The following is a 72,089-nucleotide window of genomic DNA, read 5'->3' as shown; positions in this document are numbered from 1 at the left end:
AGCTGTGGATGGGCTGCCCATGAGCTGGGGACCTGCCTGCATCAGCCTGCAGCCCAAAACTGCAGAGCTGCTCTGTCCTGTGCTGAGGAGAGATGAGAAACCTTTCCAGCAGGGCTTGTCACCTCGCTTTGTGGACTCACCAGCACACGTCAGGGTGAAATTGGGCCTCCCTGTGCTTTGTCTTATTTTGGCGCATTGACATGCCCTCAGTTTACAAGTGTCACGACTCTTTTACAAAACACAGAAGATTTACTTCTCTTCTGCTCTTTCTGTGTCAGAACTCGAGGTAGACCTCCCCGGGCTCTAATATATAAAACACTGAGAGATGGGGATTTCAGGAGTGCAATTCAGAGCACTTAAATTAGCTCCTGCTCTGAACTGCCCTCTGAAGGTGCCTGTCTCTTTCTATTGATTACAGAAAGTGCTTACAGAGAGCAGTCTTCTGTGCCCAAAATTAGCCTTTGTGAAGACCCCTCTGTGAACTGTTATTGCAACCTATACTGGAATGGTAGCAGACAATAATTTCTTTGATTATTGCACTCTTTACTCTGCTTTGCTTGATGATATTGATACCCTACACAAACATGAATGATTTGAGTCTTTCGGTGCCCATTTGGTGTAAATAAGGGTTATTAAGCCTATATTAGGACATGGCTCTTTGTTGTTGGCTTTAATAAACCCAGTGAATCAGAGCAGTGTTAGGAACCCAACCAGTGCAATAAAATAGACTTCTGACAAGTCAAAGTAAATGAAAAGAAGTCACCTCGTAGGAAGGTAGCAACCAACTAATCAATTAAGAAAATCTTCAAGTGAATCATCCTCTATGTTCTCTCATTTCTCGCTGCTGAAGTTCTTTTTTCTGGTAAACTGTTTCTTCAAGCCTGGAGAGGACTCAACAGCTTTTGCCAGGCTTTGAGCAGGGCAGCCTGGGAACACTTCTCTAAATGTGGCTGTTTATTGTGATTCTGCAAAACAACAACAGCAAAAGCAACTTAGGGCACAGATGAAAAATTAGAGTTAACTATTAGGTGACAGGTATGCAGAGCTATCTGCCATCTGCCAGAAAAGATTTGGGGAGGGGGGGGTGTGTTTCCTATTAAACGTTTTTATTTTTTAATAACAAATGTTAGAAAAAAATCCTTATTCTGACTTCCCATTTCCCGGCCATTTGCAGTTTTGTTTTGATACACCCTGGGGTCAGAAGCTTCTCTTCTACATGGATGATGGGGACTAAGAATGGGCAGTGGGAAGTGAAAGGGGAAGATATAGATGATACAGTTTGTTACTGTTTTCTGTTGTTTATGAACAGTTATGAAAGGGCTGTAAATTATTACATCCAGAGAAAAGAAGTCTGTAAATGATAATTTGCTTTTTAAAGGCAGAGACAATATAATTTGGAGCACAAGTGGGAGAAATTACTTATGAGCTCTAAAAGCAAACCAGAATAAAATTTACATTTTCGCCTTTATTTTCCCTTCCCTTTGTTTCCTCTGCTCTCTGAATTATTCCCCACTTACTTTTCCCCTCCAGACATCACAGTTTTAATTTTCCTCTCTCTCTTTTCTTTAAGTGGCCTAATGGTAAAAAGCCTCCAGAATATTTCCACCAAGCCCCTTTGATTTCATTAATGGAAAAGTTATACCTTAAATTAGATGTTTCAGGAGCTGGAAAATTAAAAAAAATTACTTGCAGGACTTGCCAGTTGAGCATTGCCAAACAGGAGTGATGGGGGGTATTTCATAGGTCAAAACGTGCCTTGGACTTGGACAAATGTAGAGTTTCAGGTAAAAGCAAGATGAATGCATTTGTTCAGAGGTGGTTGACCACTGAATCCAGTAATGCAGACAATCAGTTTTCTATGGGAATTTGCAAAATATGTGCCTGCCTTTTGATTTTTTTTCCATGTTTATTCTGAATTTCTGTCCATTATTTAATTTTTTAGTAAAAGAAAAAAGGTGATAGGGTAGTGATTAACTTTCAGAGCCATGTGACAAATTGAAGTTCTTTCTGTTCTGATGTGTGTTTTCCTGAAGAATCTGACTGTTTCACAAGAAGGTGAGCATGCAACAATGATAAGGCTGAAAGGAAACACAGATTATTGATTAATTTTTTGAAAATGGTGGTTTTCAGTGGCCATAAACCAGTGAAAAACAATTGCCCTATGATAAGCAGCATTTTTGGAAAGGAAAGAAAGACAGTGTGGCCAATACCATACTTGGAATGGTCAAACACATCAGGGATGGGACTGGACAGGTCTGTCCTTCATTATGAACAAACATGAGAGGAAAGTACAAGTAATTAAGGATTTCTAATCCTTTCAATAGTTATTTAATTATACTGACTATACCCTGCATTCAGATAGAGGTGGAGTCCTTTAAATAATCATTCCAGTACTAATTCAGTGAAATAGCAGTTATTGCAGCTGCCTTTAGTGTTCAGTGCTGTGCTGGGTTGTAGGTGCTGTGGAAGAGAAGAGCAAATGTTAAGTGTGTGAGAAATTACAGACGTGTCACCAAGGATGACAGGTTCACTCAAAACAGCCTTTCATGATTTTTTTTTTTTTCAATCTGTAATTTTTGTTTAATTCACAGCGCTGCGGGGTTTTATGGATGTTTTTAAGTTGCCTAAATCATTGATGTGACTTTTATAATGATGCCGACATTGATTGTTTCTCCTAATTCGTCACGCTTCGCTTCTGCTGAATCCCTTTAACTCGTCTCACTGATGCTCCCTTTGTATTACAGCTGTGCAGAGCCAGAACACAGCACACTGTCAACCACTCCACTTAATTTTAGAAAAGGAAGCAAATAATCACTCTGAGGAATAGCCTGGCTCTGACTTGATTACTACTGTAATCAATGTGAGGTATTAGTTTGACTTTAGTGTCTGTCGGAGCAACTGCTATTTATTTCTTTTTATTTTCTTGAACAGAGAAAAGAGAACAGCTTTTAACATATGTCTCTCTCTTGTGTGAGCTGCCACACAGTTCCAACTCCAATACATACACAGAAAAGACATATGGTTAAAAAAAAAAACTTCTTTTTCTTCGAAGAAATCCAGAAAGAAAACTCTCTTTTTAAAAAGAGAAATTATACTTTTACACGTGTTCTGGTACATATGTTGAGAGTAAGGAACAAAGGCACCTTATACCAGATGTGTTGAACTCACTGCTCTTGAAAATAACAAAAGGCCAAACCAAAACATACTTCTAGGTCTAATTTTAACCTACGTATCTGCTGGATATGTGTTTGTCACTGTTGTTGTTGTGATGGTTTATGAAGCTCTGAGTGCTAACAGTGCACTGCAGCAGGGGGATGGATGTTCAGACAGGTTTATTAGAAGGTTTTGTTGATGTATGCAAGGAAACAGAAGTGTGTTCTGTTGACCTTCTGTGGGTTTTTTGCTCGTTTTGAGAAGACTGTTACAGAAACAGAACCATGTAACCTTTTGCCAACATTACATAAAAGGCATTGGCATAACTGAAATTCAGGGAGAGTGTTGCAGTTTCCTTTTGAGCACAAAAGGCTCGGGTAGGTGGCAGGTATTCAGGAAACAACGATACTGATGGCTCCTGTGTTACTCACAGGGCATGGAACTTGACCTTGAGAAATTAATTACTGTCGAGCCAGCATAACCCTCTATTTCCTGTATTTCTTGTATAATACTGATCATTTTTATATTTCATTTAAAAAGCTAAAAAAATATCATGATGTGGGTTTAGAGTATCCCAGTCTAGCTAAATGCAAGGAAAATGTAGTAGGAAACTATTATCAGCAAAGAAATCCATTCAGAAATGTTCTGTCAGATTTTGATTAATTTCTGCTGATGGTCAAGTCATGTTTTCTGTGTTTGCAGTTGCTTCTCTTTGGTTTAGTTTTCCATTGTTGAATATGTTTTGTTTCTCTCTGGAATGGAGGAAACACAGGGGAGTTTGTCTCTGGATGCCTGAGCAGTGACAAATGCAACCATTTCATCCACAGTGGGGTCCCTGGCAAGGCTTTGATCCCAGTGTATCAAGAGTCAAGAGACAGCGGACAAAATCCATCTCTAATACAAACTTCACTGGATTCCTACCGAGTTTCACTAAGGCTGAATTTGCTGCAGGGTTCTTGACAAGTCCGAGTTACCTGTGTTTATGGTTTGAAGGGATGATACACAGTAATTTTGTGTGCAAATCACAGGTGGTAGCTTTAAGAGCTTGACAGTCTCTGCAAAAGGGGTTGCTGTGCTGCAGTCACTCAGCTGAACTGAATACGTTGAAAAAATGTTAGTGCAAGACATAACGAAACGGTGAATTCAATCTGACAAAGAGGGTAGGTGGTTTTATTAGGGCTCAAGACTGTGTGTGAGGAGCCTTCATTTCCCTTCCTGGCACTGCCATACACCCCAAGGTGCTCTGAAAGGCTGCTCTGTGCATGGAAGGGGAGGTGGGTCACATGCCAGTAGATGGTGCTCAAAAATCAGCAGCTCTGCACGTAGAGTCTGCACTACCCGGGCACTGCTGTGCCCTGCCAATGGCTCCTCTTGTTCCCCTCCTTCCACAGACTCCATCTGGGAGCTGGAGGATGGGTGATGTTCAGTAGACACCCGTCTTGCATTTCAGCAGCTCGTGTTCAGGTTCTCTACAGCCCTCCAGCATGGCCCTGGGCATGTTGCTTATGCCTACACTCATCTCCTGTAGCTGAGATGCCTGAACTGCCAGTGCATTGAGAAGGAGGGAAAGGAAAGGGAAAGGAATTTCTGCTGCAGGGCAAGCACTCGGTTGCAGGACTCTCAACCATCCCCAGGAAGAACCTCCACAGACCGTAAGGAGTGTCGGGGCTCCAACCTGGCACTCAGCTTCGAGCTGCAGTTCAGTAACCTCAGCCCTTCTGGCAGCACATCAGTTCTGTCTCCGTAAAATGAGACTGCACATCCTCACTGCACAAGGCTGTGGTGAAGAGGAGCTGGTGGAAGGCAGGAGATGCACCAGCAGTGCGTTCTCTGGGCTGGCTTGGGCAGGAGTTCCATGATTCTGGGTGTGAGTTGCCCTGCAGGCAGAATAGCAATGCTAACACATCACCTGCAGGGAGATTCATTCCTAGCCTTAAGCTGCACTGAGCTCCTGGGCTGGGAGCTGCGACAGAAGGAAAATATGTATTTCATTAGCACTAAAATGTCTCCCTGCTACTGAGATTTTTAAATGATAAAGTAGTACCTTTGTCACAGAAAGCCTTTCTTAATAGAAGCTCTTTTCCATAGTGGGATCATCATTAAATTGGAACCTGGAGCCATTTAGAGCCAAGAATGTGATTTGTGTTTCACAACTCCAAGGTTTACTATTAAGCATGCAGCTTATGCAACTAATGGGCACAGTCATATAACTTCCATTACATCAGTAACTTTTAGGCAGTAGAGCTGCAAAAGCTTAGGAACTCATGACATCCTTCAGACCATTATCACACAGGGTGTTCATTGCAGCTGAAAACACACCCCCATCACACCTTCTCTGGCATTTCTTTCCCAGGGCTCTCCAGCCTCAGCCATGCACACTCTGGTACTGTCAGCTCTGAGGCACAGACTAACACCAGGTCTTTGACTGATTCTCAGCCACAGACACAGAAAATGTCAGTGAAGAAGGTCTTTGAAACCTGGTTTGAAAAGCTTTCCTTCCCACCTGTGACTGGGTACTAATGAGGAGCAGAGCAAGATCTGTATCTAACAAAACAGTTGCTTACATGATTAATGTAATGCTTAGGGGTTGGTTCCTGTATTTTTCTAGTCATGTCATATAATGAAATATTTGTATGTTGGAGATAGAGAAAAACTATCAGAGCGAGAATGAGTTCCTCAGCTTAGAGAGCAGGTGCTTGATCAAAAATACTCTCTCAGCCACTGGCAGCTGTATATTTCCAGAATCAGACTTGCTCTTATTTTTTTTTAAGTTTAAGATAAATCTGACAAGGAGAATTCTGTGTCAAAAGTACAGAAAAAGAGCAGTTCATGTTACAGAAAAGCTTCTAGCAGATACAATAATCCAATTTTAGTTTAAATTAAAAAGAAATCTGTCATCATCAGCACAGTGAGGTGCTTATTTCTAATAATAAAATAATCAGAAAATATATCCTAGAATACACATATGTGTTTAGTGTCCCATGTAAACTCTCATACATCTTCAGTGATGGCTTGCAATGAGCACCAATCCATATAGTCTGAAAGTAGGTATTTGCTAAGATTAAAGGTATTGTTTAAAAACAAAAGGCATATTCAGAAGCATGGAGAGCTTAGCTAACTCATAACCAGGGGATATCAAATTAAATCAAGAAAGACTGAAGTAGAAGGTGTTCCAAGTAAATGACATTTAATAATCGTTCTTATCAATTCAGAAACAGGGACTGAATATGCTGCATAAATTATTTGCTCCACTTGTTCTAGTTAAAACATTGGTTTGAGTGAATATTCTACAGGCTGCAAATGCACAGAGCTGCAGCTGAACTCCATCGTGGAGCAATCACACCAAAACATCCATTGTTTGTGCTGCTGTGCTGCCCCTTGTATCCATTTCTTATCTGATTAATGGCCCTTCAAAGCTGGAGAGCCACTGCTTCAAGAAGAAACCACGAGTCCAGCAGCCAGAGCTGTGTCTGGGAGCTGGGAGCAGGTGAGGGAGTCCCTGGTCTCAACCTGAGGCAGAGGAGAAGGAGGGGGTGAAGGAGGAGGATGTCTCTCTCCTGGAGTCACCTGGATTGCCACAGGTCCTGAAAGACGGCCCAGTAGTGGCAGTTTGGGAACTGTGTGTGATTTCCATTGCTCTTTCAGACCCACCAGATCTCCAACATGCTGTCTGGTTCCACTAGGCTTTGAGGGGTTTGTTTTTTAACTCGCCCCCTTGTCATCTGATGTCAACATTTCCTTAGTTAGTATCTTAATTAACTTTGCTGCTCTCAGGAGCTCTGCTCACTAGTTCCAGAGGTTTTCAGCAACTTTACTGCACCTCAACTTTGTGATAAAGTTTCAGGTGGAGGAAAAGTAATGATGGTGATGATAGAGTGTAATGTATGGTAGGAAAAACTGATTACTGTGATCATATCTAGGAACTGAGACACTTGACTGCAGATCGTGCTTTGTAAAGAGTCAGCAGGCTGCAGAACTTATGGGATTGTGCTGTAAGGAACTGCTAGCAGCAATTGTGATGTCTCTGCTTATTTTTTAATTTCTTTGGTGTAGCGTTAAGGATTTTTCTTACAGCCCACTTTCTGAGATGTTCTTGTTTGCCCTCACGTCTCTGCAACACACCAGCACGCCTTGTCATGTGTGTGCACAGGAGAGGATGTAGATGCTGAGGAAATGGATTTAGAGATGGAGATCAGCATCTGCACTGAGCTCCCCAGTTCACTGAGCTTTGCCAAGGCCGTACTTGGAGGTATATTTTCAGTGGCAGCACCGATTTCCATAATTGCTGATCCCTGCGGCTCATTTCGAAACGCTCTGCAGCAAATCTCCGTTTCTCTGGCAGGCTCTTTGTCAGCTGCTGCTGCTCCCAATCCAGGTCACTTTGCAGAAGCCCTGGTGTTATTCCAGTGGGTAGTGCTGTGCCAGGGTGGGATGGTCTGGCTGAGGGGAACCATCCAGATGAAGGGGACCAGGGCCCCTCGTGCCACCTCCTCTGGTCACGCCAGCCGGGGGCAGAGCTGCCTGTGGGTTCCATGTTGCTGTTCCACCACAACCCTCCTGCTCCCGCCACAGCCAGGTTTTTCAGTTGCTGCAGTAGCAAAAGGCTGCCCACACCTGAACAGAAGTGTTAGAGCCCTTTCTTGTCCCTTTTCCAGAGGCACCACAGAAACAGTGATGTCTCTGTTGGATTCTGGTTGTACCCGAGCCAGATGTGCTCCATGTGATCCTATTGTTCCACCTTTCTGATTGCCAGAACAGGAGGAAGGGAGCTCTGAGAGCCAGTTAATAAACTTTGTTCTGATCTTGGTTGATTGACAGAGCACCCTAGAACTTTTCTTTCTTCTTTATAATGACACTTAGATTATTACATGGACTCTGATGATTTAGAACTGGAAGGGAAGCTATGGAAGATGCTTCTTTTTTAAAATTTAAAGAATAAAACAATGCTTAAAATTTGTATTTATCAAAAACAATTATTTCTATTTTGTAGAAACTTTGTAGAAATTGGAGGCAGAAAAGTGGCACAATTATTAAAAATGAGAAATATGGTTGTTAATGAGAAGTGTCAGTCAATTAACCTTTCCTTCCAATTATTGTATATTTGTAACCTCCTGCTTGCTGAGGTAGGCACAGGATCTCACTTCTGACTCCTGGTAGGGTTGGCATTAGTTTGATTGCAGCTCCAGAGCTCAATCAGGAGCTGCAATTAGTATCCCTCAGTGTGATTACAGCATCTCTTTGCTTGGCCATCTGACAGATTTCTAACATTTTCCAAGTTTCTTGTGGATGGGGAAAAAGAAGAGGCCTGATAATTTTCACTTCTCAGAATAACTGCACAACATACAGTGGCTTTGGTTGCAAAACTAGTTTGGGTTTCTACAGAGTTTTATCTTTCGAAATCTGTCTTCAGATAAACTCAGAAAAACCTACTACTCATCAAAACTAAAGAAAATTACAAATAGCTTGTAGCACTTCAGGTAAATCTGGATTGTCTTGAAAGGTTCATGAACTTGAGGAGTTCAGCCCAGAATACAATATGTAGTTTTCCTTAACTGCTGAATCACTGTCTGGGGGAAGTTATTAGCAGGGCAAACAGGAAATACAAGATTTTTGATGTCCCTTCCAACCCAAACCATTCTATGATTCTGTGTTTGGGTTTTTTTTTCTGGCTTCATACTTTTAAGTTTCATCTGGGAGCATAAGATCACAGTAAAGCACCTCATGAAATTTGGTGTTTGCCTGCCCGTGCTGAGGTAGGTGTTGCTTTCACCTGTTTATAAAATTCCTGAGATGCTGCTTTTTTCCTTCTTGTATCTTGAGTAAAACTCCATCTAATTTACCCCAGACTGGGATTTGCCTGTTTTGGTGTCAGTGACATGTCGGTTCATTCACAGTTCATGGTATCGCAGCTCCTCTGCTACAATATTCTTGCCTCCCCATTAATTCCCTATTTTCTACTTTGGCAGTTGATTCCTTCTTACTAAATGTAGTGTTTTGCACCTGTCTGTTGACTTTCATCCCATTGATCTTGGTCCATTTCTCTGGCTGTCCAGATCACTTTGGATTCTGATCTCCCATGAGGCGGAACAGACCCCCCCCGCCCCCAATCTCTGTCTCTGATTTGTCATAAAAAAATTAACCAAGTTGTTCTTGAGGGGTTAAACTGATCAAGCCTGCTTTCCTCAGGACTTTGTTCCACATCCAGCACAATATCCCCAGGTAACTACAGGCAAAAAAATACTTAATCACTGGGACAAAACAGCGTCATACACATCGAACGCCTTCTCCCCAGCTGTGTCCTTGGAAGCGAGTTAAGACTCTGAAAGAGAAAATATCTGCAGTTTATATTCTTATATGCTCTTCATTGTTTAAATTTCTCGAGTTTGTGGTTCTTAAGGCTCTACTGCGAAACTTTGAAGGTCGTTTTAATTGCACTCTTATTTATAAATGGCTTTCTTGGCCACACGGTGCCACTCACAGCAGATTAAACCTGAGACTCTATCTCTGCCTTTGTTTTATGGGAGAGATTGATAAGTGATTTACTCTCAGTAGAATGGTTTAGAAATGAGCTCTTAGATAAGTGATCAGAAAAAGAGGTTTTTTCATATGGAATTATTTTCCACAGAGAAAAAATGGGTTGTTTTTCTAAATACTGAAATAAGGATGCAGGGACCGGATTCTCAGCTGGAGTAAGTTAACAGAGTCAATATTGATTTACACCAGCTGCAAATATTTTCCCCATAATATTGTTCCTTGTACTGTAATTTTCTCTAATGCAAACCCTAATTTCTTCTCCCTGAACTCAAATTCTGAACTCCCGTAATTCCTGCATCTGTTTATTTACTTTCTGGTTTGTATTCTTTTAGCTGGGTTTATTAACATACTGTATTTTTCTCCCCTGTTCAACAGTATGTGCATTGCATGTTTAAGCTCTCATTTATAGTCCATATTTGCTTTCTGTGATACCGTTATGTTGAAAATCAATAAAAAGGCAATTTAGGGAAAAAAAATATGATTTTCTCTGAAGTCTAGTTAAGGAAGCTGCCAATAATTAACAAGGGAGACCAACCCTGCTGCCTGGAAGCCCTCAGATTTCTTACTGACTTCAGTAGGATTTAGTGGGGTCCATGGACTCCAGACCGTTAATCCTTTGTCATAGCTGGGAGCTGGGCCTGTGCAAGAAAATTAGGCTTAGCTCTGTGCAAATCAGTTCAACTCCAGTAAAAAGGAAAATGCTCCTGGCCTTCTCCTCCAGATACGAAATATAAGAATATGATTTTGTAATTCCAGTTCCTGACAGAAAGGAGCTCTAAAATATCCATTTAAAAGGCATCAAGATTTTTTTTGGTGCTTAACTTGGCAAATCCCCACTTCTAGTACGTCCTGCAGGCTGGACAGCTGGGAGGGAGTGACCCAGAGCCACAGCAAACTTTGGCATTGGGGTGTGCAAATGTCAGGGTCTACACAGCACATCAACAGCACAGGTGATTTGAAAGCTTCAAGTTTGGCAGACATGGAAATTCCACGTGAGGGAACTTGCTTCAAATTTGACTTGAAATGTGCACAGCTCTACACAGCTTTTGGGGGCTTTTTTTCCTCCCCCAAAAAGCTGAAAATAATGCATTAAATAAATGTTTCAATAGACAACTGGCACTGTGTGGTGAACAGAACTGTACCTGCAGTTCTGTCTACCCCACGCACTAAGTGCACAGATAAATGCGTTTTAATAATTTATTATCATTTATCTTCAGTGCAGCTCTATTATGCTTTTCACTCTTGCTGTAAATATGTAAAATGCTGTTAATCAACCTTTGTTAGTGAATATTTGATTAATAGGTAGCAGATGTACTTGCCCCTGTGTATACTGCATTAAATGCAATGTACCAACACATAATTCATTATTTTAATAACACACTGGGCTAATAAATCAAAGGAACGCTTGAGAATGCAACAGCCAGAATTACCAAAGGAATAGCTGTTCATTGTTTTAAAAGAAATAAATCTGTGCATTGTTTTAAGTCTGGTGGGGACTTAGAAATCAGCTACCTGTGAGCCCTAGTATCACATTCCTATGGGGATGACTAAGGACTAGCAAAGAACCGCTCATTTCTCCCAACCCCCCTTCTGTTAGAGAGCAAAAATCAATCCCAGACCCGAAGACCTTACAAATCCAAAGAGACAGGATGAATAAAGGGTGAGGAAAAGGAAGAGCAGGTCCTGATGAGCACACAACACGATGTCTGCAAACACCCTTTTCACTCTGTGATGCGTGCAGTTGTCTAATTTCAGTCTTGCCAGTGGGTTCCAGTTAGGGAGGTGAGAGCTGCCCAGAGAGACCAGAGGAGAGGGAGGATGCTGCAATAAAAAGCCAGACAGAAAGAGGAGAGAAGAGTAAGTCAGAAGAGGTGTAGGGAGCAGCCAGATGACCCCATCAGTGTCCATCAGTGCCTGCCCAAACTGCTGCACGTTGTATTGAAATGTACAAGTGATGCTCACTTTGAGCAACCTGCTGTTTTCTTGAATGGGCAATCACCCAAGTTCTGTGTTCAAAATCTTTACTCAGTGTTAAGTGTTGACATCCTCATGTGACAGCTGCATTACTGAACAAGTCCCTTTTGGTGACACGTGTCATTCAGTTCCTGAAATCCTGTGCAAGTTGAATAGCTCCATGGGGGAGGCCAATATTGATTCAGGGTTAGTTGCAATTACAGTGCCAAGGCAGACAAAGATGAGGTAGTTTTCACAAATTCAAAGACTAAGCCAAGAACGGAGCTTAAATTCCATAAGTCCCACGGGAGCGTTTTCTCCTTCCTCAGCACTGCCCATTTCTAACAGAAAATATTTCTTATTTCTGATAGTATCAAAGTTGTGGGTATGTTTAATGGCAAGTGCTATACTCTATATATAGTACATATCCACCAGCACAGTTGTGCATGTGATTTACTATTCACTGATACAGTTCACACACTGCTTATTTTTGGTGACCTTGGCAATGTGTTTGATTCAATAAGGGATTATCAGTTTTGATAGGCCTTATATTTGATTCTGTAGCTTGGTTGAAAGCTACACTGCTTTGCATTGATTTCCATGTGCAATTAATACGTTTTGTCAGCGACAAATGCGTGCAGAGATAATATACTCCACTCATTCTGAGCTCTCCTGTGTTCATTTCAAATCAAAATAGCACCTGGTGGCCGAGCCCTCCTGAGAAGTGGTGGATTTAATATGGAGAAGTAGCATTAAGAATTGCTTGCATAATATTATAATAATTTTCAGTAGTGAAATAACAAAAAATTCCCTAGAAATCCGAGTAACTCAAAAGCTTAGACACCTTCAAATCAACACTGTGGTTAAATGGCTCTGTTGTACTGGGTCATGCTCATACAACACAACTGAATGTCAAATTAGATGAATAACACAGGAAATGAGCCCCTGAAATGTGTAGTGTCTTCACTCTGATATTCCTTCGAGACGTGACCCTTGCACAGCTAACAGATAACATCAGGGTATGTGGTCATATTGATATCCTGAATGGAAGCTGGCTCTGAAATGGGATTTGAGCTCCTTGAGGACGTGTCATCTCTTACTCTGAGTTTGTTCAAAACAGGAAAAAAAACCCCTGAAATTTCTTTGAAGTCTCAGAGATCTTATAATTAACTTTGTGAAATATTTAATCTCGGTGTTTCTGACTTAATGCAGTTGTATCTTTTTGACAGGTGTCATTCAACATGTAATCTAAAAATCATAGCTACCTGAAACATTTAGTTCGTACTTCAAGACAAACAGATGTTTCAGCCTTATTCAACTGATTTTTATCTGCAGTATTCAAGAGATCAATATGTGTTCGTGAAGAGCTTCAATTCTGTCAAATCTATGTTTTCAGACATAAGACTTTTCCATTTAGAAGCACAGTGGTCTCTTGGATGCTGGAAACTTTTTCATCTGCCCAGCATAGAAATGGACCATGACTGACAAGAGTGTTTCAGTACTACTCCTGTCAGACTTCACAGAGTGGAGACTATTAGAATATAGATCAAAATTTCAAAAACATCCAAATAAAAAAAGGTGCTTTGTAGGATTGCCTTTGATATTTTATAGCACTCCCTTTAGAGCTGCAGTTCACATGAACCTTTAATTCCTGATAGATAGGAAAAAATAAAACTGGTGTTGAAAGCTAGACCACAAATAAATAATAATAATAGTGATGATTTAAAAAACCCTCTCTGCCTCTTTTTAATCTGTTTATATTCTTACAGAGCTGTTGTTAGTACAATTGCATCTGACTGCCTCTGAAACAGTAATGGATGATGTCTTCACTGTGCAGCAGTGCAACTGGAAATGTTATTCCCAGTTTGCTGACAAATATTCAGAAAAAAAGGTAGAAAAATGGGGAGGTTTATCTCACATAACTTTAGACATATGAAAAATAGATTTCTGGTCTAAATAAACTAGACTCCCTCTACATTCAGTAAAGAGAAAGGGACTTTTAGCGGGTGATTTATTCCACTTATTTCAAGAGGTATCATTTGTCTTGTGGAGGCAGCCGAGACAACTCACACAAACAGCCAGCATTCAGAGACTGATCTGGGAATCAAAGGAATCTGCACAATTAAAACAAGGTCTCCAGGGCTGTAGTCCAGTGATGAAGCTATAAATGCCATCATGAAGTGGTTAAATGTTGCTACTTGGTTAAATTTTCCTTTCCCCTGCTGTGGTACCTGATCAGCCCTGGAGAGCAGGTCTGTTGAAGTGTTAACTCTTGTACTCCGTGATCTTGAAGGTCCTTTCCAGCCTAAACGATTCCATGATTCTCTCATTATCCTCTTGCATTCCAGTGCACACCTATAGCAACTAATCACAGTCACCACTTCTCTGAGAGTCTCATATCCTGTAACCCTCGGAGCAGAGTAACTAAATTAGGTGGGGTATTTACCAAATCAGGGTATAAATGTTCCATCTGCTCTTCCAAGCCCTCTGCTTCCACACTGAAAGAAAAACTACACCTCTGCCAAGCTTTCTCATTCATTTTGCATTCAGAGATGTTTTATTGGCTGCATTTACCCATGCTCTTTGAATCTTTCTTCATTAGCAGCCTCTGGCATCTGACAGGTAATTTGCCTGCCTACAGCTTCCTCTATTAACACTGCCTTTAGACTGAGCACATGGAAGGAAATGGCTGTTGTGCCATTTAATGCAGTATCTGCCCCTCATCTGTTTTCAGTCTGTCCTGTCCTTCCCACCTTTTTCCCGTGCCAGGACTGGGAGGAGGGGGAGCTTCTTACGCTGGTGTGGATGTTTCTATTGCACAGATGTTTGTCCTAAACCACTTTGTGCTGCTTGTTATTCAGAAACATTATTTCTGCAGATGTTCCTATCGCTCTGCCCTCCCACCTTTGCCTCTGTCCCTCTCTCGTGCATGAACAGATTGCAGTGAATTTTTTCCTTTTTTCCCCTCCAGAAAACTAAATCCCAAACCAGCCCTCTAGGTTTCCTTTACTTATTCCTGAGCAGCAGTTCATCCAGGCATATGGCTCTCTCTCTCCTTCCTCACTGCTTGGACAGATGTTTTCTCTTGACTAAGTACATTCTTAATCCTTGAGAGAAATGAGAAAACTTGCATGATTTGTTGAGAAAAAGCCCATTTTGTTCCTGATCCAAACTGCTTCACAGTCCCGTGTTCCTTTGTTGCCGTGATTTTCATATCAAAACCAGTCAATATAACAAGACCAGGAGGTTTGTTCTGAGCCCCAGCGTGGAAGGTGCTCTGCAAGAACTCAACAAGAAAGATTTCCCTCTGTTTGAAATAGCTTCTACACACGAAAGGACAGCAGGCACTGTAACAACCAGATGAGAGGATCCAAGGTGGAGATGAGACTCCTGTGCTCCACAAATTAAGCAGTGGTCAGAGCAACCCCACTGCCTAATTATAATGATTGGTTTATAGGTGAATGTTTGAGAGATAAGAAGTTATTAGTAATAAATGTCTGATTAGCAGGCAGAAAATGCTGAAGGTATATTTAAACAATCAGGCTCAAACCTTTGAAATTATTTCTGGGCCATGTTAAGGTCAGCATTAGCAGTAGTTTTTCGAGAATTCATTTTCTGGTATATTCATCTGTTATTGAGGAAAAAGGAATGTTAATATATTTCCTGCTTGTGTGGAAACATACTTTCTTACAATGACATGATTTCTATTTGCTCTTAATTTCTTCATGTAACGGGCTGTTTCTCACACTGGCATTATGATGAGAAGGTACTTGTGCGTGCAAGAAAATATGGAAAAGTTTCCCCCAACTAGCAGCAGCTGAGGGCTGAGTGTCCATGCACATGTGCAGGTCTTTTTATTCTTGTTGTCTGTCTCTGTTACAGACTTATAAATGAATGAAAGGGTCTGTCTCTGAACCCTTCATTCTTCGCTGCTTGCTATATCTGTTCTTAAATTAATGATTACAACCAAGATTTTAATATGATACCCTTGTCTTTCTCACCACAAGCATCCCACACACATTCACACCTCCCACTGTGACAGCTGAAGGAGCAAGAATGAGCACAGCCCCAGTGTAAGCAGAATCAAAGAGATTTATTCAAGGGTTATACAGTTTTTGACGCAAGAAACTCTTCTTGTGACAATGGGCTGTTGGCTAACATTCAAGGTGATCTTCCCTGAGCCTCATTAAGCTGTCTTCTGTAGTTAGGTTTAAAATGGGAGGCTGGTGGCTTCCTTAGCTATCTGAGAGAAGAAAGGATGAGATTCATCTCTGCTTGCAGTTCTTTTATGGCTGAGTAAAGTGCCCTGACTGATATTCAGAGTGACTGAATGCAGAGTGAAGAATGCTGGCTCCAGTGAAGCCGACACAAGAGATATAAACTCTGCTGAATTAGCTCTTCAAATATTTTGAAACCCTGCTGTATTAATAGGCTTATTTTTCAGTGTGACCCTGAAGAGCCCCAAAAGAGTATGGATGTGTTTGAGGCACGCAGTAAAAGGGATGGAGAGCTTCACTTTTTCCGGGTACTAGAATCAGCAGGGCTGCTGCTGTGACCTTCAGATCTGGCTGGGAATAAGAGCTTTAGACTAGAATGAGATCTTATTTAATGTGTGGGCAGGAGGAAAAGCTTTTATAGGGAGAACCTTGGTGGTCTGTGGGGTTCAACAGCACTTGAGCTGTCTGAAGGATGAGCCCTCAGATTTGTGATTTTTTTTTTTTTTCCTGTCTTTGGTTCCTAAAAGCATCTAGAAGAGACAGAATCATGAAGGGTGACATTAGCCAACATTACCAAATCCCAGTCATTGCCAGATTCTCTTCACCTCTTTAAACAACTGAGACAGTGGAGCTGAAGGAAATGCGTGTCCCAAGATTTTAAAAGCCTCCTTCTTTTCAAGCACTGCATGCAGTGTCTGTTTCAGATAGAGAATTCCAAGAATAAGGGATAAGAATGAATACACAGGGAGAGTAGAGAGGCAGCGTGCTGGCCCTGGGCCTGAAGCAGAGAAAGAGCACTCAGAATAAACCCCACAGACAGACAGAAACTGGTATTCTTTGTATTGAGTGTTGCCTTTCTGCTTGAGGGAGATATGGGTTTGTGGTTTTTTTTTTTGCTGTTCCTAATATCATTCTCAAACATGACAGTTCATCTCCCCTGTGCCCTTCCTGGAGCCACCGTCAGGGTGTCGTGCTGGAGCTTTAGGCCAAGAGGGGTTCTTTGGGCTTTCATTTTGAACGTCTGAAGTCAGATGTTCTGTTTCAGCTGCCTGTGTTTTCTGGAATTCACATTCTCTCTTTTCACCGTTCGTGGCATGTATTTAAAGCAGCAGGAACTGCAAATATGAATTATGGTGCAGGTACCTGACTCAGGTAACCCCTCTGAAGTCAGCTGAATGTGCTGCACTTGCAGAGTGGGGCACATGACGGATTCAAAGACACAGAAACTCTCCTCGGAAGAATTATTCTTATCCTCCAAATATTATTTATTTGGGTCGGAATTGGTCTCTTCAGCTACAGTGACATTCTTCAAACCCCAGCATTGTGATACAGTGTTGCACTTTTATTAAACCATAATACTGGTAGATTGTTTTAAGCCTCACGCTGTGAATCTCTTGCAGATGAAACGCTGCAGCAGGGATATCTGGCGTGATAAGGAGATTTGAGGATGCTTTCCTTCAGAGCTTTATCACTGCAACGGTCTGGAGGGTCTGGGTGATTGAAAAGCAGCAAGTAAATAAAGCCCCATCTATTACATCCCCAAGTGCTGGGTATTGGGTGGTGGGGAGGAATGTTTAAATGATCATGTGAGGCTAAACGGTGCTTCACGGACTGACTGACTGAAACAGCATCCTAATCAAACCTGACAGCTCTATTGCCTTATAATTATAAGCTGCCAGAGGCGCTTTTTAGACTATCAGTACTTTTGGGATAGTTTGCATCTAAATTAAAATTGAACTTCAAAGCGGTTTGATGGAGATGTGTTTCCAAGGAGTTTCAAAAATGTGAAAGACACTAACTGATTAGCATGATGCACTGTACCAGCTGGTTGCTACTGTAAAAAAAATAAACTAAAAAGTAGCAGCCATGCTAATAATCAGAAAGTGTATCTTGAATCCTATTAATTTTCTTTTCTTTTGAATTATTTATGGGGGGTTTTGTTCCGGTCGTGCACTTCCTTTCAAATGTTTGTTTAGTTTCTCTGTAAAGAAAAAAAAAAAAAATGGGGAGGAAGAGAGAGGAATCTGGAAAATCTCCAAGGGTTAGCTCACCAGCAATCTGTTTAGATGTCCTCTTCTCAACTGAGCCCTGCTCTGCTAAATATTTATGGCAATGTTTAACAAATAAATCTCGCCCACCTCCCCATTTACAGTAAAGGAGAAGATAGAACTGCTTTAAGGGGGGATTGACTGATGTTTTTTACCACGAGGGGGGAAAGAAATTCCATGAATATATGTTAATATCTGGGAAAAGAAGCCAAAACACAGAACTGCAAGCGCAAACATCTGCCTGTCCGCATTACAGGTGTTCTGCCCGAAGCTTTATTTCTGATCCCATCTCTAGATAACAACAGCAGAAAGAGTTCACAGCTCCCCAGTGCTTCCTTTTTCTTGTCCTGTTGTATGAACAGTAATTGGAAGCAGCAGAGAGATTCTCAGGACCAGATCCTGGCTGCTGCTCCCTGCACACGTCGCTTGGCACCTTGTCCAGCCAGACTCGGAATGTGCTGCAGGGCAAGCTCTGTGCTGGAGGGAGGGAATGGGGCCCTGGCCTTCTGGAGCATTTAGAGACCTAAATCCAGTTCAGGTGGTTTCCACTGATTCCAAATGGAGGTTAAATTTTCTAAATGTCCACGTGTTTCTGTGCCAGCTTCTCATCAGCCCTCGTGCTTTGATGTGAAGAATTCTGTAACAAAGACCTCTTTTGGCTTAATTGTTTTTGTTATGCCTCACCACCTTTTGCTGGATTCACCCAGCTCCAAATCCTTTAAGGGATGCCTGGTGAGGCAGAACACAGTATGTCTCTGTCCAGCAGTGTCTGTGTCTGAATTCTTCATAAGAAAATCAAATCACCAAGATACATAGATTATATTTTTTCCAATACATTTATTCCTGGCTGAAAACAGTGACTAGATGGAGCACTTATAGGGGGGATTTACAGGACTTTAAAATTTTATTGAGTTTCATGGCTGTAGGAGAAAGAAATGCCAGTTGCATAATTCAGGAATGTACAGCTTGGCTTCTGTGTTTCCAATACTGTCGATCGGTATCTGTGGGCCCTGTCAAGATTTTTCTCAGGATACTGAATCTCTGTGAATGCCTCCACACTTATCTGCCTGCCTGTATTCTGCCAATCTGTACAAATGTGGTGCATGCAGAATCCATGTAAACAGCTTGTGCTGGGGAATTTTGAAGTTCACTCACCATTAGAGCAATTTTTAATAGACAACTTTTTTAGCAAAAATGTCTAACCTTTTCTGTCCTGATGGATTGATTCCCACCCTGACACCCAGTGTGTTAGGAATACCTTTTCAAAAAAGACAATGTTTCTTTTGGAGTTTCATTACCATTACTTTCTTCTGTGGCTGACTTTGGATGTTTGTGTTTATTCATGATAATTTATTCATTACTTCATTTGCAGATAGTGCATGTAGTTAATAGCATATAGGAACTCCTTCCAAAAAATTCGAACCTGTTAAATGAAAGTACCCTTCAGGACTGCACCATCCCTATTTTCTAAGCCAGAGCCTTTATTCTCACAGAATTGATCTGCAAAGTTTCCCAGGGAAAGAGAGATGGCCAGAACCCAATGCATCTTTCATGAAACGTTTTCTGAGAAGTTATTTACTGTTTTACCAGAGAAATGTTGAAGATTCATCAGGTATCTTTCAGAAACGATGCTCTTCATTTTTATCAGAGCCAAATGGATTTGCAGAAGTACAAAAGCAACACAGGCCTAACTTGTCCACCCATCACTGTAGGTGCACATGTGGCCAGGTATTCCATGTACTGTGACCAAAATCTGGGCTCCTTCAGCTGCAGGCCTTTTAATATTCACCTTTATTGAGGGCAAATAGTGAGGGGCTTAACAACACAAGCTCAGATTTCAGTGGCAGCTTTGTCAGCTCTAATTGCAAGTTAGGATGCTGAGCACTTGAGCCTGGAAAGATTAAAGATACATGCTTAGCCTCCCTAGTGCTGACTGGATCCCTAAATAAGGAGTCCTAGACAGGGCTGGCTTACAGTACACACAGACACACGTGTGTCCTGCTGGATTGCAGATGTTGGGAGTACCTGCTAGTGTTGGTGCCCAGAGATCATTCATAAACCAGTGCATTCCTCCTTAGATCTCACTTCAGAGCCCATTTGAGAGCTGCTTCATGGCAGACAGCTCTCAGACAGACAGAAGTTGTTTCTTGCCCAGTTATCTTGTTTTTTTTTCTCTCGGCTGACACAGATTCTGTGACCCACTAGCACAGCAGGATTTTATTCTTCCTAATTCCAACAGTGTATTTACTGTGTAGAATTAGCACCACAAATCACTGCTGTGGAAGCTCTTTTCACCAGGAAATGACAAGTTATTAAAGAAAAACACTTGAAGACATTTAAACAGAAAGCTGGTATTCCCATTTACCCCTTAACAACATTTCAGCTGCTCCCAGAGACAGGATGAGGTAATGTTTCTGGAGCCTCTCTGCTCATTCTCCCTCCTCCACCTGCTTTCCTCTCTCTCACTTACCACATGGAAATTCAGAACATTTCCCCAAAAATAGAGTTCAGATCTGAAGGCTGGGTATGTATGTGCTGGTAGCTTGCAGTTCTTGACATACTTTTGGTGGCTTCAAAGAGCACCTGCCAACTGCTGGCCTGGAAGCAGCCAGACCAGCTCAGAGCTGCAGGATCTGAGAAGCACCATCCTGTAGAGCCTCCTGCCTGCTGAAAGCCATTCAAGTCCAAGGCACTGCAGAGCTCTGAAATGGTGATTTTTACATAAGTCTGTCCAGCTGGGATCATATCTTGCTCCCTCTTCCCACTCTGGTAGTTCACTTTTGCAGTGATTTACCTGCGCTTCTCCCTACTCAAGACTCAGCTTTGGGAATAAGCCCCGGTTGAGAGAAAGACAGAAGGGAGTTTGTGTGGAAATTCCCATGTGCCAGGGTTGTTTTTACTGTGGCACATCCCCTTTTCCTATCTGCTTTCCTTTCTGGTTAGGCAGTTCAAGGGAAAACCAACATAAAAAGCTGTGGTTGGAAAGGTGTGTCCCTGTCCTTTTGCCCAACATACTCCTGAGTGCAGTGGAGATACGTGGAACGTGCACAGATCCTGTTCCTTTTGGAACCTCTGTTTCACTGAGGAAAACAATCCTCAGGTAAATGTTTTAGCTAATAGCAGTTTTAAAGAAAATAACTGGTTGTTGTTCAACTGATTAACACCCTTTATACTCAGATCCTACGCTTTTGATTTCTATAGCAATTTATTCATTTATAAAACACTTTTTTTCAAGCAGAGGTCTGTATGTACTCATAAAATGATATCATAAACATGATTACTCTTGCAAGGAAGGACCGGAAAACCTTTGCTACCTCTTTGAATACAAATAGAACTGGAGGATGAGTCAAACTCGTGGTTAATTAACTGCTTGTAACAGGATTATTTGCCTTTTAGGGGGAATGTTTGCTCTAATTGAACCTGGATAAGTGACTTTTAGACAGCTAACATGTATAAAATATATCACAGTGGTGTAACTCTCTATTCCTGTTGGCATCATCCAAGATTGAGTCCTCGGGAACATATGGAGTGCACTGAGTGAGAATAGATTCAGTGCTGCTCTTCGTGTCTGCTGGCTGGGAAGTAATTGCAGCAGAAAAAGAAGAAACCACCAACTTGTACTGGCATGTTCTTCTGCCTGCTTAGATTTATAAATGTAAGTACCCATGGCCAGCAAAGACTTGGCAATAAGTGAATGCTGACTTCAGGCAGCTATTCCTGAATGAGATGTGGTGGTGACAACATATTCTTGTGTAATTTGGCTGCAAAGAGTTGCTATGAATCTATTCCAAAACAGTGAAATAGCTGTTGTCCCCAGAAGTTTTCTGGCCTGCTATGGCACATAATTAAGCAATTTAAGATGTTTTGGTGATTACTGTAGCAAACTTGGTCTGAAGTGCTCTCAGCTGGTTTGCTGGTCAGACTTTCAGTCTGACCGAGAATAAACTGTTCAATCTCACTGTGCCAGACAGGAGTGTTTGTGAGGATGCATTGGTAGGTCTGCAGGAGGCACATGGATACCATGGCCATGGATAATGCATAAAATAGCACGACAGTTACAGCTTGGAACTGGCAGATATTTCACCAGGTGGAGTTTCCCAATCGGAGGAGAACATTTACCCACACCGTGGGAAGAACTGCAGCTTGTGTGTGAAAGCTGTGGCAAGGTGTGCTTACAAAGCCATCACAGAAAATGAAGGAAACAGTTTTCTTGTGTGATGGCAGGTTTGTGCCACGATCATAAACCAAAAAAATGTGCGTCTGCATTTTGGGTGGGTTGATGTTGGCAGCTGCTAGATGCCCACCCAGCCATTCTCACTCCACTTCCTCAACAGGACAAAGGAGAAAGAGGGAAAATCATGTGGCTCGATATACAGACAGGGAAATGACTTGAAAATCATGTGGAATGGTGGACTGTGGTCAATACTCCATCATTTTGCTCTCTAAACAGCCATTCCATGTTCCTGTAGGAGCACTGTATGGATTTTTTTTTTCTCTCTATAGAAATTATAGGAAATAAGGGAGCTCTGCTGATTGGGACTCAGAGCCCCTGAATGATTGATTTGAGAGTGCTTTGTCCTCAGGGGTTCTCTGATCTTAACACTGAATGCTGATGGGTAGTAATGTGCTATCCTAAGGAGTGAGGTACTGTCAACTTCACATCTCAGAAGAAATTCCAGATGCTTTGGAAAAACAGTGGTGCAGCCTCAGCCCAGGGAAAACTGAGCTTGTTAAAGGTCTAAGATTTAGATGCTAGACAAAGTCACGATTCAGACTTTCAGTTCCACCAAGATGAATTTATAAGGAAAATACAGATGATTGATGGAAGCATTTGTTTACAGGAGCAGGTTGTTGATGATAAAATCAGAGCTGGGCCCCAAGTCTGCTGTGGTTCTCTAAAGCTCGTCCAAATCCAGTGACATGCTCTGAGTAGGGAGTCTTTGATGTTTTCGATAATCTGGCTTTATAGAGCAACTCATCTCAAAGGCAGGTAAGAAACCAAAGCCTGCAAGTCAATTTTCTTGAAACAGTCAAACATTCCCATTTGGGAATGCGACTGTCACAGCATCCTTAGCAGTGTGCTGGAGAGCATCATGTTCTGGGGAGCAAGTTCAGAGTGCTGATAAAGACAAGGAGATCAGAGGAGCCCATGAACGTATTCCAGGTAATGGATGGATACCCAGGGGACCATCAGGCATTTTGGGTTCAGTTCACCTCACAATTTACCATTAGAAGCTTCTCCAGCCGAACACCCGCTGGATCTGAAATGCAGAAGAAAGAAATGAGCAATAGGAAGAGGGAGCAGAGCCTTTCCTTTGAGTATGGAAATTATTCTTCAAATGTCTTTGTTGACAGCTGGCGTGGCACAAAATAAACACAGGTCTATTTGCAAGTAAGCAGGAATTAGCATAAACAGCAGCTGCTGTATTACCAGAAAACACGTAACAATAAAGAATTTTTTTTTCTGCCTTCAGAAACAAAGGCAGGTAAAAAGCCTGCATGAAATAATGCGTTAGTTAACCACCTGTTAAAGTTCCGAACACCAACAAAATGGAAGAGCTATTTGTTGATGACATAAGTATTTTCCCGAATCAAGCACTCTAATTGAAACTGAACCTATCCTTATGATACAGAAAATCCGTTGCAGTATCAAAAATATCTTCTTTCTCAGCCCTCCTCTCTCCCAAATCAGGGGATTTCCTACACTTGCCTTTTCAGTTGCCTTCTTGCTGCATCTAGATACTAGTTGGAAATTTTTCTGTGGTGGTTTGGATGTAATTCCTTACTCCTTCTCCAGCTGCATAGGAAGGCAAGTCAGGCCATGTAATTGTATTTATGACCAGATCACATTCAGCAGGATAAGTTTATGGTCTTTTGTCTCTATTGCTTTCCCTGGTAAAAGCTAGTTAGTGGCCTACTCAACAGCATTGCCACATATTAATAAAAACTAACGATCCAACACAGTGCAATGCAGAAACAAGAGAAGAAGCCATTTTAAGTGCATAATTTTAGGTTGATGATGCTTGAATTTATAGCCCAATCTCTCTCCCATGGAAGGTGGCTTACCTGTCCGATTAACTTGCCAGTGTAAGTCGTGCACTCAGCCATCTGCAGGTTCTGTAGATCCACTTATCTAGATTTGCTTTGTACTTCAGCACCGTGATCCACATCTGGTTTGCATTTGTTTGGAACTGCAGTTATTTGTCTCTGGATTTTTTCTGCAAATAGGATGTTTTTTTAAAAAAATAAAGACACGCTAAATAAAATAGCCCTGTTTAGAGTTTATATGGAGAGTTATATCTACAAAAAGTCAGTTTAACATCAGGCCCAATACACAGTGACTTGAAATCAGTGTGTATTTCATCAGTAAGTTTTGGTTCAGAATGGTTCTGTCAGATCTTGATACTGTTTCTTAGCAGATGATTCACTTTGTTTCATAAGTCAATAAAATTAGCTGAGTAAAATATTACTTACACTCCATCAGAATCTGACTAAACAGACATCCAGTGCTTGGGAGGAGCTTGAAGGGTTGTGTTTATGGCCATGTAAAAAGTCGGTGTCAGTACCAGGGTGAGAGTTTAGGAATTTCTTCTCTGAGGTCCCACGTTCTTTTCATCCTTTCCTTTCTGACTATTTGTAAGATTAAAAATGTGTTTTGAGTGGGGTTTTTAATATCAATAGACACTTTTTTTTACTGATAAAAGATTTTTGACAGTATTTTGTGTGGGAAGAGTTGTGTGGCCTACGTGGAATGTTTGAGAAGCAACACATTCTTCATTTGGTCACAGTTTTGTAGTATCTCTTCTGTTTCCACTGGCAGCTTCTGTTTTCAAGGTAACCATATTTCAAAAGTGTGGTATCATTTTCGTGAGTGAAATACTTTGGAAGCTTTTGAAATGAAAAACATACAAAAATTTGCCTCAGTAAGTTTCTTTAATGAGCAGAGAACATCAGGTCTCTTAATTTTCTTACATGTTGGGCCAAATTTTCTTCAATACCAGTTATTAAAAATAAATTTGTTTGTTGTTTGGTTTGGGGTGTTTTTTGTGTTTTGGTTTTGTTTGTTTGTTTGTTTGTTTTTTGTTTTTGTTTTTTGAAGAAGTTAAAAATCCTCAGTTATTTACATTATAGATGGAGACATCAGCATCTCAGACACAGAAATCACAGTAATTTTATTGTGATACCATTCACAAAGGTGTGGGGGTTTCCTACAGTTTTATTTTTTAATTCTTTTTCTCTCTGAAAACATTTCATCCACTGTATCTGTCTGCTACTTATCTTTATATCTGAAAAGGTGTCTGGGCATATAAGTCTGTATAATCCTTATTCTATGTCTGCCTAATAAACTGAAATGTGTGAAGTCCCAAAGCAGACCTCACTGCGGTCAAAGGCTATTTTATTTTAGGTGAGAACATTTTTTATCTCTCTCTCCTTACACTGATTTGGACTCTGACTCTTCCAGCCCCTCAGCTTCATGGAGCTGCTCTTGGATAAAGTAGTTTGCAAAGGAGCAAGAGTATCATCCTTTGGTCTCCTTGACTTACCAGTGGCAACAGCAGTTGAATAAGATAAATCTCAAGTCAAAATGGGGGACATTTGCCTTTCCTGTTCCTATTTTATATCAGGCAGACATCAATTTGATACCAGATTTAAGTTCAGACTGAAAATAGAAGAGTTAAGATCTTGCCAGATTAAGGTTTTCTCACTATACAGGAGAGATAAAATATTCTAGGTAGGAAAATATGTCAAGGTGTGGGAAGGGTAGCAAGAGAACTAGATAAAACCTGAATTCACCGAGGATACTGAAGTTTTCCTTTTGATTTTAGTAAGTCCAGCATGTTACACTTGGATTTAATTCTTCAGTGGACTCCCTGAAAGATCTGATGTGATTCAGCATGGACAGGGTTGACATCTGTTTCCTGCCTCTGTTACTTGCCTGATTCTTTCCTCCCACGTAAGATTGGTGGGAGAATAATCACTTTGGTGATTTGTTGGGGTCAGAGATGACACTGCTACATAAGCAGATACAACACAGTAGGAATACCAATGTGATCTGTGTCTGGACACTGGTTTTCTCTTCAAAGGGAATCTTGTTCTGAGGTCTTTTCTTTGGTCTCTCTTTTCTTTTTTTTTGTCCCACCTTCTCCCCCACAATTGCAGGGCTCTATATCAAACAATAAAAACCTTGTGCTTTTGGATCTCAGGCAGCTGAGCTCCTCTGCCCACCCATTTACCTGTCCTTCACTCCTGCACTAGAAGAGGAATATCAAATTAATTTTTTTCCCCACATCAATTTTTTTGCAGTTTCAGCTCTTCTACAGATTCCACCAGATTCCACTGACTGTCATTTTGTAAATTTGGATCTGTTCATGACTTTGTATATGACTCTGTGTATGACTTTGGATAAGTTTGTTGACAGCTTTGTGCCTCAATTTACTTTTCAATAACAAACAATGTTATTTATTGCTGTTCTTGGACATTTGCTGAACTGCCATTAGGAAATGCCCCCATGGAGCCTGTTGCTGGTTTTAAAAGTCCTTCCAGCTGAGTTGGAGATTTATTCCTTCCTGCCAGCAGAAATCAGGGAAGTCTCCCCTCTTGCTGCATCTCAAGGACGTTCAGTTTCTTATTAGCACAGGAAAAACCCACAGCAAAACACCAAACTGAACCCCAGTGGCTGGAATCTTAGTGCATTAACCAGACTGTAGCCTCTCCCTTCTCCACTTCTGTTTATTTTTGCCTTTAAATGTATTTGATTTTCAACGAGTTCCTCATCTGAGTACATCTTCATGCTGTGATCCTCCCCATGCCAGCACTTCCTCACCCCTTAAGAGCTCAGCAAGGACAGGGACTGGCAAAGGCACAGCAGTGCAGGCACAAGTCGCTCACTTTGCTCACGTTCTGGCTTCCCTTGATCTTTTGTGCTTTCCCTTCCACTCTGCCAATCATTCAGCAAGGGTTTTTGTTCTGCTGTCTAGTCTTCCTTCAGTGAATGACTTCGCTATCTGATGGGGTCCTAGTAATTCACTCCTTTTTTATTTTAATGAAAAAAACCCAATTCTCTTGATATCAGGCCTCTCAGAGCTGGGAGCGTGCAAACCCCTTCTCATCTGCTTGTTCCCCGAAACCCAAATTCAGCAGGGATCCTGCAGTCTATTATTGTTCCCCCCTCTGCCTCTGGTGCTGCAGCCAGTCTTGAAAGGAAGCCACTTGAAAAGGGAGAGAAGCAGCAACATGGCTTGTGAATTCCCAGCACACTGCTCTGCCCTGAAGGATATATTAAACAATGAGCACTTTTTAAACAAAGAGCTCCGGTAACCTCACCACAGGCACTGACCCTGCTGATATATCACTAATTTTAGGCACTAGCTTCAAATTATCTGACTGAAACACCACTTATCTGGTCTTAATACTTGGTCATCAGAAAGATATTACCTCTTGCAGATATGGTCCTTTCCTTTCTTATCTGACTGTTGAAGGAGTATAAACTTGGGTTTCCCTTAGTGACAGTAGCCCAACATTCAGCACAGGGAACACTTCATAAGAAGAAGAAATATTATCTAAAATTAAATATTATTAAATATCAAGAGTCACATTTCTGATAAACAAATATATATCTTTCCTATCAGGATGGGAATGCCTGTGCAGGCAGGATTGAGGGAGAGCTCTGCAGACTATGGAACCAAACTTTCCAAGAGCTCAGTTGTGTTCCAGTCTATCTTAAGCCTTAGATGTTGCTGCTTCCTTGCAGTCACTGAACTCCTGTCTTTGCCTGCTGAATGGGCTCTTAAGTTTCACACTTACAGTGTGGTAATTACCTTAATCATATTATAGTGTAGCAGAAACTTCAGTGGGGAAAATAAAACCATACTGCTCTTGTTGGGCAAACTTTATTTCCTTTAATATTCTGTGTTTGTGTCTTATTGCCTGGACCTCTCCCACTAATAAGCTTTTAATGACTGTTCCCACTGATATCAGAGCAGCTGATTTGTTTGCATGCTGTCTTTGTTTCCTGCAATAAAATCAATTAAGCTCCTTGTCTCTCCGACCCCATCTTATATAAAGGCTTAGCACAGCAATTAGGAGCACATTATGGTCTTCATTCTTTTATATTTTCAGTTCTACAGACATTGCACCAAGTCAGGTGTCAGTGCAAAGATTAACTGGAATGCAATACGATGTAGTCTGTGCATTAAAAGTCTGCAGTGATTTAATTATTATACTTACAAGCTTCACTTTTGCAAAAAAAGCGATTTAATGAGCCTATGACACCTTTCAACAGCCTTCTTGAGGCTTTTTTTTTTTTTTGGTGAGTATTCCAATGGACAAAGTGATAAATTTGTGGCAGGCAATTTTGAAGATTTTCACAGACTTAAAATATCGAGCTGTTGGAAAGATGCTTCTAGAACACAATGCAGTATTTAGACAAGCAACAAAACTTCTGTTGCTTGTTGAAATATTTTGTTTCCAAATTCACTTAGAGAAAGCTGAAGATTTCAAATTAAAGTTTTTCAAGTAGGAACTTTTGCTGAAAGATAGGAGGTTTTTTTCCTGTCAAAACTTCTTCAACTTATTTTTGACCAGCTGTAGAGAAAATGTTCCTCAGTTACCATAGCTGATGGCATGATCACTTCATTGCTGTAGAGAAAAGCAGCATTTCTCTTCACATTCTTTCTTAAAATTGCATTTAACTTTAAGCAGGTTATGGGACCTAGATGATCAGCTCCTCCAGTCTCTTGCTGCTAATTGGCTAAATGCCAGGTGATAAAGGGAATATTATCAGTTCCCACCATTTCACAGGAGACACTCTGTAGTGGATATTTCCTTTTCTCTTCAAATGCAGCATATGTGGTTCTTCTGTAATAAGTCCTGAGAGCAACTAGGAGGAGGAAAAGGGTGAAGGAGCATCTGAATTTAGTTTGTTCCCTTGCGTTACAGAAAAGTGGTCCTATCCTACAACTATCAAGATTTAATTAAAAAATGAAAAGAACGGAACCAAATGGAACTGCAGACTTGGTCATGTTATCACCAATTCTGCCTTGGCAGTTTTTAGAATATTGAATAAATTGCTGTACTTGCTGTGATAGCCTCTGTTGAAAACCTTGGTGACATTTCACTTTGAAAAAGGAATTCATTGTTCCCCCCAAACGTGGTGTTGGCGAAGTCAGATTTCCCTTTCAAGTCCGTAAGCAAAATTTTCAAAGAATTTTTTTTTTTTTAATAGTTGGACAGAGCTGTTCACAGAACTTAATTCTCTTCAGAGAACTCTGGCTTTGTGCATGGCTGGAATGTGGCTTGGAAAAAATGAACAACAGAGCCTCTGGTTTGCAGACACGTCCTGCCTCTCTTACTGTGAGAAAACTGAAGGGTGGATTTGAGGTGCTGGAGTTGCCTGTGGTGAAGAGGCAGCACATCCCTCAACCCACACGGGACAGAATCATGAACCAGAGTCAGCTGTACCTCCTGAACAAGGGAGGCAGGTCATTGCCATGGCAAAGGGGTGGCAATGGGACACCAATGAACATTGCTCCATCACTTCCCAACCCCTGCCTTCCAACAGCAGGAGAGCAGTGATCCGAAATCTGGCCCCAGCATAGGGAGAAATGGCAGAGGAATGGGGACATATCTGATAAATGGGGATAGAGGACTGTAAAATACCATATAAATACAGGGCTGTGTTCCTCTCCCAGATGAAACGTGAAGATTTTTGTCTTTCAAAGGCAAGAAGTCAACTGTGCAAATGCCATCTGAGACTGACAGCTGTGCTTCTGCACACCAGGCAGTGGTTCTTTTCCAACTTGGATTAGGGAGTATTTACCACTCAGCCTGGTCTTAAAATATTTGTGAAACAGAGAGTGACAACAAACCTCTAAAGTGTCTGGATCTCTAGTACTTGTAGAAATGGTGCTTGATTCTAATCAAGAGCAAGCAGAGATGGACATGAAGTCTCTTATCTGAATCCTGGACTGCTCATGGGAGACTGTGAAAATAAGGCATCTATGGAAATAATTTGATTAAATCTTTCCTAAGTCAGTACTTTGCTTGATTAGTGTCTTCTGCCCAGAACCTCTATGAAAGGAGCCGAAGAAGGTGACAGGAACACAATTTACTGCAATATCACCATCACTGTAATTTGTCTAAATGTTACATTGACTGGTCTAGTTACTGGTTATCTGGGATGCAGTTTACAGCACTGCAGAGCTTTTCTGTTTGGGCAGGAAACGTTTAAAGTAGAGAAATAAATGTGTTTTCTGACCAACTTCTGCTTTCAAGTGCTTTTGTACTGATTTTACCAGAGAAGATGCAGCCTGGTCCCAGGCTGGGGACTTGAGTTGACAGCCTGCCTCTCAAACAGCATGCACAGAGTCAAGTTCTCATTATTTCTAGACAGGTATCTGAAAAGCCTTCTTCCTTAGGCTCTGACATAAGCTCTAATTATGAGGTGGAGCAAAGAAACAACCCAGTGTTTTAAAGAGGAATTGAGTTGTGATTATTCTATTGATGCTAAGACTTGCTTTGATACAATAGCATCCCACATTACAGCTACTAAAATTCTTGCAGGGCCTTACAGTCTCCTAAGCAACTGCACTCTCTGCCATCAGGAAGAGATTATCTGCTCTGGAGAGGTGCAGAAAGAGCCTTTGTCTCTGCTGGAGGCTACAGTAGCTGAAAAGAGAGCAGAGAAAATTAGTAGATATTGTTAATAGTATTCAATATGGAGAATCTAGTGATGATAAATGCCTGAAAATTGAAGACACGGAAAAAGAGAGTAATTTTGTGGCTGCAACAAAAGTGTTATTTTAACATTGGTAGGCTTGACCATACAGCTGGGAAAGAATAGTTTATGACTTGCAACATCAAGGATATCTCAGTAGTTCATGGTGTCAAGAATCAGTGGTGCAATGTTCAGAAGATCCTGCTATGACAGTAAAGAAGAGCTGATGGAATGACCTTTAATTCTTTTTGCATCATCTCATGATGTTCAAATCCTTCTTATTCTTCCATAGGTGGTGACACTATTGACATAAATGGGACTTTCTTGACAAATTCCACCTACACCTTTTCTTGTCTTATTTATTCTGTGTATTTCTGCCTTCCCACCCCCACTCACATCACAAGGCCATCAAAGAAATTAGATCACTCGTAATTCACACCTTTTTACTCAGGGCTTCTCTATACAGTATAAATCCTTTTTGTCTTCCTTAATTAACCTTAAACGTTTTAAGTCTCATTATTTTTGAAGTCCCCTGAAATGAAGTGACAACCATAACTGCGCCATTCTGAATTCTGATCATTATATTTCTCTAAAAATAAAAGCTCAATATGAGATTCATTTAGAATTGTGCACCTGGGGAACCTCTGATTACTGCCTGCGGTATTCGAGGCCATTAAAATATTCACGGTGAATGTGCCTCTTGCACCGAGGGGGAACTTCAGCTCCTCGAGGGCTGGAAGGCAGTAAGGGTGCTCACTCTGCTGCCATGGCACACACCTGGCTTACTTGGGAGGGCAGGGAGACAGACCCAAAACCAAGGAGTTCCTTTATGAGGCATTTCAGGTTGCGAACTCCTCCCTCCCATGAGAAAGAAACAATCTGGCCATCAGAACAGCTCCAGCAGCAGGGCAGGGGCTGGTTTTGTTCAGACACTTCTGGTGATGCAGGAGCTTTTACCTGTGCTGTAATTTGTGCGTTTTGGGTTCAATTTGAACCCCGTCATCACAGTGTTAAAAGAAATTTGATTTCCCGCAGGATTTTTTTGCCAGTCTCTCTTTGGAGCTCTGGGTTTGCAAGGATTGCTGCAAATCCACTGAAAGCGTCGTCCATTCCATGAAAATGCCAATTTCTATTTATGCCTCGAAGCACTTGGCTTTGCAGTTGTTCTTCTCTCTCATCCAGTAGCAATATGAAGCCAGGAGGATCAGCACCACTTTTTGTGTACACTCGCTGCAAGGGGGAGGTAGGGCAATAAATAAATATTTGTTTTCCTCTTTTCAGTAAGACTAAACCAAGTTGATATCCTGAAATAGCAGCTCTGATGTAACTGTGGCTGCAAAAAGGCAAGAACACACGTTGGGAGGAGGTGCAGAGAATTGGTCCAGAGGAAAATAAAACTGTCCAGAGGGAAACCAGGCATTCAGAGGGGAACTGTGGGTTGTGCCCTTTGTGCATCTGTCAGACCTTGAAGTTAATTCAAGTTCACACTGTACTGGAGTCCTGTCTGGCAGAAGTTTTTTTGGCTTCAGTTAATACACAGTGTTTAGTATTTGGCCATATGTAACTCAAGCTCTCTCAGTACAACTTAAAAACTCAAGGAAGTCAAAGGCGTTGCCATTTTCGCATACTGAGCCGTAACGGTGATGAAAAAATAATTATTTATTAAATCCCCTTTCCTTCCCTTATTTAGGCACTGGAGAGAGCTAGAAAAACCATTAAAACGCAATAAAGTTCAAGCAGAAAAATAAACTGAAGAGCTGAAACATAATTATCTCTTCCTGCAAATGATGCACAAGCAGAATGTAAAGCTACCAAACAAATGATACGAGTAATTTGATAGTGAATTAGGACACCGAGGAAATTTAGATACAGGACCAAATTACACCCGGATGAAATACCACCGACATCATTGTAGTTGAACTCAAAGAGAGTTTGTCATGTGTATAGTCCCAACATTATGTAGATTTTAGCCATGTAATTTTTAACCTGCCTTAATTAAATATTAGCAGCATGTGTACTTCGTCCTTCGAGCCTAACAAATCTGAATTTTGAAAAGCTGCTGCTTAAAATGGCTTTACGTGCACACACAAGCAAACAAATCCATAGTTCTTGGCTAATTACCGCTGATGCTGGCTAACCTTGCTGCTGTTGTTGGTAGGAGAATAATTGTCTTAGAGGCTTCCATCATTTCTCTGAACATGTCTTTTTCTTTCCACTGACTGCTCACCTTTTCAGCCTAAATATTTATTGGTTTCCCTATTGTGGTGATTTATTTCTATTTGTTTTTAATTTCCTTGTGCAGTGTTTCAAACGGTACCACAAGCCATGAATGGATTGGTGTTAAATTACGTAGAGGTGCCACATTGCTCCTGAATGCCTGTTTTTGATGAGGTTATTAAAACTTTGACAATACAAATTACCATAGCAACAAAGAGCATAAATTCACAGCCTATTCCAACCTCTGGAGTATGAAAATATTTTAGAGCACTCAAACACTTTGCAGCATAGCACAGCTCATGTGCCTTGGCTCGCACTCTGTCATTATGTCCTAAAATGTATCAGTATTCGCTGGTCCTCAATCTCTCAAACAGGCAAGAAGTCGTGACTTTTTTTTTTTTTTTTTTTTTTTAATGTGAAGCATTTGATCCACCTCCATTCCTTGCTGGTGACTTTCTCTGTGACCTTCGGGAGATAATTTGAGCATCTTGCTTAGACAAAGAAAGAAAGAAAGAAGTCTGTGAGTGGGATTGTCTCTGCTGGTGATAGTGGAGTGGGGCTGTGGGTTTGGGTACCAGCAAAGGGCTCAGACAATAACTTCTAATTTTTGTTTTAGTGTTTCAAGAACTCTGGTTTTGGAAGTGGCTCTGCTGTGCAAAGTGCTTTAAAGATGCTATAAATCCTTACTTTATAAAAAGGTATTAGTGAACAGGTCTCAAAACAGTTCTGGAACCCAGGAATTTTTACTTTCCAGTAATGGAAAAGTTGAAGGTAGAACTGGGATTAGGAGAGCTGCTTCCATTTTCCCCAACATATTTCATAGCAGTTATTTTACTCCTAATCAGCATTTGGTGATGGGAGATAATTCCACTGGCACCTGTCCTTTATGTGCTGTGATGTGATGTGGAGACTTGAGGCTAAAATGCCACCTCTTCTCTCTGTGTTCAGACTGATCTTGACATATATTTAAAATTATTGTGTGGTTCTGAGGGGTTTGGTTGGGCAAGACAATGTATATGTCTGTAGGAGGCAGAGAGAGCAAAGAACACGAGTTCCTGGGGTTTTCCATGCCCTTCTGGTTATTGATGCAAGTAATTTCACTGAAGTCAATAGGACAGTCACAGAAGTAAGAAGAAGTGATCTAGATTAAATAAGAACAGGAAAGCAGTGGACATTATTTCATGCCTCTGTGCTCTGTAGGTCAGTTTTGTATTCCAAGGTTTATGGGGACATTCGGTGGTGACCATATGGTCTATTAAGGTAACCCCACTGCTTCTGTCTAATGCTTCTGTTGTGGAATCACGCTGCATCCAGTGAATTTAATCTGGAAATATGTCCCTATTTCCCCAAGACCTCTCTCTCTGTACTGATGTTTATTACTGCAGTCTATATAATATGCTTGGCAACCGGTTCTTCCATTAAAACACCGTATACTTAACTCTGCAAGTGTTTGAGTACCCAGCTGCACCATCCAGCTTTCCTACCTCCTGTAAATGAACCCTGCCCCTTTTCCAGACAAAGACAGTAAAAATATCAGCAGGTTTGATCGCTGGCTAAAATGGACACCACAGTTACACTTTATGGTTTGATTTAGTGAGGTACATGCTGCAAACAGGGGTGTATTAGGATTCTGCTGGTTCAACCATGAACAAGAAAATAAGAATCGAGTTTCAACAGCGAAGTCAATTATTTAGAACCCGCATCATCTGTTTTTATCTCTCTGAATCTAAATATAGAGCACATGATCAGATTTCTTTTATGGAAAGAAAGTGGTGATTTTAAACATTTTATACCGTTTAAAAATTTAAGTAGTTTCAAACTGTTTATTGCTTTATTAATAGACTGTAATTCAACTTGGGAACAAATAACATTCCTAATCTGCAGAGCTATAACATGGAAGATTCTGCTTTACAGCTCATTTGCTTTATTCCCGTGTCTAAATATCAGCAAATAACAGAACAAGTCTCCACTTGTTGCAGGCTGAAGGAAAAACTTTCTGGCACGAAGGATCTACGTGTAGTCAGAATGGGTGATGTGTTTTACAATTATAATAGTTAGGAGACTTTCAAACTCCCATTTTCTTATCACTTCTACCTTTCAGTGCAAAATTGGTATAATTTTACTGGGTAAATAAGTCACTTTTATCATAGCAGGAGTTCAACCACAAGATATTCTGTTCAATCAGTAGTAAAGAATCAAACTTACTCTTTCTTTTCATTTCCTCTGTCGGTGAAAATGCAATGCCATCTTCCATTTCTTTTTTCTGGCATTGGCTTGCAGAAACCAGCAGGAAAATAACCTTCTCTGCAGTACCATGGCAGAAAAAGTGAGCTTTCAGCCAAAAATCCAGTTGTCATATTAGTAACATAAAGAACCCCATTCTGTTTGTGCCAGACTTGTCATAAACAGTGGTGACAGTGCATGAAATGCTGTGTTATTTCCTCTCCCGTGTCAAAGAGCTGAAGCATTACCCTACCAAAGCAACCAAAATTCTGCACTAAGGCCTTCCAGAGAACCGAAATGAACTCTGCAGTGATTGTAAGGAGAGGAAGGTAGGGCATATAAAACCAAAACAAGGGTTTTTTTTTTTTTTTTTGCTTTACAAAATGTGGGAGAAACTTGAGAAACTTCAGACCAGCAAGCCTGACTTTTGTCCTGGACAAAATGGTGGAAAAGTGTAGTAAAGGGAGTTGATAGACACCTGGATAAATAAACAAGACAACATTGTTTTTGTAGAGGAAAGTCATATTTCACAAATCCATTAGAGTTTTTTGATGGAATCAATAAATATGTGAAGGGTGATCTGGTTTGGGCTGTGTTAGATGGATTTCCAAAACACTTCAAAGTAAGATTCATCATCAAAACTTCTGAAAGCAGCTGAGCTGTCACGGGCTAAGGGGAAGGCACTTTCTGTGGACTAACTGCTGTGAGAAATAGGGGAAAAAAGGGTTCTTTTTAATCTCTGTTCCTGTTTTAGTGTCATATCCGTGCTCTGGGCAGGGTTGGAGCAGGAAATTTCCTTGGATTCCTCCCAAGTGACACTAAGATTATGGGGTTAAGGAAGCTGTGCAAAGGGAAGCAGAGCTGGGCAGGATTGCATCACTGATACCAAAGAAGGACTTGGGACACCAGCCCATCATCACTTCTAAAGAATATATGTATATACACTGTATATATAAATATATGTATATATATAAATGCATCCGTTTTTCCTTAACTGCACGGTCATTTTGAAACCTGTCGATGTCTGGAATAACTAAGTGGGCTGCAGGCTGGAAAAGCTTTCAAAGGGAAGAAACTGGTGTTCAGCCTCTGAAGTGAATGTCACAGGTGGACACTGGGAAGTGCTGCTGATCCCTCCAATCTCATCTTCATGCCGGTGAAAGGAACGAAATGATCATAAATTTCAAAGCAAGTTCATGGGATTTGAATTTAACCCCCATTCAGATGATAAAGGTGACTCTCTAAGGGAGTTTTCTCTTTATTTTAATTTGGATGGGAACACTCACAAAAAAGGTTTATCCAAGGGCCTGTACTGTGGGGAAAGGTGGCAGCTGACTAAAAGGATCCTCAGAGTGAGACCTGACAGTGCAAAGAGAGGTTAAAAGGAGTATGATGGGACCAGATCTGAGAGGAGAATCATTTCTGAGAATTATTTGACATCACAAAGCACTTTATTTTCTTTCCCCCACAGTAAACTTGAATGATTTTAATGACAGAAAATGAGATCCAGCAGGTGTAAACTACAGCAGTTAAATATTCATGAGTGAAAGTAAAAGCAGGAACTGAATTTAAGTTCGGGGTCAGTACAGGGTAAGATTCTTCAGGGCACTGAAGCAAAATAGCTGTCAGACTGCAGTGCAGACAGTGATGAAAGGACAGCTTGAAAGAAAATGGTAATGGTCAAAGTCAGCTTATGGATAAAACTATGAGGAAGAGACAGATTGAAAAATGCTCTCTCAATGTGGCTGAACCATTTCCAGGGATATGAAATTCTCTGCCAGAGAATTCAAAGGAAGCACAGGACTAAAATTCCAACGAGATATGGAGCCATGGAGGGGCTGACTTCTGACCTTCTGCACATTTTCTGAGATCATTTCCTTGGCCACTGTTGATAAACCTGCAACCTTTCTTGAAAGTAAATGTCCCAAATCAGAAAAACTAATAAAAATTCTGAGGGGTGGTTCTTCCCCCTGATTTTCATCTAGGGAATGTCACTAAGAGAGGAAAGTAATCCTGAAAGTGATAAAATAGGGAGATCAAACATTCAAAGTAAGAAAAATAAGCTGGAGAATTTAAACTGAGACCTGGCTCTGTGGTATGATTGGAGGAAACAATTTTTTTTCCTGATAACAAAGCAGGACTCATTCCACTGGAGTCTGAAATAATATCTTTGTGCATTAGGACAATTTGATGATGTGTTCTAACAAGTAGCTGTTCCAGATATTGTGTGCAAAAGTCAGGATGTCAGATGTTGCCAAAGACTTAATACCTGTGAAACAGCAAAATTTCATGTAATGTGGCCTAGAAGTGCTTTGCAAAACCAGTGCTCAGTCAAATGAATCCAGAAGGGGTTTCTGTGTCTGAAGAGCATGGCTTCAAAAAAAATGGTTAAAAAATCTCCTCAGATTTGACTAAGGATCTCAGCTGGGTGTGTGTCAAGGAAATAAACACAACTGCTTTCAGTTACAGAAAGCTTCACCATCTAATAACATCTAGGTTAAAATAAAACATGGCATAGATACCCTTTAGAGCACAGCTTTTATTTTTATGGATTGTGAATCCAGCCCTTCATATCCTGTGGCAGCTGTCAAATGTGTTCACCTGCTTCTCTTGTTGGTACCCAGCACCACACCCTCCCCTGTGTCCCCCTCCTCACAATTATTGCATAAGGAATATGGAATATTCCAGCCTCTTCATGTTTAACAGGAAAAGAATCATTAGTGCATCTCTGCTTGTAAGTCTATGATTCAAATATTTCATTACTTTTGGTGTGTGTCTGACACAAGCAGCATGGCCGAGGTTTTGTTAGATCTTCCAAGCCAGGCCAGCTCTCAGGAGGAGATGGCTCCTCTCTGCTCTTGGAACTTCTCAGGATGGAGTTCCCAATGACTTCCAGAAGGTTTCAGGGATCAGGACTTTTTTCATTTTATCTACAAGCACACAGACTTCTGACCTTCCCCTTCCAGAAACTCGCAGCTGACAGCCCTCAATTTACTGCAGTGCTGGGAAACTTGGCACAGACAAAAATCTCACTCTAGGCTATTTTAAGCATGTCTGCCAGGCTCCATAAAGGAAAGGTGTAATCCCTTCCAGACTGCTCAAACCAACCCTGAATTCCACAGCTAGTTCAGAAATTTAGGCCTTCAGATAACATGTTTGGGCTTTGATTATTTGGTGCTGGTTTGGGTTTTTTTAAAATCAGAAACAGGAAGAAGGTCTCGGAACTTACATCTTCAGCTGAACAATTTATGAACAGAGCAAATGGTATCAGATCTGTTCACTGATCTCCTGATTTATGTTCTATCAGGTTTTTCAAACTGCCCTGGGACAGCAAGATATGCATTCCCCCAAAATAGTGTTGGGCAGAGTTGGATCCCAGTTTCAGTTCCATGGGTTTGTTAGAACATTCCCTTCCCAAAAGTTTGTGAATGCCAGCTTAGTAAAAGGATTGTGTTTAGGGGGAACTTCCATTCCTACGGCTGAAATTTGAAATGGCTATTTCATTTTTTCAGTTGTAGGTATTTTAGGTACATTCCAGGCCCATCTGTACATCAGAGCCTTCGTGAAAAAACAGAATTCCTCTCCAAAGGCAGGAGGAATTCTATCTACAAGGATTGGAATGGCTCAGGGGTCTTTGAAAGTGTCACTGGATTTATTTTAAAGCAGTCTTTTTCATCTAGTAACCTTATGTAGTGTGCATCCATGGAGGAAAGGAGCTGAATTCATTCTCTAAATGTTAATACACTAAAGAAATGAGAAGAATTGACCCTATTCTTGAAAGATCATTGCAGTAAAGTAAATCACATTCTGTATGGCATCTGATGAGTTAGAAATGAAGCTGTCATTGAGTGACTTCAACCAAGAAAGTACCAGAAGATGTTCTGGCTCTCCTGAGATTCCAAATATTGCTTGAGAATATTGGTTTTCTGTTATTGACTCTTCCAGACTGGGCAGTGTTCATGTATCCCAGCCAAACTTCCTGGTGCCCAAAGCCCTGAATGCATAAGGATATTCCCTGTTTTCTGAGTTAATTTTGCAATAGATGTGTTTGGCATCCAGCTCATGTACATGATTTAATGAGCTCTGTGTAACCTACCAAAAAGCAAATGTAGTCAGATCAGTTCTTTTGCTCCCCCACTCAAATGTTATGGAACACTGGGGAAAGAAATGGAGCATTTATGACAAAATTTTCAGCCTGTTTACATTTTTGGATGAATGTTAGTTAGAGGCAGAAGCCTGGAAACACTGGGTATTATCTTGCATTTATGAAGTAGATGCAGTTCCAAAGGATTCCCAAGCATGTTATAAAACTAAATGGGATTTTCAAGAGTAAGTTTTAGATAAGAATTAAATCTGCTGGGGAGGGAACAAATCAGATGAAGAAAATCTATTGCCCCATTCTTCAGTAGATGTACAGGGAGTAGGAAGATTATTTTTGTCTCCACTGATAAATATATTTGCCACTCTCATTTTGCAGTTTTCCATCAGAAGACTTTAAAACACTTCTGGGAGGTGGGTGTCATTGTCCTGTTCTTGTAGAAAAGGAAACTGAGGCAGAAGGAGACAGAATTAATTTTACCACAGTCACACTGGAAATCACTGTTGAGGCAGAAGGGAATCCTGATTTTCCCAGATCCACATCAGACCTTCATCTACTACTGGTCTAGCTTTTAGGTGTTGGAAGCCAGATTTAAATTGATAGAAAACTCTGTATGTGCCCAGGAACTCATGGAGAGAAGGCACTTTAAAGTACCTGAGTGTCTGCCTGCAAGTTGTGATACCTGTTTGTGTGTGGAACAGGTCCTGTTTGTTTTACCTTTAGGGCAATAATAGTGTTTAACTGGGATGAGTGCAGCTGTGTTTGGTCTGTACTGCTGTCCCTTCAGAGGGGATTCCCACAGTGGATTGGACACTCCAAGATAGATCAGTTACTCAGGGCTTCTTTTTTTACTGAATTCACATATTTTATAAAGTTCAAACCGGTCACAATGTGAAGGTGGAACAAGTATCACTTTTCCTTGGTGCTGTCAACTCTGGAATGTCCATCACATCCTGGTCAAAGCTACATGATGGGCAAGGAAATTTTCAAACACATACCTATGTATGTATATTTGCATTTTTAAAAAAAAAAAATTCTCATTTTCTCTTCCCCTATAGATAGGAAAACTTGTGTGAAAGACAGTTCAACTCAAATGCTTTGTACTCTCTGTTGCTTTATTAATCATGGTTGGCTGGATGTTTTCTATGGAATCAGCAGATTGTTGTTAAAGACATAAGGATGCACTGCACAGATATAACAAAACTCAAAACCAGGGCTAAAAATTAATCCTAACTAAGGAATAAAGGCTGAAAAGACATAACTACCTCCTGCTGCTACTCTAATAAATGACATCTGCTAAATAATGCCAGTAGAGGATACTATCTGAATTAATTTTGGTTTGAGAGCTGTGTTTGAATCTTGTGGGTAGTTGCCACATTTGGGGTGCTGTGCAGGGAGAAGGTGTCAGACAGTGGCTTCTTCTTGTAGCCTCTCTAGTCCCCAGTAAGGCAAAAAATGACCCAGGGGATTGGTGCCATCCTGGGTGATCGTGGGGGAAGAGATAATTGTTGAGAAATGAGCTGTAGACCTTTCTCCCATTGGGTGGCTTGAAAGTCTGAGCCAAGCTGTGCATGTCCTTGTACAGCTCCTGTAATGTGTGATTCCCATTTCTCTGTGAAAATTGGAAAGGAGGAACGATGAAATGATTTGCCCAAGTTTACACAGAGTATCTAAATTTAACCAAGGAATTTCACCTACCTCTTTTCATTCTTGGTCCATTCCATATCCAATTTCCTACCTTAGAGGACTTCACACTTCAATTTGCTAGGACCACAGCTACCATAAGTAATTACTATTTATAGATAATCAGAAGGTAATTCAGGGTACTATATAGCGTAATATTTCTTCTAAATAGGACTTACCCCTTTTGCACAGCTCAGGCTGAGAGCTCTGTTAGTTGGACACCTCCTCTGCCTGCCTTTCCCCACGGATCCAATATATTCCTCCAGAGTGAGAAACTCACTCTTTTACCTGTTCTGGAGTGAAGCAGTTGAACTCATCGTGTTGTGCCTCAGTGGAAAAGGGTATTGTCATTGTGAGGAAGTGGTGTCCTTCTCTGTGAGTGGAAGCTTTTAGAAACGTTGACTATTGTACAGGAAACAAAAGAGATTGTTTCCATAGCTACTTAGATTCCATCATGGAATTGCTCCTGGGAATTACTGGAAATCAGAGGGTTTGTCCTCCGTGTAACCCTGGAATCCTGTACATGTATTGTGCTCCTAAGACTAAGCACAAAAAAAATGAGATGCTTTTTTTTCTTTAGAAATCTCAAGTTTTCTGGGAATCAAGAGAGCATGACCGAAAGAAAAAAAAAAAGAAGGATGCACATGGTTGGGCAGTTTCTCATGAAAATTAAATTGTTTTTCAGCAGCTCAGCATTATTTTTAAGAAATTCTTTTTCATGAGGAGGATTTTCACCTGAACTGTGGCCAGTGGGATCTCAGAAGCACCTTCATGTACAATAAGTTATTCCTGTGGCAAAATATAAAATATGTGACAAAGTCTGAGACATTTTAACAGTCTAAATATGAAATAAATCGTGCAGTGTTTAAATAGATCAGTATCATTAGGGGTTCAGTACTGTGGGGAAGGATTTGACCCCCTTTTTTCCTGAAAAAGAGTCTTCTCTCAGTGGCGTGATGCTCCCCTTGAGAATGCTTACACATTTGGAACGACTGAATATGCTTAGAGATAAAATAATAACTGATTACACACGGTGCATTTTTATTAACACTGCAGTAATGCAGGTCACCTTCAAAAATAGATTCCTTTTAGAAAACAAGGAGAGTGGCAGTCAAGCTATGACTGTAGGCAAATAATCATCTTAAATACTTACTGCCTATTTTGTTTTTATAAAATAATATGCCGGAATAAGTCTTGTTTTAATGACACTGGAGGGGGGTTGGAGGTTTCCAGATAAGAGGAAAAAGTTGGCATGCAATTTTCAACCAGGATTTGTGAATTATTCGTAGTTCTGTATAATCCTTGATCTCCTTTGTAAAGTACTAGGGCTGATACTGTTAGCCCCTATTTTACAGATAATGAGAAAGTGGCGTGGGGACTTAATAACTTGCCCAGGAAGTTCAGTCAAATTAATTGATAACATACAATATCAAAACAGAATTGGATCCAGCCCCCACAAAATTCAAGGAGAGGTTTCCAAAGCCCCGTCTCATTCTTATGAGAAACCACATCTATCTGTGCAATTGCTGCACAGGGCTTATGGTTAGCATGTATTCCACCTCCATTTTTGTTGTCCTCTGCTTGTGGTGAACACAAATTCATGGATTTGTTTTGTCTTTTTGCCACTTCTGTTGTTGTTTGATTGCATTTTGTGAATAACATTTGTATCTCAAAGAAGAAACAGCTGCATACACAGTGACACACAAATATTTGGGGAAATTCTAGGACAGCAATGCAGAAATGTGTGGCTTTGCCCTGCCCTATAATACTGTTACCCTGCTGCACAGCTTCTTGGCATGACTGCTTCAGAAATGGCTGTGGAACCAATTAATAATAAATTATTGATATTGGCAGCTGCTGTGCAGTTTTCCCCAGCTGTTACTCACTCTTAGACACACCACGTTTCTTGAACTCTGCTCTAATTTACATAAGTGGCAGAATTCATCATAAAAACAAACAAGATATTTTTCCACATCCTTTCAGTTTGAGATGGGAAAGTTACTTCCAGGCTCCTTTAGTTAAGTGACAAGTTGATCCTTTCTTGCTTATTCTAATGTCTTAGTGTTGAACTTCACTTTAAAATACCATATTAATCCTCTATGAAGATACTTACATAAGTATTTGAAAGTTTTGCAGACAAACCTGGGGTTTAGTTTTCCTGAGAGGGAATCAAGTCTCACAGCTCAGGCAGGGATTGCTAGAAAAGAGCTCTTCTCAATTGCATGCTCAAAGTAAAGCACTTTTAATCTCTGTGTGATATTATTAAACCCAATCCCAAAGGAATTCCTTTCTTAACCTTGTGGTCGGTTCTTCCCCTTTAAGCTGGCTTTGTTTGGAAGGGATCAGTCTCTGTCTTCCTGATCAAAACTGATTCTGACTCCTTCTCCAGTCCTGCTCATCCAAGTCACTGCAATCCCATGAGCAGCAGCCCCAGCCAATTAAGCAGCCAGATGTTGTTTTCTGAGAAGATAATGAAATAACCCCCCTCAAGGCCACAGTCAAGTCTCTGCTCAGGTGCTGGTGCTGCTTAGTTGGTAAAGCAGGTGGGAGATTCAAAAGAGAGCAACTGTGTAATCTACTCCCAATATTCCTTCTTTTCCCAGAGTTCTTTGTTTATGTTGACTTGTCAGAAGGTACAGGCTTGACAACCTGTTGTCAAGTCTCATTTCAATTTGTTGTCTTAAAGGTGACTTGGCTACTCCTGTTTGCAGGATGTCTGTGCAGCCACAGGAGGGTCAAATGCTCCCAAATGTTTCCCTGTTTCAATCGTTTAGAAGATCTCTTTCTGATTATTTTTTCTCCTTTTTTTTTTAACCTTTTTATGCTGCATCAAGTTAAATACATAGTTTAAGTTGTTTGCATGTGGCAATTTTCTGATCTCAGGGAGGATGGACTTGGATTAGGTGGATCTTTTCCAGTAAAAACCTTTCTGACAATCCTTCAGAATACTGCATTTCTATCTTTTCTATTTCATTGCTGTAAATCTGTTAGGTTATGCCTCCCCACCTTAGTAAAAGTTCAAATGCTGCTCAAGTTTTCTCAATCTTAGCATAACATCAAGGAAAACTCAGTAGCTTTATCCTCTGACACCTTCACACAAAACCCAAGTGCTCAGCCCCCATCTGAAACTGCCAGACTGTTATAAAACTAAACTAAAGCTGAACATTAGCAAGTGTGCTCCTTCTCTCTCACACACACACACACAAAAAGTCTCGATTTTGCTCAAGATGAAAGTTGTAATTATTTTAAGATAACACACAGCGTTAGTGCCTGTTGAACTACAACATTTATAAACCGTGAGTCTGCTGACAGTTGGCAGCAATGGTGGATTTTGATTAAGTAGGCAAGAAACGCTGGAAAAAAAGAAAAATTCTGTTGAGCCTCTGTATTTATCTTTTCTCCAGACAGAAGGGTGGGCGAGCAGCTGCCTCCACAGATGAGTGTAAATGCTGCTCCTTGGCCAACGTGCGTTTCGAATGGATTAAAGGAACCCAGGGTTTATTTCTTTTTTGTTTTTCGGGGAAAAATATAGAAAGCGGGAAACTGAGAGAGGAAAAACCAACAACCTAATCCCAACCAGACACCTACAGACTTCAAGTTTCATTTTGTCAGAGGTGAAGTGTCCAGTTTCTATCTGTGATTAACTGTGCATATGGGTTTGTAAAAATCTAGGAAGGTGTTGAGAAAACTCAGCTTTGTTACCATCCAATACCCTACCAGTACATGATTCACAATTGGCCAGGAATTTTCTGGTAAGTGGCTCTCGCTTGAGTGTCATTTCTTTGTAAGGAAAATCAAAGAAATTATGGGAAGTTTAAGGTATTCCATTAAAAATCACTGTGCATCCATGACTTCATCACACGAGTGCAAGTAAGAATCTACGAGAAAAATCTCCTGAGCTTTTACTTGCCCAGTTGATGGCTTAGAATATCAAAAACCTTTTCTTCAGGATGCTTCACTTCATCCTTCATTCCTTTAATAGTCAAAACCGTGGGAAGGTCCTCAGGGGCTTGACCTGCCGTTCCAATCCAATTGTAGCAGATTTTGGAAACTGTTCCATTGTTTTATAAAATTTTTTCTTTGTTTCCTGAAGATAAACTTGAGAAGGGAAAATAATGAAATTTACACATGGTAAGGTTACCAAAGGAAAATTTTGAGGAATAAATTAATAAATTCTAGTGCCATGGGTAGTGTGAAAACCATGTTCTTGTCTTACAAGATAAATGTTCAGATTTTAGAGGTTTTTCATTCTTAAACCAGATCCTGAACCTGTAGTGTGGAGAGATGGTCTTAAGTCTTACAAATGGCATTGCAAGTGGAACATAGAGTCTGGATTTTATTGCTAAAATTCCCTGAATGGTGTACATTCTTAGATGAAGATGATTTCAAAGGCATAGTTGCTCTCAATATTGGGAGCTGCTGAGCAGAGCCTGAGTTGTGTGTGAAGCTTGCAGAGATTTTAATCAGTAAAGCAAAATTTCTGGAGAGGATTCAATCTACTCATCCCTTTGGGGACCTTGAATTTTCTAAGCCCATCTCTATCAGTACCTGACATGGCTAAATCCAGCAGTAGTGTCTGAGGATGATCTTACCAACCCTGAAAAACAGCCATCCTGATTTAAGTTGGCTTTTCAATGTAGTCTCTGCTAACTAAATGTTCCATCTGGCTTGGCTGGTGTTTATCCAGATTTCCTGATTTTGTTGACCTGTCAGTGCAGATGTGGATTGTGTACTTAATTATTACTTATTTTATTAAGCAAAAGCGATGAAAGGGAGCAATGCTGGTTTGACACCCCTGGGAGAGGAGATTGGCAGAAAAAAATTTCAAGTCTGTTCTTACCATCATTCCAGTCCTGCAACAACCAATTAAAAATTGCTCAGCAGTGTGGTAGAGATGATGCTACCAATCTGCCTCAAAGCCAGGGACTCAGAAATGGATACTATTCTGTAGAACTGATATAGAGAATATCTCCCTGCCAGATGTTGATAAGCATGTTTAAAAATAGTAGACACTGTTTTCTAGGCAGCCAGTCTTTCATATACGAGATACATGTGATTTAAGGATTTCACAAAGTAGCATAATTTGCCCATTTACAGTGGAAAACTAAAATACCAGATGGCAGCAACTAGCCCAAGGTAACTCTGCAGACCAGCAGCAGAGCTGATAATTGAACTTCTGAACTGCAGTCAGTGCTCTACCCTTTAAGTTACATAAATTGTTACTGATAAATGCCACTAATGGTCTCCCATGTCCATTAACTCTCACACTACAGCAAATTGTCTGCTCACAGTAGCACAGAAAATGTGACTTCCAAGTGCTCACGATGTGAAGATGAATACAGTGATGAAAGAAGAAAGCAGACATTTGTGATCCACACACCAGTCAGCTCACAGCAGAGCTGGGCTGTGTTTGGGGTATGGGGGGTGAGCCATGCACGAGATGCCCCGAGAAAGAAGGCATGGGGATTGTTCTAAAATCTCCTTTAAAGATACAAATAAATAATTTGAGGACATGGAGCTTATTGGTGGGACTGAGAAATGGAAATCAACATAAAGAATGCCAGGGGAGAACGGCCATGAGAAGAAAAATAGAGCCCAGCTTGTGTTGCTCTCTGACCTGAAATACACAGTGGTGAGCGAGTCAGGTGAGGAATCTGCACAATCTTGAGAGTAAGACTCAGCTGTCATCTCATGATAAAAGTGACTGGTGCCTCTGGGAATGAAGGACAAGCTCTAGCTAAGCAAATTGCAAGGGCTGTTTGTCATCACACAGTGTTGTACGTGCTTTTCATTTACATGTTACTTTTTGCCCCCCCCCCCCCCCCTTCCAAATTGCACCCATAAGTCATAGGGGGGAAATCTCAATATTCAGCTTCATTAGACAAAATTATTCTTTGAAATTCAGGGCAAGGAGCATATGGAAATTCCTACAGCAAAGAACAGACACTACACCCAGAATAAAAATCAGCCACTGTGCAATAATGGAATGGGTGCCATTATGGGTTATTTTGAATCAGACCATGACACGATTGAAATTCAATTACCTCTTCTACTTTGAAGGGCCAAGCAGCTTGGGGAACTCAAAGTTAGACCATGAGGATTAACAGAACAAAGAATCTATGTTGATTGTTGTTCTTGGTAATTCTCTTCTGGCTTGATGCTTATAACCTATTCTGAGAGCCCCGGGGTTATCTGCGGTAAATGTTGTTTATTTTGAGGTTGTGCAGCTGGTCTGTGCTTTTGGATTTCTTGATCAAAGACATCTTATGGACAATTGATCTCTTAAGTAGCCAGAACATCTTTGGTAGAATCAACCTTGTTTGTAACTCACCCTGCATCCCTGATTTGTAGTGAAAACTTGTTGAGTAAATGACTTCAGGTCCAGTTTGTGTGTTCTTCTTCTGCTTTTAGCCTCTATTTGCCTTTTTTTCTTTTTTGTTCTGAAGATATACAACCCTTTTTTTTCCATAGGAAATGCATCTACCCAGCAAGTAAGAAATAACATGAGTAGAAAATGTATATGCTTTCTCTTATACTGCTATACTGTTAAAAAAACTTGTCAAAAGAATCACATATCCAGGAGTTTCACTTGGATACAACCGTAGCAGCTTTGATGGAGGGAGCACTTTATAGAGGCAGAACCCGATTCTGTGCATTTTGTGGCCTTTGTCAGCAGAAGCAGAGGATATCACTTTAATACCAAACTTTGCACAGTTGATTGGCACTTCTCTGAATGCCTCTGAGCCATTCCTTGGCTACTCCGACTTCAGAGTAGCGAGAATATTTTCCCATAATTTCTTACATCAACAGATGTGTTTGGTAGTGTGGATCCTCCTGGAATGATGATCTGTGCCTCTCAGCTGAACTGTAATTTCCCATCCTTGCAAGTCAACCTTTACACATTTCCACCAGGATGGAGAAGTCAGAGTTCCAATTGCAGTGTGGGAGCAGAGGAAATCTTGTTTTTGTAGCTGGCAGAACTTGAGCTGGAGGAGAAAGCTTAGGCTGAGATTTGTGTTGCTAAGGGGATAATGCATTTGTAGCCAGATTCATTCTTTGCTTGCTCCTCTGTAAATATTTCCCAATTCACCTTTTTAATATGAATCCTGTTCCTTTCTTATACACCATTTCAATGCATAAATGTGATTATCGATATTTTTTAAAAATAATAACCTGTAATGAACAGAGCACTGTAATAGAAACAAACTGATTTTGAATTCCATTTTAGGGCTCATTCAATACAAAAATAGGCTTTAGGCATTATATGCACATGCCCCCACACTAACAGAGATATAATGCAACATTTTATTAATGGCTCTAAAAGCAGCTATAGCAAAATAAACCCCTTTAGGATAGAGAGATGTATATAATTAGAGTTGTAGATCTCAGATTAAGGCATTTATCTTTGACTCCTTATGAGATGCATTGTCCTGTGCCCCTGCATACAGTTTGTACTCTAGCAATTACACAAAGGCAATTGCTATAAATGCCTTTTCTTTCTCTGGAAATTAGAATTTAAATTTTGTCCTTTCAAACACTCTGCAAAGAATGCCTCTGAAATTATCATTCAATAGGTAACATGGGATTATTGCCACATCCATTTGCTTCAGCTCGAACTAAAGGCTGTTCCAAGCATGGTCAGTTCAATCAACATTTTCTCTTGGAAGTCCATAGCCTGCAGGCTGGCTTGCTCCTCTGATTGTATTACTAGTTTGCTTTTTATTTTTAAAGACAATCACATACTCTGCAGCCCAGACTCGTTGGAAGGTTGCTGTGTTAAAATAGACCGTGCTGTGGCTGAAAATTAAGAAACTAATAAACAGTTATTCACTGCAAACTCAATAATAATGCCTTACAGATGGAGTGGGATGGAGAAGCATGTTTCATTTGGGTTATTAAATTTAGATAAGATCTTAAGAAGACCTTACTTCAATTTTCATGAGAGTCTGGCTCCCTCTGTCCGGAAGTACCTGAACACAGAGCCACAAAAATTCTTGGAAAGCAAGAACCTGACCCATTTTTTTCATCCATCCTGGTGATATGTGAATATGTCATAAGCACTTGCCCTGTTCTTTGACCTCACATTGTTCTCACAGTGCTCAGTTTGTTACTGCTGGCAGCAAGGAGGTGCTTTCTGGGCCTCAAGCTGCTGCAAATAAGAGGTGAAATTGAAACTTGTTGAAATTCAAGTTACATCACTCTTCCTGTCCTTGGTTTGCTTTATGACCTAATGCTTCAGAACCTCCTTTCATGCACACCAGCCTTTTGCTGTGGTGATCAGGATCCATTGCGCTGTTTTCAGGAGCTGAAAAATCTGACTTTCAGAGTCTTTACCTGTGATTTACAACATTTCCGTTTATTTATAAGAAATAAAGCTCACCAGTGATCACAAAGAAAGAATCCCAAGGGGGATAATATTGTCTGATTTCCAGTCTCGGTGCACCTCTTTTGCTGAGCAGATCTTGGTGTCAAGTGCACTTTCTGGAGGAGAGCACTCACAGGGTACTTTAAAAGTTTTTGGTATCTTTTACTGCTCTTTGTTCTCAGGCTCAGTGAATGCATGAAAACTAGACAGGTACTGTCCCCTTCCAAAAATTCTCAGTGCACATCAAAGTGGGCTAATTGTCTTTAAAAATGCTCTTGCTCCCTTTATAGAAATTCCCAGCTATTGCTGTCAGGCTGAGAAGTAATCAAGCAACAGACTTCAGTGTAGCTGAATACAATTGATTATGTTTCAAGGATTACAGGCAGTTTGAGGCATGGTAGGAATGCACTTCCTTTTTTCTATTTTCAGCTATTTTCCAATTACAAAGTACTCCTGTCCTGGCATGAACATCTGCATTCATTTGGCAAAAGACACATTTCTGATAGAACAGCAAATTCTCCGATGGTATTAAAGCCTTATTTTTTTCATCCCCAAACTTGTATAGACAAGAGAGAAAGAAAAAAAGGAAAATTATGTCGTCTCTGATGTTGCAATAAGGGCTTTTTGTCAGCTCTTGATTCTTCTTGTTCCTCTCAGCACCAAACGACCCGACAGTGCCTCATGCGTTCAAAAAGCAACACTTGCACTGAGAGCAGGGCTGTGGAAACCTGTCTGTCCAGTTTCTCCTCAACACAAAGACTAATCCTGGCACAATTTCATGCACTGAGTTGCTTTTTTTCCTATGTAATCCAACTTGTTTGAAGTGCAGAGCATCCTCAGTTCTCCATGTGATAACCAGGAACTGGGAGAACCCTCAGCTTCACTGATTTCCACTTTCCTTCTGGTCAGTCTCCTCTCAATTAAGGGCATTGACATCTCAACTGAAGTTTATGTGAAACTGTGCCATATTCCTGTGAGAAGAGCTGAGGTCACAGAACTGGCATGTTCCTCCTTTGTATGTTCGTCAACTGGGAGAATCAGGTCCATAGAATAACAGAAAGCTGCTGCTCTTATTTAACACTTTTATTTTATTCTCTTTTCATGAATTCTTATTCCCCTACAACCTAAAGAGTTCTGCAGAGGAAGGGAGAAAAATAGAAGTAAAAATTTTTAGTTGCTTTAAAAAAAAAAAAAAGATCTTTTTAAAAATATGAAATATCTAGTGAGTCCTAAGAGCAGAACACTGCAGGGTACATATTAATGACCTGTTAATGCACTTCTCAGGTGGTAAATTGTCCCATTAATGTTCCCTTGTCAAGTCATCTTGTATAAATTATTCAAATTCACAGTCAGGGCATGGTGGAGGAGGGGAGCACCATCATAGAAATGGTGTTGTAGACATTAACATCACAGGTCTTGCTCTTTCTTGGGGGTTACTCTTTACAGATGTTTTCAGTGATATCTTTTCCAGAAGGAATGTAACCAGAATGTCTGTCACTGGGACAAGCTTGGAGCATTAACCCCATTAAGCAAAGAAACTGCTTTCTCCCAAGCTCTTCTGCAGTCCATTTTCACGTCTCCAGCAACCCTTCCATGAATAATTTGTTTCCTGGCTTTGCCCACAACAATTCCATTTGATAGACCCAACTTGAGGATGGGTGTATTTCTTTCACTGATCATGTCAGTGCTCAAGTCACAGAAGACAAGGCTGGGCAAGCATTAAGGTTTTTGCTGGTCAACCTCCTCTTCGTGGGGCACCATCAGCAGGCTTTCCCAAGGCTGGATTGCTGTGGCTGTTTTCCAGGCCCATAGTGATGGTGAAGTGATCCCCTAAGCCTGGCAGGACCTTGGGGTGGTCTGCTATGTCTGTGCAGTATTTCCAGGCTTCCCAGCTTCACCCTGTGGTGTAGATAATCCACAGAAAATATACCTGTATAATTTGTGTCAGATGTTTGCCTGACACATTCCTTAAAAACTTCAAAGACAGAGATTCCCCATCTCCCCACACAGCCTATTTCAGGGTTTAGTTTTACAGAGTGTTCCTTATGTTTAAGTTAATTTTCCCCTGTTGCAGATGAGGCCCATTACTATTTCTCCTCCCTAAAATAAGCACAGAAAAACTGCTTATTCCCTTTCTCCTTTGCAGCAGCCTTTTATGTACTTTGAAGGCTGTTATCCCTTCTTTTAGCCATCTCTTCTCCAGTCTGCACAGCCCCAGATCTTTCAACCTCACCTCCTAAGTTTAGTGCTTTGATCTTTCTCACTGCAGGAATGAGTCAACTTTTTACCTGAAGTGGAGTTTCCAAAGCTCGATGCAGTCAGAGGAGCGTAGAGAATGACTTGGTGTGTCACATGGCTTGGAGCTAAACTACTATTGGTGTTTCCCATGTGGTTTATCAAACTTTTGCTTCAGATTCTTCTTTGGACTCTCTATAATCTCAGGGTTTTCATTTCTGCAGAAAAGGGACCAACCTTAACCTTTCACTCTGCACTTTGCAAAATGGTTGATCTTCAATGTAGAAATTAGCATTAGTTCTTTGTAGGTTACATCATTTTTTCATGTTTCCTTATTTATTTACCTCTTCAGCTAAATAGCAGGTAATAAACAAGAGGAATATAGTGACCCTCTGCCACAGCTGGAGAAAATGATTGTCTACCTCAGGCTTTGAGTGTGGAATTTTTACTCTAAAATTTTCCTAAATAGGTAACATTAGCTTTGCATCTCTTTTACATATAAACTTTAAAACTGTACTAGTTGCTCTCTCAGATTCTTCAGTTATAATGTCAAAAATCCCTCAACAGTGATGCTGATCTTTTCTTCCTTATAAAATTAGGAAAAAAAAAATAATCCAGTATTTCAGGTAGCAAATATTAAGTTTGGCTCATATTTTTGATGTGACAAACCCACTTGTTTTGCCTGAGAGGATTTAAGCTAACAATGATGTGAATCCTAGTGCTGTTGGAGACTGTAGAAAATCTCCCATTTAGTGCATCCAGGTTTTCAAACATCTTTATTATGATCCTGCAGGCTATCACCTTGTCAGTATGTATGTAGATTTTGTGGTTACAATGGGGAAAAGCTGCATCATCCACATGGGAAAGCCTACAGAAAACTGCCTTCACTGATGTGGCTTTACTTTTAAAATTATACAATTTTTGGTACAAGTTCTGATTTCTGTCATGGTTCAAAAATGGTATCACTTTTAAATAGACTGTGACAGTGTCACGGTATGTGATCAGCCACTAAAGAAAGTGGTTCTGTGGTGATATATGTGTTCCCAATATTAACATTTTCTGATTTGAAGCACTTTGATTAGTAATGCTGAGCAGGGGTGTTTGAAAGAGCAGAATGTACTTGACCATACCTGTCCCCTTCAAAGTTCATAATGACTGAACAGCTAAATCCCCTCTAATGGATCAGAAAATGTGATCTATAGCTCATTGCTGTGCTCTAAAACTGTGGCAAATGGCCCATGACTGGTCTACAGAAGCATATTAAATACATTTTGGCTTAAGATTTTTAGGAATGCCTGGTGACAAAGAAATACAGATGGATGACAGACACTTAGCACTCCCCCAAAAAATGATGTCTTTTGCCAACAGCAGGTTTTTCACTTCTGAGTTTAGATCAGCTTAGATAAAGATTTTCCAGATGAGTCCAGCCCTGTGGATCTCTTTAACACACACTTGGGATGTTAAATCCTCATCTTTATCAGGTAGTCAAATGCATTTTAACCCTATAGATGACTGATCCATCCAAGAACTAATCCATATATATACATGTGAGGGTGCTTTGGAGGGGAGCTGTGCGAGCTGCAGGGATATCTGAGCTTTTGAGGCATCGTATCCGTGTGTTCTGATCAGCATCTTTTTTGTTCTCTCCCTGAGCTCCACTGTGCGTGGTGGTGGCGGCAGAGGGACAGCCAGAAGGGTGCTGTGAGACCTGTTGGCATCACTAACGATGTGGAGCTGCCAGAATGGGCCCAGGGAAGCTTGGAGAGCAGCACCCACACACTCCTAATGAGGACAGAGGGAGGAGGGTGCCTGTGCGAGCACAGAGGCAGCGCCAGGCAGCTCCTGGGGGGAAGGGGGGGTGGGCAGCCCAGAGAGAAAACATTATTGTCTGTGTGGGTTTTAAAGCTGTGTCGGAGCCCTCCTTCCCCGCAGAGCCCCGTTCCATCTGCTGTTTAAGCAGAAAGTAGTCGTGTAGGTGGGAAAGGAAGTTCTGCACCTAGGGAAAGCTGCTGTCCTGAGCTGGTTAGAGAGAGCCGGTGTGACAGCAGGCGGGGGACACCTGTGTGTCACACAGTGGGGAAAGGAGCAGCAGGAAGTGCAGAGGAGGAGAAGAAATGCGAAGAGCCAGCCTGGGTGAATCCTGGATTGTGCGAGGAACAGGATTTCCCCTGACCTTCTTGGAGCTGAACCAGCTCACGTGGGAGAGGGGACTCAGGTAGAAAACCCCTCCACAAACCCGCTCCAACTGAAGCCATTTCAGCAGAATCCGAGAGGCAAACTTCCTACCCTGGCAGCTCTGCTAACCACTGACAAGGTGCCTTTTTTTAGGGGTTGAGGAGGGCACATAGCCAAAGGCATCCCACATTCCTTATGCTGAGTGCGAAGGTTGCCAAAATTAGTGCACGTACACAGAGTGCACAATAAGCCATTTCCCGCTTGATATGCCAAGAAGGCTGAGGAATCTGTGAATTGTGCTGCTAAGAGGAAGCACATACCCAGCATCTTGTCCATCAAAGCAGAAAACACCTCCGAACGGCAACAAGAGCGAACCAGCGCTGCAAGAAGCTGTTTAAAACCAGCAGCAGAGCTGTGCAAATAAAATTCCGAGCTCGTGCAGGCAGCTCCAAACTCCCTGCCAAAAGTGAAAAAGCAGCGTACACCAGAGTGTAATCAAGCTCTTCAAATCTACTATGCAAGTGCCTCTGCAGTGGCTCTTTCTCCAAGAATCCAAAGTTCTGAGTGCTGTCTTGAGGGAGACATTTCACACCAGTTCTGTAGGTACAGCAGCAAAATTGCTTTAGCCGGAGCAGCATCGCATGGCTCTTTATTCCATTTTGCAGAGGTAATAAACATTAGCTGAATAATTTAGGCTGAAACATTTTACCCCATAAAATTTTTTTCCATTGACAAACAGTTATTTCTATCATCCACAATAACCATTTTTAAGGGCGGCAGAATGAAGCTGAGTTTTCCATTTACCAGTGTGAAACTTTTTTTTTTTTTTTTTTTTTTTTTTAAGAAGTCCTGATTTATTCACACTGTGTGTGCAGTGTTTTAGTGTGGTGGTATTTGAAGCCAGGATTTGTGAAAAACATGATCCATTGGCAAGAAAAAGAACAGAGGAGGGAGGTAGTATTTGTTTTTCAAGCAACTGGCCCACTGTTTTAGCAACGAGGAGAAGAAAGGGACTTGACTTCTTACAAGAAATCTCTTTGATTTTTATATAATTATATGGGAGTCTGACTGGGAAGTTCAGGGATGTGCAAGAGGATTAGCTCCTGCTTCTCACTCAGATGCAGGTGGTCAGAAAGTTTCTCTGAGATAATAGAATTAAACTCTTAGGAAAACTGATGAAAGATCCACATTTGTTGTTTCCGAAGAGGGTTACACTTGGAAAATGAGAGACAAAGCATGATCTGTGGGCATCGCTCTGGGCAGGCAAAGCCCCGTGCCCAAAGAGAAATTGAGAGATGTAGACAATTGTCTAAAGTATTATGGAAAAATGACCGTTTTACACTGACAGATGATGCAGGTAAAGAGAGTTCTAATGGAAAACAATACAAAACCTCCTGTTTTGTTCTCTATTTGATCCTCCTTCACTGTGTTTACTTGCTTAAACATACTTTCTTGAGCTACACCCCAGAGCATATGGACTGTCCCCTTTGTGTGACATTATCCCTGCTGACAGGCTGGGGATTGTCTTTGGTCACCCAGATAGGATGAGCCACAGTGATTAACAACATGTATTATTTCTTGGCTCTGCCTGTCCCTAAACTGATGACTCTGTATATCCATCCCACAGCTATTGGCATTGGTTCCTCATCAGATTGTGACCTGAGGCCTCCTGGGTGTAAATAAGAGCACAAAGTATTGCAGGGCTCAGTGGTAAATATTATACTTCATGGCTCAGTGTTTAGCTTATGTGATGGATTGCTGGAGATATAAATGAAAAACTTAAAAAGAAAAAAAAAAGGAAATATATGTTTAAAATGTTCACTTTAATTTCAGAGCTCTAATATCTTATTGCATCTTTATTGTCATGGGTATGAGCCTATGGAGAATTTAATTTCTAGGTAAGAATAACTGCTAGGGAGTTTGTGCCTCATGAAAGTAGTTTCTTCACAACTGTCTTGCAATTGAAGTATTGTTAAGCCCTTGTCTAAATATAGTGGCAACATTAAAAAGCACAGCAAGCAATTTCTTCCTTTTTTTCTGTGCAACACTTGGTGAGTGTGGGCAAAATTCTGCCCTAAGTGTGCCAGCAGTGGGATTCTGGAGAGAACAGGACTACCAGACAAAGTTAGGTAGAGTTAGGGTGCCTTTAGTGGGTAATTGCTTTTTGGAAAAGTGAAGTCTTCTGTCTGTGATCTTGAGTTTCCTGCTACTGGGAAAGTTTGTGATCTGTAGGAGAGGTGTTACATGAACTCACTGGAATGTAGTCAGGAAGCAGAAGGAATTCCATGGCATGGAGTCTGCAGCAAGGGCTTTAATCTACCCTGAAGTCACTTGAAGCTCTCTCTCTTTTTCCTCTTCATACACCATTTTAAACATAAACCAGCCTGTTGAATGCACATACACACCAAATGTTAACAGAACCCTCTGTGGGATATTCTTTAGAAGTTGGATGGGAAAAAAAAGCAGAGCTGAGATGAGAAGCCCCTCGCTGTACCTGTGCTCACAATCCTTCCACGTGGCCACACAACCACAGGGTAGGCAGCAAAGTGGCTCTTTGCTCACACTCCTAATGGTCTGGAATTCCAGGATTAAGGCACCACCTTCACTTCATGCAACTTCACGCAGCCCGTGGGGCTGAGGGGGTAAAATAATTGCAACTGAGGTTTTTCTGAGTATCGAGGATGGCTGTGGTCGTGTGACATTTTGCTGGTGAGCAGGCTGCTTTAATGAGCATGTGAGCCAGGCTTCATATAAATCAAATCTTATTCTCTTGTGAATCCCTGCTGCCTCTCCAAGGCTGTGAATCCCTTGCAAAGGTTATTATTTGAAACACTTTAGGGGGTACAGCCCTGTACCAAACCTGTAACTGCCTGCGTTATTTTGGTGGCAATAGACAAAGAGAGAAAAGCTCTCTTTGATTATTTTTTTTTCCTTTATGTGCTGCTTTGCAAGTATTTTTCCATCCAATTAATCCCACCAGGTTTCTAATTGAAGTGGTGGTTTGCATAAATATTAGTCAGTCACTAAGAAACACGAAGGGTCAGGGCATGCCAAATGAAGGAGTGTGTTTGGTACCTACTCTGATGCATTTCTGCTGAGCCCTCGTACTGCAGATGCTCATATTGTTTTTCCCTTATATGTTTTTGTTGAGTCTTATTGGTAATAGCAATATAGGTAAATAAATTATGTAAGCGGGTTACTTGTTCTAGTTCTCCCTTAATGCCATTTCAATGGGAAGTAAGTGGCTACAAATATTCTGTGTTGGTCGGGTCTCTCAGTCTCTCTCTGACTAATGAATGGAGAAATATTTCTTCACTTTCCCAAGTGTAATACGTTGTGAGGACAAATAAATTAAATTTTTGGAGGCCTTTATATGAGTAGGTGCCACATAACCTGCTACAGAAATTTGCAAAGCAATGTTCTTGGTGCTCACCTTGGCTTTGTAACTTGTCTGGTGTTGGCGCATATTCAGCTCCAAACTGAGACAGTTTCAGATGCTTTGCTTTACAGTGTCCATATTAGACCCCTTTACCTTTGGTAATTCAGTTTTTAAAAATTTAGAAAAATTAAAGAACTAGTTAGGAAGGCAAATTGAAAATGAAGGAAAGGTACTGGCCAGGCCAAGGCTTCTTTCTTTGTTATCAGTACTCAGTTACAGAAAAATTATTTCCTGCACAGAATTGGCAGTGCTCTGGAATTGTGTCTTGTCCTGAGTTCACCCTGTGCTGTCCCCAGACACTCAAGGTTGTCACCAAGAACAAGCTGGGTGGTTGGATGAGTAAATGCAGTTAGAGCTGTGTAAGGACTATTTGGGTTCTGCAGGGCTAGGGATGCAAAGTCAACCTCAGCAGAGTGAGGGCAGCTCTAAGTTCAGATTTTTTCATCATAAGCATCTTCCTGGCAGCTGTAGAAAAAAAAGGAGCTTATTAAAAAAACATTCACAGTTTCATACTTTATTCTGCTCTTGGGACTAGACTGCAATTAGACTTTCTTGATGGCACATTTCTATACATTAACAGGATGCCAGCGTGTGGCTGTGACAAGATGCAGTTTTGTCAGACAGAAGAAGGGACAGAGTTGATTGTATAAACCCAGTGAAGCTGATTTTTCTATTGATGCTTTTCAACCAAGTTGGACAAGGTGGAGAAACATGACAAAATATCAAAGCTTACATGTTAATACTTAAATGTTCTGTATCACTTTTCCATCCATCCTTGTACTCCAGTACTGCAGAAAGGATATTCCCATCCATGGGTCCAAGGCACAGCCCAGAGTTGTATTCATTAGGCTTTCCCATTGCCATTACTAAGCTCAGTGAAGTTGCAAACACTGTTAAAATTAAGTTGCCAGAGGAAAATGGTTCTGAAGCATCCGTTTTTATAACGTCCCCTGTGGTGACATCAGACAGGCTCACAGGCACCCAGGGAGCACAAACACGACTGGAAAGGGGATGGGGAAAGAAGTTTCCATTTTTCTTCTGCTGAAATGTGGGAGTTCTGGGGAAACAAAGACAGTTCAGAGATATTTGCCTTCCTCCAGGCTTGCCATCAGCTGTTGTATATAAGCTTCAAAACAAAACTCACCAAAATGACAGCACTTTGTTTGCTGCTGCGGTGGGGAATGAGGCTGTTCCTGGGGGGGAATATTTTAACGTCCTTGCAATGCAAGGCTAGAGAGGAGCCTCAAACCATTGTGCGATGACATCCATTCCAAATTCTCAGACATGGGAATGTGCTTCTTGTCTGTCACCGTGCAACAGTCACCTGCAAGGACATTAAAATGGAAATTTTAGAACAGCCAAAGAAATAAAGCCACAATGTGATAGAGCTTGTCAGCTACTAATTTGATATCTACACACATGCATGTTCTGTGTCTCCTTGTATTAAATCGTTCTGTGCAAGTATTTAGCTGTTAAATAAAACAAAGTATGACCATAATCGGTAGACCAGCAACAGTTTTCTCTTCCCTGCTTCCATTATCACAGCTTCAAGTTATCACTGTGCCACTTCACAGCTCAGTGATTGTTATTAGTATGACCTACCAAGTAATTTTGGTTTGCATGTTGTACTGGACATACTGAGTCAAACTGAGGTTACAGCTGTCAGGGAGATGTTTCACCAGGGGTTCCAAGTCTAGCAACAACAGAGTCCCTGGGCCTGTGCTCAGGAGAGTTTACAAACTTGCAGCTATTTGCTTGATAAGGTCAGAAAAGAAAATTAAGAGGGCTTCTAAAGTGTAAGAGTACACAGCCCATCACTGGGTCTGGGGAGGGGGAGGCCTCGGGGGGTGCAAGTGGATGTTCCTGGTGGGAGATGTCTTGAAAATCCGTTTCCTGGGCCATGAAACCCTGTGAAGCTTCGAAAAGCCTCACTATTTTGTCTTCACAAAAACATCTTGAAGGAACCACAGCAGCTTGGTCATGAGGTCACTCTTTAGGAGACCAAAGATTCAGTTCTTTTAATCCGTGAAGATCAGATTTGTACGTGGTCTGCACTGACTGGTGTGTGTGTTTTTACGTGCCCAGGGAAGAATATCGCTCATGAAAACCTTTTATGGCTTTGACAAATGTTCACTTATAGATGAAATATATTTTTGCGAAAAAAAAAATAATCATAAGCCACTTTTTCCCTTGGCTCTGCCAGTTCTTTATTTTTCTCTGCTTTCATCTCCAAGCCTCCTACCTTTTTCTGTCTTGTCTATTTTGATTCAGTCCATGCCCCTGAATGGCTCCTGTCTTGCTCTGTGCTTGTACAGTGTCTATCACAACGGGTTTCAATCTGTTAGCACCTAGAGGCATTAACATAATGCAGGTAATAAGGGCTAAATTTAACTTGCTCACAACTACTTTTACCCACTCTAATATGCATCACGCTCTTCAACTGGCAGGCTCGAACTGCATATAATGGCTGCCTGGCTACAGCACACAGGCAAAGAAGGTGATAGAAAGCATTTAACTCAATTAAAAAAAAAAAAAAAGAGAAAAAAAAATTCCCTTCCAAAAACCTCAGCTTCATTTTTCCCCATTGCTTTCGGAAACTTCATGTCAAGATAGATTTTCCTTCCACTGTGATGACATTAAATCTCATGGCTGGCATAAAATATGCTTTATGAGTTATTAAAGAATGTTACAGTAGCTGAATTGGGCAATCATTAAATAAATATTACTGTATAGTTTATTAAAAGAAAATTTAAGTGCTTGCCATTTTTACTTATTCTCTCTAGGAAGGCTGATTTTATAGGTTTTCTTCCTTTATCTATTTTTATGATCTGGAATAAACTCTACAAACTTCATAGTTCATCCAAATACCTACAAGAGGTTTAATTGATGAAGATCCCATTTGAACAAGAAATAGCTAAATAGCATGTTCCTAATTTTCTGTGTTCAGTTCAATGATTATGCCAAACTAAAAACTCCAGAAAATTGGGTTCAAGTGCTTTAGCCTATAATTCTTTGCTTTTACAAATTGTAATCATAGTGATTACCTGTAATAATCAAATTATGGGTGGGAAATTGGAAAAAAAGTAATTCAGTTCACAAAGTACAAAAAGACTCAATCATAGGAAGCAATTTTTAAGGGTTCATTTGGACACTGTACACTGGCTTTGGTTCTTGGCAGAAATTTGTCCTCTTGCCTAGCTCAGCATTCACTGTGCACTGTCTGCAGTGATCCCCAAGCAAGCCCTTCTCTGAACAGCAGCATAAACCCAGGGAAGAGAACTTTCCAGAAAATTTGTGAGGATGGCTTCTTTAACTTCACCACCTAAAAATACCGCCCAAGCACATCACCCAGCTTCCTTCAAGGCTCCGTGGAAGGTTCCCAAAACACGGGAGTAACCTTTTGGAAGTACCTTCCTACCTCTCTCTTGACTGTGGAGATGGCCAATATTGGCTTAAGCTGGATTCCAAACTGAGCAGCCAGTTTGGAGTGGATTTCAGTCCCAGATCCACAGGAAGCTGTGCTGGACAGTTCTGTGTTACAGCTCTTTGCAGTGTGTGGGACTGTACTGAAAAGGAGGGGTGTTGGCTTCAGCATCCCCTTTCCTCAGCACAATTTACACTTTCTAATTTGCAGTTGCCTGCTCTGTGTAGTGTGAGCCTCACTTAGGCTTGGAGATAACGTGCTACAGCTTAAAAGCTGCCTGCTGGACTGGATTGAGATCAAAAGAACTTCTTAGAGTTGTGTTGTGTCTTCTCAAAGATTAAGGCAAAGCACAAGGGCACGTACAGCCGGTTTGGTTTCAAGCTGTTGGAAGTAGCTCAGCAGAGACTAGCACTGAACTGAGCATTTATCCAGCAATGTGAGTACAGCTGTGCACTGATGAACAAACTGAAAATTCACCTCAAAACGCAATTCTCAGACCAGGCAGCCAGTTTCAGTGTATAACAATGTCATTTTGTCTGTCACAATTGGATTAATCCTCTGCTGCTGACACCTGAAACCAGAGGTAATCTCAGCAAAAATCACAGATCAATGTCACACCGGCTGGTAACAACTGTTGTGCTGGTTTAGTGTTTCCCAGGTACAGATCACAGCTGCTTTCTCCATACCATGGCATTAAAGGCCCAAAGTCTGCAGAAAGCAGACCCTTATTGGTTGGTTGTTTTTTTTTTTTGGGGGGGGGGAGTGAGGTGATTTTTTTTCCCCCCCTAGAAACTCATGCCTATTTCTTTATTCACTCTTATTCTTTCTAAAGGTCTCATGGCTGTGTGGTCCATTTACAGCTGCCATAATCTTTGCTAACCCCATTTCCTCTTTGATTACCCCAATGTGTGGTGCTGCAAGCAGCACCTTTACCAGAATTCAGACATACAGTGATTGGGTCCATACCCTTGATATGCAACTTCTCTTGTCCATCTATAACATAACTTAATCTCTTCTGGCTCTTTTCCATTCAATTGTCTTCTATTTCAATAGGTTCAAAAATAGCTCCAGCATATTTAATTATGCTTCACTTCACTCTGTTCCTTCTTGTCCATTCAGTCTCCAGTGCAGTGCTTTGTCTGCTGACAGACTCCCCATTTAGGCTGGCTGATGTTCAACCCATTATACATCCAGCCCATATCGACTGGAAAAGGTTGTTATCTTGTAAGCCTATGCAGCAAAGTACTGCTGACCAAAAATCAGGTCAACAATGTCATGTGAGTGCCTCACAGTTCATGACAAAATTGATCATTAAGGGCCATTAAAGCAGGGTTTAACAGTGGACAGAGAGGTAAAGAAGTAATCAGAGAAATATTTCCCTTTCCTCTTTTAATAAGCTATCATTTATCCTTGTTCTGTTTTTGTCCCTTTGGGGCATATATCCTGTGCAGAGAATTTTTTAAAAAAAGAGAATGAGAGAGAAAAGTAATAATGAAATAGTGCATGTATTTAAATATTTGCAGAAGAAAGGAAGCATCATCGAATTTTTCACTAAATCCATGATGAAATGGAAGAAGTACAGGCTTGTCAAAACAATAATTAAGTTCGGTTCCAGAGGGATGTTTGTGCTGAAGTCTCCTGGGTTTTATTTCAGGAAATTATTTCTCTGGAGAGCCCTGATCCAGAAGCCCACTGAAGTCAATGGCAGTTTTCCCACTGACTCAAATAGTTTAAGAGTAAAACCCTAAAAACCAGCTGGAGCTTTGTATGTGTCAAGTTCATCACCATGATAATCTGACTTATTGTTTAGCACCACTGTCTGCTGTCAATTCATGTTCCAACTAAAGTAAATGATATACAAACACCAAACAGAGAAACATCTATCCAGAATAGAAGCTTTCCTTTATTCTACAAACAATCCTATCTTTATGAATATATTTACCTTAGCACATTGGGATGCATGTCAAGGGAATTCCAACAAACACATGAAGGTGCTGGAGGTGAAGTGAACCCTAATTTAGCTATTTGAATATCCTCTGCAAAGCAAAAGCATCCATATTTCATGGATTCACAGATCTCAGAGCCCAAGATATTTGACCTACCTTACATTAGCTCCTCATCTCAGATGAATGTAGTTCATCTTGTCTTGCAGCATAAATATGAATGGCATTTTAAACTGCTGAAGGTGTGTGTTTGTTTCCTCTGAGATGCACTTTTCATTTGCTGCGTTAGTAGGACCCAGTGAGTGATAGCACTTCTTTTAATGCTGTGGGATTAAGGGCAGAATCAGGGTGAGGGAAAGGGGAGGGAACTGAGACATAGTCAGGGATACTGGTTTGATTTTCCCATTGAATGAATGAGTTGCTCAGGGAAGGTGAATGATGTGGCAGTCTCCAGGCACCAAAGTACATGATAGTAAAAAGATGCAGCAGTAGCTGACTAACCTGTACCAAAAAAAGAGGTTTTCTTTCCCGTGGTAACGTGCTGGTTAAGGGGAGGAGACACCAAGCATCTGTCGGACGATGCTCTACGGGCTTGACCTGAAGTCTGCTGAATCCAGTCAAAAGATGCTAACTGTTCTCAGAGGATAATGAAGCAAGTTTTAAGTGTTTTTCTTCTGTTAACTTCAATTTTTAATATCTTGTCTTCAGTCCCTGTGAACTGACACTGTGTGCTGAGACTGAGAACGCTGTGTGCTGGTCATGCCCCCCAGGCCTGACAGAAGCGTCAATTAGACTTGTAATATGACAACAAAAGAGGAGTGCTAAAAAGCCCTCACATTTTCGGGAAAATGTGAGAAAATTAATGACAAGACTTTTTTTTTTTTTTTTTTTTTTTTTTTTTTTTAGCAAAAAGGATGGAATTTGAAGTGCAAAACTTAGAAAGAAATCACTGCAATCATGTCAGCCTTCTCAAGCTGCCAAGTTCTGCAAAACCTGTGGCACACACACACACAAAACCAAAAAGAAATCCACTTTTTTTTTGTTCCCCACAAAATCTGTGAAGGATCTCTGCCTTGAAAAGATAACAATTTGAATTAATTGTTGATGTTGATTAATTAATTATCTTGAGAAGCATTTCCCAGGGCACTCACGTAGCTAAAGGTGTTGAAGGAAGCTCATGATACATACTTGATCCATCTTTGACCTTCCAGAAGTTAGGCACTATTCTAAACTGGTACACTTCAAGTAAAGCCCAGAGAGAAAAAGATCCAATTTCTGAGGGTTGTTCATGCTGTCTGTCTTAGGCTGTGCCACGGGACTGGCTCCTCTGGAGCTGTTGCTGTTGCTTTCCTGTGTCCCTGGATGTCCCCTCAAACCTGGGTGTCTGTGTGCCCTGGAGGGGGGTTTTAAGTGGAAGGCACTCCTCAAAATGCTGCAATAATGCTTTTGCCATCTCATGTGATGTGTGGATGCACCTTTGCTTTCCACAGCTCTATCCTCATTTTACCCCCAGAGCCTTGCTGCTGTTCTAGGCTGTGTTCACATGCACAGAGCATTGTACACCTCAAAAGTGCTCTCTAAACCCAGGCCTAGACCATGACCAGCAAAGACGATGATAATCATTGCCCTTTCCACCTGTATTTCCCTTGGCACAGAATTAGGTCACTGGCTGGGGGTTGCAGTAGTGATGAACATAAAGAATGGAAGAGACAAAGAGAAGGTGTGAGCATGGCAATGCAGGAACAGGGAGCTGTTTGGGGAGAGGGGATGATATTCAGTGTACTCCAGGGGACAAGGGATGATATTGAAGGTGCTCCAGGAGAGAATAATTAGGAGGCACACTCCAAAAACCTAAGTGCTTAATGTAATGAGGACTTTCAGTTGAATTTTTTGTTTGGACGTGACTCCATTTTTCTGTGTTGTTTAATAACTTCTCCAGAACTTGAAACTCATATCTATTTTCTTTTCTGGCACATATTTCACTGCTATTGGGAGAGATTTTGCTTGCTCTCTGGCTTTTGAAGTAATTTAGACATGTTTTAAAGGGGAGAAAGGCAGCAGAGTCCCTTTAGTATCCCTTTAATGAAATGGTGCACTCTGGTGCACTGCAGATACAAAGGCCATCATGCTGATAGTAGAATGCAGAACACTGGGAGCCACAGGAGAGCAGATTGTAACTCCTGCCCTCTGCCTCACACACAGGCTGCCCTACTCTAGGCTTTGGACACAGTGAGGTAGAATCATTCTGGGTTCAAAAGACAATCGCTGCAATGTCTCCAAAACATGATCTCATGTCAGAAATAGTAGAGGAGTTAATTCTGTGCTGTAAAAATGTTATTTGGAAACCGCTGCTTTTAAATAATCGCCATCTTTTGATATATTGGGTATGTTTTACCAACCCAGAACTCACTTTTATACTTGAAACAAAGCTGAGAACAAAGACTGCCTGTGTGAAACAGAACCGCTTTAAACACAGCTGCAGGTGCCTGCACAATGTACACGTCTGGAAGGAGAGCACTAAAGCCAGAGACATAAAATGGCCAATGAGCTATTATGTACAGGGAAAATTCCTGGTTAAACATATTCCTGGCTAATCATTCCATTCCATTTCATAGTGCAGCCATGTGTGACCCCGGGGGTGAGAGTCACAGTTGGTTACGAGAACATTGGGATGAAGTGCTTAAGAACTGTGGTGTGCATCCCACAGCCCTCTGCTGGAAGAAATATGGAGCTCCTCAGTGTGGATCTGATGGAAACAAGCAGAAGCTGATTTTTCTATAATTCAAAAACATTTTTCCTATCTTAAAAAAAAAAAAAAATGTATACCCTTCTCATAAAGGAGGGCTGAGGACCTTTACATTTCCTTTGAGTTCAAAACTTCCTCATGCACTTCAAGACCAAACAGAATAGGAAACTTCCAGCATGGTGGAAATCTTGTGCACCATAGTTCTTTTTATTTGGCTCCCTTTCCCAACCCAACTTGCCCCAAAGTTGATCACTAATAAATATGTCCCTGTGGAAAAATAATTAATGAGAAAAATCTCAGCTAGCCGACAATATATAGCATATTGCCTGCAAGTTATGGATGGGAAGGGGTTTTCCCGTGGCCAGAATATTCCACAGCTTTGGAAGTGCATGTAAGTGAGTTTTCTTCTCATCCTGTGGATGGAGGAAACGGAGCTATCTCTGAAATCCAAGACAGAAAACATTCTCAGTGGAACCAGAGTTGGCATTTACTTTCCTGGTGCGTTGCCAAAGCTTAGGTAGGGCTGAAATTTGATACAGGTTCCATTTCTAAATTAAAGAAAATCGCTTTCTAATAATTTGGTGAAAACCAATGCTATAGTTTAGATGTGTTGACATTAAATAGCTTTTGATTTCTGATTTGTTCCATAGTGTTAAGATGGTGCTGGAGGCAATTAGCTGCGTTTGGAAGTAGGGGAATGATTGATTGTTCTGCTCCCTCTCAGCTGCTTTGTGGGTTTAACTTTTATCTACAGTTTTAAATCAAAGGGTTCTTTTTTTTTTTTTTTTTAAATTGGTTTACAATCTGTTGACAAAAAGGCCTTCCATCTGAATAGATCGTATTCTCTGCATAGCTGGATTAAAAATGACAATTATATTTGAAGGAAGACAATACTTTCCTGATAATTTCTTTCAGGAGAAAAAAAAAAAAGCTTTATGTTGTAATTTCTGTTTTCACTTGGTGACTTAAGAGCCTTTTTTCATTTAGAAATTTCTTTGCTCCAGTTCTGCTAAACTGTAATAGATCAGGCTCTAAATTTGCAGCTGGAAGTCAATGAGACTCGGTTCTGATTCAGGTTAGAATGAACAAACAGGGATAAACTCCTTTTGGATATATTTAAGCATATTTTCTAGAAAAATCATACAGCAATTACATCAGTCAAGGACAGTTTTTATTACCAAATCCACACCCCTCCCATTGTTTGAAAAGCATTATTCCCTGGTCTTAGTTAGGAAATGAGAGGTGCTGAGGGACCTTGGTACCAGGCACTACAGTGTGACTTTGGCAGCCCTTGCTGACCTGCACTGCAAACATTTTCTTCCTGTCAGCTCTTCCCTGGATTTCACAGTTCACCCAGAAAAGAAGGGGCAGGATGCCAGAACTATTTCCACGTTGCTGGTAGCACAGTTAGCTTTCTCTGGAGATGACCATCTGCCAGAAGCCTGGATCTCAGCACCTCTTTGGGGATAAGATCTTATATTTTTTCTTACACAATCTCTGGATGAAAAATGCCCACGGTGTGCAGGGGCTGATCATCACAACAAGCTCTGCCTACAGCCAAAACCCAACAGGGATAGAAAGGGGAGCTTCAAAAACCAACTAGATTTACAAACCTGTGAGCATGAAATACTCTTGTAAACATTATTGTCCCAAGCTTATTTAGGGACCTTGAGGAGAGCACAGACAAACTCCCCTGTTTCTCTTGTGCCTCATTCGGTGGTTACAGCTCCTGAGTAGAGAACAGAGAGTGCTAAGCTGCTCTGGGTGGGCAAGCAGGAGAGATGGATGGGATCGGAGCCTCGCTTCCCAGTCTGTGCTGCAGTCTGCTCAAGAAGCTGCATGCAGGAGAAGTCAACTTCTCAGAGGAACAAGAGGTTGAGGAGTTGCTGAATCTCTGCTGTGCCTCTCAGGGCAGCTACGAACTGCTCCTTCCTCAGGGTACGTGTTAAAATTGCCATCTGCCCTACCTACATCACACCTGGTAAGAACAGGAGATGTTTGAGTGGCAGCTGGGTTCTGGAGTTCATTGGCATTCACAATGTCCAGCTATTAGTTCTTAAGTTCCATCCTCAAGCTTAGCTTATAAAGATGATACACCCATAAATTATCCAAAGAAGAGGGTGAGACGTGCAGACAGGCAAGATGAAGAGGGAGAAGGATCAGAGATTTTAAGGCCACTGCAGAATTCTCTGTCTCATTTTGTAGCCAGTGTGCATATTTATGATGCGTAGATGGGAAAGGCCCACAGAGAGAATACAGCTCACAAATCATATCTCTCAGCGTGCTACAGAGTTTGTTAAAGTTCACTCATGTCTCCTATGCTTGTACTCCATTAATCATTCTTGCTTCTGAAAACAGGGTAAACTTGTATCCCAAATCTGCATTGAGATCATGTCCATTCCCTCTCCCAGCTGTAGCTCTTTCAAGTCTGCCTCAACCTTCCTTCTCATAGGAACGAATCAGAAGATCACAGCTTTTTTAATGGTGTGTGTCATCTCCTATAGACAGTGACACACAAACCTGTCTCTGGATGTGAAGGTTCCCCTTAGGGACCTGTTCTCTGCCTCCAGAACAATCTTACAGAGTGTTGAAGGGCAGAGAGTTCTTTTCTTTGAGTTTAAAATCCTTAGGTAAGAAACACTTGGTCTGGGATTAGGTAATTGTGGTATTTTCTCCATCTGCATTTTGACCTACAGTTGAAAGTGGATATTTTATAATACTTTTATAATCGATTTTTTTTTTTTTTAAAGAAACCTTGGCCTTCAAGGAAGACTTTTACAATTGGTCAATAAGCCTTTTCCCCTTCTGAATGTTCATACTGGAGAGCAACAAATAGCAGATCTGACGCTGGATTTAATAAATCCTAATTTTACACTGATGTACATTTGCAGGCTTCTATGATGCTATTCCTTGACTGCAAAGCTACCAGTGAGATCATATCCGTACTCATAAAGATGACTCAAGTTTATGAAAGGAAATAGAATAAAGCAGATATCCACTATGTGCTCCTGCAGCTGGGTGCTCCCAAAATCCCTCTGCCACTCTGTTCTCACGCAGCACATGTGCTACAACTGAAAGGTAAAATAGTATGAATTAAAAATTAGTCAACACCTTCTATCCACAAAAACTGAGTTTTTCTAAACACAATCTAATTAAACCAAATTCTTACCCTGAGTCAAACAGATTATGTGTGTGAATGTAGAAGTATTGTAGCTCTGCCCACCACTGTAGTAAAGTTGTCTCTGAGCTCCACTATCAGTAGTAACCCTCTGAAAGGGGTTTTCTTGCATCAGCACAGGGATTTTTTTGGCATGTTCTGTCAATTCTCTATCAGGAATTCACAATCAGTCCTGACTTTTCCAGTAGAACAGGTTTGTTGGGGTTACAGACAGTATGCACTGCTGTTGGCACACAGAAAGATTAGGTTCTTCTCTATCTGGCAGTGGAATTAGTATCTTCAGTAATAAATATTTTGACTGCAATATTTGGTTGCTCTAGGTTCAAAAGTCACTGAAAACCAAACGGAGGCTTAGTCATTATGAAGATAATTAAAGCAAATCCTGAGAAAAATGGAGCATATTCATTTCTATACTAGCTGGGATTTACCCTTTCTAACTGCTGTGTGATTCTCAACATGGTTTTCTTTCTTTTACTCTGTGTCCTTTTTCTTTCTATCTTCTGCATTGTACTGGTATTTATAGTTATGAGAGATTATGGTCAAGTCTTTTCCAATTCAACAGCTAAATATGAAAGCCCTGAGAGAATAGAGATGGAACATGAGGATATAATGCCTCCTGATGGAGCTATAGCTATTGCTATAGCATAACATCTTTAAGACAGAAAGCAAATATCTCATAATCCAGTCAAATGTTTTTATTCCTTTAACACATACACGTATCTGATGTGTGCTAGATCCCAACGTGAATAGGAAAACATTCTTGCTTTTAATATTCCTTCTTCATTCTGCTGTATTGATTTCATGGTAAGTTGCATAGCATTACCTGCAATTATTTGTCATTTTGCTCTTTAAAAAATCATCTAAAGTCATGGCCAGGGCTGCAAATGAGATGATCACTGGAGTGGAACAACAGTATCCAAGTTACACTGGCTTGTGCTTAAGGGAATTCGACTTGCATATTTACAACATAGCCCTCAACATTTCTGTCTGGTTTTGTAGGAGCTGGAAATGCTAAAGAATTTATATAAAGGAGAAAATCACACCATAAAGGACTGCTTGAGAAATCAGAAACAATTCAGTAAAATTCCTGTTAAGATTTGATCCCAGCACTGTGAAAATCTGAGGGAAAAAAAAAAAAAGGGAGAAGTGGTCACAAAATTGTTTGTAAAAATATTTGGAGAAAGAATAATAAGAGGGATGTGCTAGCTCATAACTCTAAATGAGAATAATTTTCTTCCAAAAAGAAATGTTTTTAGCTTTAAGCTGATGGTTTTATTTTGATTGAAAGGTACATCCAGGCATCATCATAAATCCCACTGCTGAGCCAGCCATTAGCAAGACCACTACTAATTTCAGTGTGTGCATCACTGATTCCAATAAAAATTCCCTCTTCTCCAAGTCCTTAACTTAGATTTCTTACTCACTTCTTAGGCAGAACCAGAGGGGTTCCCACACCCAATTACTGTTAGACAATGCAGCACAAAATCTGAGTCTATGCAGCTAAATAGCATACATTAGCATTAGTTAATAAATCAGATTAATCAGCCACAAACAACAAATACGCAAAATAAATGAGAATATTGAAGAGTATACAGGTCAGAATGTAAAGTGCCATTTATCAGATACTAAAATGCATTTTTCAGTGTTTTCATGAGGCCACTTAAGGTGATATATGGGCAGAATCACACTGAACTCCACAGGACTGAAGGAGTAAACCCCATCTGCATCAGGGAGGAATGTGACCTCAGGTACTCATTCACTGGTAAATCATGACCAAAAATATTTAATTTGAATTTGTTTTGATAACTTTTCTGTAAATTATGCTAATCTTAGCAAATAGCTTTTTAATTTTTAGTAATCAGGTTTAATTAAAATGCAAACGAAAGGTTAGAGGCGCCACCTTCAAGAGACATTTTTAAAAAAAAAAGTATTAAAAGTGGAATTGATCACTTGTCATTGATCAAACAGCAGAATTTTGAGTCAGTGTGAAATGGGATGACAACAGCAGGCACCAGCTCTCATCTCCCACACGTTCTACCATCTGCAAAAGTGCTGTTGAACAAAGGGGAAAAAAAAATACCTTAAGTTCCAAAGTATCTCTGATAACTGGAATCCCTGCTTTTTCATCCTGATATGGGCTGTAATATTATGGGGTGGGTAAAGCCAAGTTGAGGGAGAGGATCTTGAGAGTTCCTTCCAGCCAGGGAATGGTTATTGTTTAAAGGGTGTCAAGATTTCTGTGCATCTGGGTTTGGGGGTTACTTTTAAATGTCTTAAAGTTGATATCTGTAGCAGGCATTCATGGCATATTGCAGTGCATCAAACTCAGAGAAGGACATGTTTTCCTTAATCCTTTCTTTAACTATTCCAACGCTGATAACACATATTAGAGCTCAGAGGGAAATAACCACGTTCATGCTGCCAATTCTGCCACGAGCGTGTTTTAAATTGTAAAAGCTCTTGGCAACAAGTCACTTTTTGCATAGTTTTAAGGGGTAAAATATCTAAACAGTAAAGAAATCTGAGTTATGAGCAGCAGCCATGGAGAATATCAATTGACATAAAATAACAATGGCTCGTAAATCCAACCCTCCCCCTCCCTTGCTCTTCCCTTACAATGAATTATGATTGGAAGTGACAGAAAGATGTCCAAATTTGTCAGTCCTAGTCCAGCATCCTTCAGTTCATAAATACATCCTACTACAACCAGTCCCTTCAAGACAGCATATTAAAAGTCTTTTTGAGGAAACATTTTAAAAGTACTTACAAGGACTTTTTAAAAAGTCATCAGTGTTCATTTTCCCTACGTGTCTCTGGCATTACACAAGGGATGAATTTGGCCCAGTAATTAAGTACTAAATGTTCTAGTGACCTGCAAGTAGTTCTAGACAAGCAAAAAAAAAAAAAAAACTTGCTTGCTTGAGGCAACAGATGACCTACTGGAGGAAAAAAAAAATCTGTCTGGCTCTTTGGGCAGCACTTTGGATCATGTGAGTCCCTTGTGACTGGATTTAGAAAACCAGCTCCCAGTGGAGGAGTTTATTCTTTTACAGCATAGCAAAGCAAGCCCTCATTTCAGTGGTTTTATGAACTAGCAACATTGAGCTATTCTTTATATAATTTCCACTAACTTCCCTGTCTTTGAAGTGACACTCACTGATTTTGTGCTGGTGACAATCAACTCAAAACCCACCTTGTGGAAATTCTTTAGTGCCAAATGAGAGATCATAAAAGGCTGCAGGTACAGCTCTTCAGACTCTGTGTCACAATTTCATTCCACAGGCATTGATACAGTTCCCTACATTAACAATCAATATTTTATTAAAGCAGTGAGATTCCCCTGCCTTTGTACTTTTTTTTTTTCTTTAATGTGTTGTTGCATTTAATGTGTGTATGGATCTGGTTGTCTAGAGACAGGTGGTGGTCGCTCGGTTGAAGGCAATCACTTCCTAATTTACTAACAACACATAAAGTTTAAGGGAAGAGGTTGCCAACCTCAGATGGAAGATTAAATGAATGAGACTCCCAGAGATTCCTTTAGCTAGAGAAATTGATTTATAGCATGCAGGAAAATCTTTCTTTTGGAAATTGAATGAGCAGGTGGCTACAATTTATATAAATTAAACTTTGGGCTTGTTCCTTTGCTGAAGGTGGGTTCTTTTTTTCCTTTCTTTTTTAACAAAGCTACTGGTGCATAAATAGTGTTTGGTTCTTTTTCTGAATGTTGGCTCTGTACAGTTGT

The 72,089-nt window shown here is 40.7% G+C and overlaps 1 long non-coding RNA gene across 3 annotated transcripts; it reads left to right on the top strand.

The window, feature by feature from the left end:
* The first annotated feature begins 11,501 nt into the window (after nt 1-11,501).
* On the top strand, nt 11,502-55,375 carry LOC114062793. Of its 3 annotated transcripts, none has more exons than XR_003572453.1 (3): nt 11,502-11,544; nt 21,374-21,560; nt 55,245-55,375. It is a non-coding gene; the product is annotated as an uncharacterized LOC114062793 (long non-coding RNA). The 3 variants fall into 3 exon arrangements; XR_003572455.1 differs by lacking the exon at nt 55,245-55,375 and adding an exon at nt 23,261-23,346; XR_003572454.1 differs by lacking the exon at nt 11,502-11,544 and adding an exon at nt 13,416-13,531.
* Nucleotides 55,376-72,089: the final 16,714 nt, after the last annotated feature.

This window comes from Empidonax traillii, unplaced genomic scaffold, assembly GCF_003031625.1.
Source record: "Empidonax traillii isolate 1590-97213 ecotype Southwest subspecies unplaced genomic scaffold, ASM303162v1 scaffold435:size587000, whole genome shotgun sequence".
Lineage (NCBI taxonomy): Eukaryota > Metazoa > Chordata > Aves > Passeriformes > Tyrannidae > Empidonax > Empidonax traillii.
Note: the sequence above shows the minus strand (reverse complement) of the source record. Positions and strands in the feature narration are given on the sequence as shown.